This window comes from Vicia villosa, linkage group LG6 (assembly GCF_029867415.1).
Source record: "Vicia villosa cultivar HV-30 ecotype Madison, WI linkage group LG6, Vvil1.0, whole genome shotgun sequence".
Classification (NCBI taxonomy): domain Eukaryota; kingdom Viridiplantae; phylum Streptophyta; class Magnoliopsida; order Fabales; family Fabaceae; genus Vicia; species Vicia villosa.
In genome coordinates this window covers 101,240,299-101,312,387 of record NC_081185.1, presented here as the reverse complement: position 1 = coordinate 101,312,387, position 72,089 = coordinate 101,240,299, and the positions used below count along the sequence as shown (strand labels likewise).

Genomic DNA, 72,089 nt, shown 5'->3' with positions numbered 1-72,089 from the left:
AATGATAAAATAAATATTTTTGGGATTTTTAACATGGTATTAAAATACACAAGATAAATGATCATACAAAAAAAGAACAAGTTAAAAAGCTCAATTTTTCAATTTGTTATGATTTTTCAAAGTTTTATAAAAACCAAAGAAATAAGTGCTAAAAAAATAAATGGGGTGTGGTCACAAGGGCTTGAACCCACGCCCTTTGGTTTGCAACACAAAACAACAACCAACTCTGCTAGGCGCGTGTGGTGATAAAGAAGTGCAAACGGTTCAAAATATATTAAAACAAGTGAATGTACAACATAAAAAAATAAAACCAAAAGGTCTGGGGCGAGGGGATTCAAACCCCAGACCTGAGGGTCATGAGAGTCTTAAGGGCGCGCTTGTTACCAATTGGGCTATTACGATGTAGTCGTAAGTGAATCAACTCCAATTGTTTTTAATTTAAACAAAATTTTAAAAGATGATGAATGGCGCCAAAGGGCACCATCTTCTTCCTCGTGACAGCTTCAACAACACCATCAATGGTGATTTTTGAATTATCTCAAAACTTAATCATTTTGGACAAATTAAGACCATAAACTCATTAGCATTTCAACACGAATTTAACCATATAACTTATTAACATTAACAGTCAGAGATAAACATGAATTTATGGAAAAACACGAAGAACCCTAAAACCTAAATTCAAAATTAAATGATGGATTCTAACAATTAAGCCCTAAAAGTTTAGGGATATCATTCCTCACATGATTCTAAATAGAATAGTATCAAGATATGTAAGAAATGATGGCTAAATGAATAAGCTCGAATTCAAGAAACTCACCTCTGAAAATGAGTTCGTGTAGCACAATTTGGAGGACCTAGGAGTGTTCCAATGATCTAGACACCTTCTACTATCCTCAGGGAAGCTTTTAGGATGCTCAAAAGTTCTTGATCACACCTGCAAATACAAAAACGATTTCCACTTGAAAGAGAAAAAGTTATGGTGAGTTAGCTATGGAAACTATGTTCCAGGTGCAAAACATAGGTTTGGTTAGCTTATATATGATGTTTAGAAGCTAACAAACCTAAATGGCCTCAAAACGCACGAGTAAATTAAGTTTTGGCATGTTTGGTTCAAAGGCTCTTTTAATGGAAAATTTGAAGAGTGATTTTGATTTTTAGATGTTTGGCTTGTGTTTGGGGGTTCTGAATAGCTTCAATATGACAAATAGAAGCTATTAGAAGTGTTGCTTTGATTTGGAAGTGTTTGGTTTAGAAAGTGGCAAGTTGAGAGCTTAAAAGCTTTGAAAATGAACCAAAAATGGTGATTTTTGGTTAGAGGCCCTTTTGTAGGTTAAAGAGAGTATGGACAGCTTCAAAATGGTATTTAGAAGTTGTTCAAACTCTTGTTTGACACCCAGAACTTGTGGAACTCAAAATGACTCTTAAAATGCAAAGATAAGAAAGAGAGAATTTCAAGTTGGTAGGTCACTTGGAGAATTCTGGTGTAAGTGATCCAAGAGGCAAGGTCCTCTATTTATAGGCAAGAATTAGGGTTTGTGGATGGAAAAAGTTCAGAGTTTTAAGTTCACATGTAACTTGTGTACCATCTTGCTTGTTTGTGAAGAAATGAAGAAGTTATGGTTCCCATGGTGAGTACAATGCTTTAAGCATGCTTGATATGATCTTAGAGGCTTGCTTGTTGGTTTCAATTTTCTTTTTCTGCAGAGGGAAAAAGTTAGAGGCTCAAGGAGAGTGGACTTTGTGCATAAATCCTCTTTACAAGAATGGAAGTGTGAACTTTAGTTCCAAAAATGGCATGAAACTTGGACAATGCTTAGAACACTTGGTCCATAGCTCAAAAGCAAGTGCAATCTTCTGAGTTTGGCCATTTGAACAAGTTAAAATGGTTGTACTTGAGAGATTCTTTCAGATTTGCAAGAGTTTTGGTTTTTGTTCTTCACTTTCTTCATAAAACTTCTTCATTTCAAGTGTTCATGGTGCCATATTGACAAAATCATATCTCATGAATGGAGCCATGGATTTTCATGCTACTTAGCTCTTTGGAAATCCCTTGCTCATACTTCAAATGAGTAGTTGAAAGTTTCCTCAAACTCTTCTTGGATCATTGAGAAAAATGGCCATAAAGTGGAGGAAAAACTAGGTAAAACACTTAGAAAATTTTCTAAGTTTTTTGAACATAAACCTTGTTTGCTCAAAATCACGTATAAATAACCACTTTTTGAAAAATGTTTCAATGTGATAAGTTGTTTGTTTTGCTAAGATATACAACTTTCATGTTGGGAGATTTTTGAGTGTGTAAGCAAAATTTTGAGATCCATGAACTAGGTCAAAATACACTTAAAAACCCTAGTTTGACTTTTTGTTGACATTTTGATTCTTAATGAATTCTTTGAATTCTCTTTGATAAAATGTCTTCAATATCCATATGATGATGATTTGGACCCTTAAAAGTCCATGGTTGACTATTTTCTTCAAAAGTCAAAGGTTGACTTGCACAGTTGACTTTTTCCAAATGAATGACTGTCTTGTGATTTTCAAATGAATCAAGCTCTATTCTTCAAATGAATGATGTGGATGGATTATAATATTGATTTGGATGCCCTTGAATCATATTTTGAGTCTTGGAACCATCTTCTGATTAAAAGTCAACCCTCCATAGAAATTAGGTCAAAAACCCTAATTGGAGCTTCTGATGAACTTGAAGGTGATTGATCTTGTATTGAACTATCATTGGGCCTTGATATTGATTGGATAACCATTTGAATCATAGAGGAATGATGAATTTCTTTGTGGGCCTCAAAACTCTAATTTGCTCAACTTCTCCTTGATCAGTCTCCAGCCTTAGGACACAAGCAACAAACAACAATTTTTGGTATTTTTTTGTTAGCAAATGATAAATGCATGATGACAATGATGATAATGATGATCCTAGTATTTAAGCTATGGTGGGATCTCAGTGGTCAAAAATTGGGGTGCAACACAACGATGTACCAAGCAAGAGGTCTTAAGACTCTGATTTGTGAATGTGATGGCTTAACCTAACCCTTTAGGTAGATATTTAAACGCTTTTAGACCTAGCAAAAACTATAACCTCTTTTGAATTTTTCCTTGGATTTAGTCACTGTGATCCCATTCCATCAAAGATCTTGACAAGTGACCCTTTTATGAGGATCTCTCATGACAAGTTTTACTCACCCACATACTGATCATGTGACCAACTTGCCGCTTCTCATTCCAAATTATCTCACATATCCTATACGACTACATGATCTTGGGTCGAAGTCGTTGTAATACGTGAGACTTAGATTTTAATATTTATCATAATAAAAAACAAAAAGAAAATAACTATAGTTTGATAAAGAAAGTGTATGGAACATAGGATCCCTCGAATCTTACATGAAGAAACATGCACCAAGAGGTTTAGACCAAAAGAAATGTAATGTTTAGAAATAAAATCAATAATTTAATTGTCTTTTGAAAGATTTGGATAACTCTAAACTATTTGTCTGATTTAAAATATTTGAATATAACACTTGAAATTATTTTTTATTGGATTTTGTTGGATGTAAGTGTGAATGGTTAAGTCTCACATTGTCTATGAATGAGTGAAATATTTGATTTATAAGAGATATGATTCATATACCTAATGCCTTAAGGTTTTGGGTGGAGATGTAATGTCTCCCTTGTTAGAACAAGATTTGTTCTGATCAATATTCTTAGTTTTGATGATAACAAGCATATGAATTTTGTATGAGATAATGCGGTACTCTAATACTATGCAATTTCCATTTCAGGAATTATATAAAGAGTATGCACAAAATCAGCGCAAGAAGCACTGACTCAGAAGGTTCAGCATGCAACATCAGAACATGGTCTGGCAAGACATCAGAAGATGGTCAAGCAGAATCAGAACATGGATCTATGGAAGCATCAGAAGAACTTGAGATCAGAAGCAGAAGCACTGAAGTTCTCATGGTATCACGCTCAGAAGCACTTCAAGGTCAGAAGACAAGAAGATGCTCTGCACCAAGCTGTTTGACTCTGATGACATTCAAACGTTGTTTACACAAACATCAGATCAGAAGCAAGTACTAGACTGGAAGGCTACTCTGACTGACAAAAGGAACGTTAGAAGCTATTAAAGGCAACGTCAGTAGACACAACGAAAACAAGGCTCGAGGTAGTTGACAAAAGAGTGAAACATTAAATACAATGTTGTACGGATTACACAAAGCATTAAATGCTCCCAACGATCATCTTCTCAAGTGCCTATAAATATGAAGTTCTGATGAGAAGCAAGGTTACAACTCACGAATTACAAACTCTGAACAAACTTGCAGAAACGCTGTCAAATTCAAAAGCTCTCAAACTTCATCATCAAACTCACTACATTGCTGTTGTAATATCTTAGTGAGATTTAAGCTTAAACTTAAGAGAAAATCACAGTTGTGATAATAGCTTTATAAGAAGCATTGTAACTCTTAGAATTTGTTTACATTAAGTTGTAAGAACTAGAGTGATCAGGTTGTTGATCAGTATACTCTAGAAAGTCTTAGAAGGTATCTAAGCAGATTGTTCCTAGAGTGATCAGGTTGTGATCAGTATACTCTAGAAGACTTAGCAGTTGGCTAAGTGGAAAACCATTGTAATCTCGTGTGATTAGTGGATTAAATCCTCAGGTGAGGTAAATCACTCCAAGGGGGTGGACTGGAGTAGTTTAGTTAACAACGAACCAGGATAAAAATCATTGTGCAAATTGCTTTTATCTTACAAGTTTTAAAGCTACACTTATTCAACCCCCCCCCCTTTCTAAGTGTTTTTCTATCCTTCAATTGGCATCAGAGCGCCGGTTCTAAGGTGCAAGCACTTAACCGTGTTTAGAAAAGATTCAGGAAGAGAAAAACACTAAGTCAAGATGGTTGAGACTCCACCACCTTCATCTACATCTACATCTGGCTCAGCTGAGCAATACAATGGAAATGGTAACAATGGTTATACTAGACTGCCAGTATTTGATGGTGAAAACTTTGAATACTGGAAAGATAAACTTGAAAGTTACTTCCTTGGTTTAGATGGTGACTTATGGGATCTTTTGATGGATGGTTACAAACATCCAGTGAACGCTACTGGCGTAAGGCTTACAAGACAAGAAATGAATGATGATCAAAAGAAGCTTTTCAAAAATCATCATAAATGTAGGACTGTTTTGCTGAATGTTATCTCTTATGCTGAATATGAGAAGATATCTAACAGGGAAACTGCCTATGATATATATGAGTCATTGAAAATGACCCATGAAGGAAATGCTCAAGTCAAGGAGACTAAAGCTCTTGCTCTAATCCAGAAATATGAAGCCTTCAAGATGGAGGACGATGAAGATATTGAGAAGATGTTTTCAAGATTTCAAACGCTAACTGCTAGATTAAGAGTTCTGGACAAAGGCTACACCAAGGCTGATTATGTAAAGAAGATCATCAGAAGCTTACCCAGAAGATGGGGTCCAATGGTGACTGCATTCAAGATTGCAAAGAATCTGAATGAGGTCTCTTTGGAAGAGCTAATCAGTGCCTTGAGAAGCCATGAGATAGAGCTGGATGCAAATGAGCCTCAGAAGAAAGGTAAGTCTATTGCATTAAAATCTAATATTAAAAAATGCACTTACGCTTTTCAGGATGAAGAAGTAGATTCTGAAGAATCAGAATCAGAAGAAGAAGATGAACTGTCCATAATCTCCAGAAGAGTAAACCGACTCTGGAAGAGCTAGCAAAGGAAGTTCAAAAGTTTCAGAAGTTCAAAGAAGTTTGAACGAGGAGAATCTTCTGGTGGCAGAAGATCTGACAAGAAGAAGGTCGTCTGCTATGAGTGCAATGAGCCTGGACACTTCAAGAATGAATGTCCAAAACTTCAGAAGGAGAATCCCAAGAAGAAGTTTCATAAGAAAAAAGGTCTTATGGCAACATGGGATGATTCTGAATCAGAATCAGAATCAGACTCTGAAGGAGAGCAAGCAAACCTTGCACTGATGGCCACAGTGGATGATGGATCAGAATCTACATCAGAATCAGATTCTGAAGAGGTATTTTCTGAACTATCTAGAGAAGAGTTAATTTCCAGTTTAACAGAACTTCTGGAACTCAAGGCTCATCTTAGTATAAAATACAAAAAGCTGAAAAAGCAATTTGAATTTGAAACTAAGAAGCTGGAAGTGGAAAATTCTGAACTGAAGGAAAAAGTCTTAAAATTATCCAAAGATATTGGATCTCCTTCTGAATCAGAAAAATCCATTCCTAGCCTTAATCATATTCTGAAAGAATATGACTCGAGCTTCAGAAATTTCCTATCTAGAAGTATTGGCAGAAGTCATCTTGCTTCTATGATATATGGTGTTTCTGGAAACAAAAGGTTTGGTTTTGGCTATGAGGATGATACCTCACATAAATTTGAACCTGTTGATGATTTGAAAATCACATACAAGCCATTGTATGATCAGTTCAAATATGGCCTCTCTCATGATATTAGGCTCACTTCACATGCACAGATTTTTCACACTACACACACCAAGAAGCATGTGACACAACCTAAAAGATATCATGCTGCCAAACCTAAAGAATATCATGTTGTTCCTCCTGTTACTTATCATGCTAAACCCAAGTTCAATCAGAACTTGAGGAAAACTAACAAGAAAGGACCCAAGAAATTGTGGGTACCTAAGGAGAAGATAATTTCGGTTGCAGATATCCTTAGCAGCAAAGAAGGCAAAGCACAAAATGTCATGGTACCTGGACTCTGGGTGCTCGCGACACATGACGGGAAGAAGGTCTATGTTCCAAGACCTGGTGCTTAAGTCTGGTGGAGAAGTCAAGTTTGGAGGAGATCAGAAGGGCAAAATTATTGGCTCTGGAACCATAAGTATTGGTAACTCTCCTTCCATATCTAATGCACTTCTTGTAGAAGGATTAGCGCATAACTTATTATCCATAAGTCAATTAAGTGACAATGATTATGACATAATCTTCAATCAAAAGTCTTGCAAGGCTGTAAGTCAGAAGGATGGCTCAATCCTATTTACAGGCAAGAGAAAGAACAACATTTATAAGATTGATCTTTCTGATCTTGAGAAGCAGAAGGTGACTTGTCTTATGTCTGTTTCTGAAGAGAAATGGGTCTGGCACAGAAGATTAGGACATGCTAGTTTGAGAAAGATTTCTCAGATTAACAAACTAAATCTGGTCAGAGGACTCCCAAATCTGAAATACAAATCAGATGCTCTTTGTGAAGCATGTCAGAAAGGCAAGTTCTCCAGACCTGCATTCAAATCTAAGAATGTTGTCTCTTCCTCAAGGCCGCTAGAACTTCTGCACATTGATCTGTTTGGACCAGTCAAAACAGCATCTGTCAGAGGGAAGAAATATGGATTAGTCATCGTAGATGATTATAGCCGCTGGACATGGGTAAAGTTCTTAAAACACAAGGATGAGTCTCATTCAGTGTTCTTTGAATTCTGCACTCAGATCCAATCTGAGAAGGAGTGCAAAATCATAAAGGTCAGAAGTGATCATGGTGGCGAATTTGAGAACAGATTCTTTGAGGAGTTCTTCAAAGAAAACGGTATTGCCCATGATTTCTCTTGCCCTAGAACTCCACAGCAAAATGGAGTTGTAGAGCGAAAGAATAGGACTCTACAAGAAATGGCCAGAACCATGATCAATGAGACCAATATGGCTAAGCACTTCTAGGCAGAAGCAATAAACACTGCATGTTATATTCAGAATAGAATCTCTATAAGACCTATTCTAAATAAGACTCCTTATGAATTGTGGAAGAACAGAAAGCCCAACATTTCATATTTTCATCCTTTTGGATGTGTGTGTTTTATTCTGAATACTAAAGATCATCTTGGTAAGTTTGATTCTAAGGCACAAAAATGTTTTCTTCTTGGATATTCTGAACGCTCTAAAGGCTACAGAGTATACAATACTGAAACATTGGTTGTAGAAGAATCAATCAATATCAGATTTGATGATAAGCTTGGTCTTGAAAAGCCAAAGCAGTTTGAGAATTTTGCAGATATAGATATTGACATATCAGAAGCTGTAGAACCAAGAAGCAAAGCTCCAGAAGCTGAAAGTCTCAGAAGCAAAGAATCAGAAGATCAAGTTGCTGCATCTTTAGAGAATCTCAGAATTTCTGAAGAGCCAACAGTCAGAAGATCTTCTAGACTCACTTCAGCTCACTCAGAAGATGTGATCCTTGGAAAGAAAGATGATCCTATCAGAACTAGATCATTTCTAAAGAATAACAATCAGAAGTAGTGATCAGAATCAGAAGATAAAAAGTTCTTTTCAGTGCAACACAACTGTCATCAAGAGTATTTTGATGGTGAACACGTGTATGTACGGTTGGTAAAAGCGTGAGTTAATCTGATGGGATGCCGCCCTAGGTAACTGTGTTAAATCATTTCATTTACCACGATCTCTCATCTAACGTCACTCATCATTTAATGCAATTGATTTCATTTGATTCTGTAACTGTTCATTCTCATAACTTTATTGCACTCATTTTCAAATCCGTCTCTATAAATACAATTCAAATCATAACGTTTATCCTTTTCGCTCCCATTCTCTCTTTCTTCTTGTATGCATTTTTGCAACCTTTTCGGTCTTTTCTCAAACCCTAAGCGCAAACCCAAAAATTGTTTGTCAAATCTCAGTACTGTTTCAATGGCCGCTTCATCATCTCACAATGTTGGCTCATCTGTCCCTCTCCATCTGCAAGAAGAAGATCAGCAAATCACTCCGGTTGTTGCCTGCTCTATTTCCAAAAAGGAGTTGGAAGTTATCTATGAACTCATGGTAGATTTTGACAGTCTCGAAGAACATAACTTTCATCTTAAAGAAGATATTCTTTTTCAAGGATGGACCTTGTTATTTGCTGAGTTCTGTGGACCAGTCTACCCAGATCTTGTCAAGGAATTTTGGGTGCATGCAGTTGTTGCCCCTAAATCCATTTTGTCTTTCGTCCATGGGAAGTTTGTGGTCGTTACTGAGAACATTCTGAGAATGATGTTCGATTTAAGAAACCCTGAGGGTGCTTATGAAATTGATCAAAGGGCTGATTGGGATGAAGTGTTGTCTACCCTTTACACAGATGTAAAGGAGACAAAGCGTGTCAAGGACATGAGGGATCTTTATAAAATCTGGACCAAGATTCTTCTGGGGTGTTTCTATCACAGGAAAGGAACACATGCTGCAGACTTCGTCAACAATGAGCAGAAATACATTATGTATTGCATTGCCACTAAGAAGAAGGTTGATGTTATCTATATAATCTTCAATCACATGTGGAATGCTGTGAGGGATTCCAGGAATGCCTTCAGAGTAAAGAAGTGTACTATCATTCATTTTGGAAGAATCATCACAAACCTTCTGGTTCATTCCAAGATAGTTGAGAAATTAGAAGCTGAAGGTACCATCAAAGATCTGGCTGTCATTACTGGAAGTTGCTTGAACGCTCTCACTTTGAGAAAGATGAGTGTCATTGATGCTATCATCAAAACCCCTCAACCTTTTCCTGGAGCAAGAAGCAGAAGAGATCCTATTCTTACTGACTTTGAAACCTTCTTCAGAAGTGAGGTGCCAGGAGTCAGAACTAGATATCTGAAGTCACTCAAAGAAGATGAAGGAGTGAAAGATCAAGAAAAAGGTGCTCCTGCTAAAGAAGGTCGCAGGAAAACTTCTACTTCTAGGGCTGCTGCCTCGGAAGATGTTTCAGAAGCTGCTCCTGAAGCTGCTGTGAAGAAGGAAAGAAGGACTAAGAGAAAATTTGATCATCCTTCTGATAATCAGGTGAAGGTAGTTCAGAATGTAGCTGCTGCTACTACCGTTGAGAAAACTGTTCCAGAAGAAGCTGTTGCTGAAGAAGTTCAAGTTGTTTCAGTTGCAACTAAGAAGAATGTAAAGGAGACTGCTGAGAAGAAGAAAAAGAAGAAGTTGAATAAAAATGTTGAAATTGGTATAGCTGTTGAGAAGAAGAAGACAAGAAAAAGAAAATTAATATTAAATGCCTCTGATGATGATGAGAATGTTCAAGAAGCTGTGATTCAGCAAGCTAAAATATCTCAAGGACCAACAACTCAAGTAGTTGGAGGTCAGAAGGTTGTTGCTAGTGAGAAGGAGACACTAGAATCTGCCAGAAGAAGAGAAATCTCTCTTGGGAAGGCTAAGATTGTGGAAGAGCAGAAGAGTAAGAAGCAGAAGAAGCTTGAGGCTGTGTTTGAAGCTGTTCAGAAGGTATCCAAAGGTATTCATCTCTATGAACCTGATTCTGTTCCTACTTTTCGTTCAGAAGTTGCACCAATAGCTGTTGCTCAAACCCCTGAACCAGTAAATCAACCAGAAAAAGCCCCAACAGAATTACCCATAAAAGTCCATGTTCTCACACCTCCTTCCTCTCCTATAACCAAAATCCTTACTCCTCCTCCCTCACCCATCAAAAATGCTCCCATTCCTTCATCTCCACCCACAACCAACCTTGCTTCTGACCAGGCCCTTGGAAACCCTGTTCTTGATATACCACCCCTACAAACTCTCTTTCCACCTCACACAAATATATCCACTTCTCAACCACCTCCTCATGCACACTTTGAACCCATCCCTTCCACCTCTCAAAACAACCCCTCATGTTCTGGTCTTCCAGATTCTGCATCACATGAGCAATTGCTCCGTGACTGCAACTACACTCCCAGGCCTCGTCCTGAAGCGGAAATGGTAGTGTTAGATTCTGAGAATGAAGCAGAATAATCTTTTCAGTTGGATAGAAAGCCTCAACCCTATTCTGTCCTTAACCCTGTCTCTCCAATAACCAAAATAAAATCCCGCCGAGAGTACCCTATTGGTGTAAATTTTGAAGTGGTAAAGAGGAATCTCAGAAGAGTCTTTGATACTCTCAGAATTGTTGAAAGTTCTGGCTTGAATAATGTTGCTATGCGAAAGTTCTGGAGAATCTTTTGAAGAAAAGCAGATGCTTGTTTTGAAGAACTTTAGGAAATCTGTGTAGAAACTTCTCCACGCCCTTGTGGAATTCTGAGGAGTTATGAAGACTTCTGGTTCAGTCGTCTCGGAGGGAGATATATCTTTGAAGAGAAGAAGTTTACTGATGAACTTGAGGAAGCAAGAATTGCTGCAGCAATGGAAGCCAATCCTTGCAGAGATATTGTGGTCTGGAGACCTCTGTATCCAGTTCTGCTTGGAGACTTTAAGTCGCTCTTTGACTTTCTGAGGGAGAATCCTTCTGAGAAAGACCCCAGCTTGGTTATTCCAGAAGTTGTTGACCCACCAGAAGTTGAAGGTCCTTCTGCTCCAAGGAATCTAGCTGCCATTCTTCAAGCTCTTGAGAATGGAGATTCTGAGGTGCCTGCTGCAGAGTATGGAGATGCTTCTATGGAAGAAGCAGATGCTGAGGATCATCCTGCTGAAAGTATTCCTGTTGAGGAAAATCAAGGTGATGGTCTAACTATAGAAGCTGCGGTTCAGAATGCTATCCCTCTGGACAAAAGTTGTGAAGCTTCTTCTGATGAACCTTCTTGTCTCGCAAGGACCTTGGAAGTTATTCAGAAGAACCAGGCTGAGCTATCTTCTCGCATGGATGAGCAACGCACAATCAATGCTGAATTCCGCACCTTCATGGAAAGGCAGACTGAGAGCAACAATGGGATTCATGACATGCTGGCCAAGATCATGTCCAAGCTAGGGTCCTCTTAGTCTTTGAGTCTTAGTTGTTTTCTTTGTTTGCTGCATCTATTTTCCTAGCATCCCTCTTGTACTTCTGTTAATTTCTCTCTTTGGCAATCAATGAAATTTGTCTTTTCTTCTCTCATATTGTTTGTCTTGTTTTTCATCTGAATCTTTTATGTTTTTGATGTTATGACAAAAAGGGGGAGAAAGATGTGATAAATGATCTGATTTATTTTATCAGTTGCTGGGAGAAAGGCTCTACATTTCTAACAGAACTTGCAAAGTTCTATGTCTTTGAGTGTTTTGCAGGAATTGAAGATCCTCTTTAAAGCTCAACATGAGAAGCAAAGACATGGGGAAAAGCAATTTTGTATAGAATCAAGCTCATGGAACTTGAAGCAAGCTGAGGGCTGTAAAGCTTCAAGATCAGAAGCAAGAAGGAAGAATGTTCTGATATTCTGATGATAGAATATGCTCTAACACATTCTTATTCCTTATATGTTCTGATGCATTTTTTTAGTTATAAAATATGCTCTGTAACATTACTTGTTTTTTGCTCTGATACATATTATATGTTCTGATACATATTTTATGTTCTGATTCATTCATGCTGACTTTTGTCGTTTAGTTTGTTCTGTAACATTTCAGGATGTAGAGATGCTCTGATGATGCTCTGGTACATTCAACAATGTTCTGATACAATCTAGCATGAAATGATTCAAGAAGAAATTCAAGCTCTGAAGCTGTCCAATGGAAGCAAGAATCAGAAGCTGAATGTTCTAAAGATCAAAGAAATTCAAGTTCTGAAGCTGTCCTATGGAAGCAAGAATCAGAAGCTGTGAATGTTCTGAAGATCTAAGCATATGTGATCGTCTCAACTGAAATGGAAAATACTCAGGGAAGTCCTTTAATTATAAATTCTTCCAGTATTTATTTCAGGGGGAGATTATTTATCTCAGGGGGAGATTGTTAATCTCAGGGGGAGACATATTCACACACTATGTTTATATGCTTATGCTATAGTTGTGTAATTGTCTTTAGCCGTCTAATATTTTGATCGCAAATTCATATCATTTATGTATGTTTTTGTCATCATCAAAAAGGGGGAGATTGTTAGAATAAGATTTGCTCTGATCAATATTCTTATTTTTGATGATAACAAGCATATGAATTTTGTATGAGATAATGCGGTACTCTAATACTATGCAATTTCCATTTCAGGAATTATATAAAGAGTATGCACAAAATCAGCGCAAGAAGCACTGACTCAGAAGGTTCAGCATGCAACATCAGAACATGGTCTGGCAAGACATCAGAAGATGGTCAAGCAGAATCAGAACATGGATCTATGGAAGCATCAGAAGAACTTGAGATCAGAAGCAGAAGCACTGAAGTTCTTATGGTATCACGCTCAGAAGCACTTCAAGGTCAGAAGACAAGAAGATGCTCTGCACCAAGCTGTTTGACTCTGATGACATTCAAACGTTGTTTACACAAACATCAGATCAGAAGCAAGTACTAGACTGGCAGGCTACTCTGACTGACAAAAGGAACGTTAGAAGCTATTAAAGGCAACGTCAGTAGACACAGCGAAAACAAGGCTCGAGGTAGTTGACAAAAGAGTGAAACATTAAATGCAATGTTGTACGGATTACGCAAAACATTAAATGCTCCCAACGGTCATCTTCTCAAGTGCCTATAAATATGAAGTTCTGATGAGAAGCAAGGTTACAACTCACGAATTACAAACTCTGAACAAACTTGCAGAAACGCTGTCAAATTCAGAAGCTCTCAAACTTCATCATCAAACTCACTACATTGCTGTTGTAATATCTTAGTGAGATTTAAGCTTAAACTTAAGAGAAAATCACAGTTGTGATAATAGCTTTATAGGAAGCATTGTAACTCTTAGAATTTGTTTACATTAAGTTGTAAGAACTAGAGTGATCAGGTTGTTGATCAGTATACTCTAGAAAGTCTTAGAAGGTATCTAAGCAGATTGTTCCTAGAGTGATCAGGTTGTGATCAGTATACTCTAGAAGACTTAGCAGTTGGCTAAGTGGAAAACCATTGTAATCTCGTGTGATTAGTGGATTAAATCCTCAGGTGAGGTAAATCACTCCAAGGGGGTGGACTGGAGTAGTTTAGTTAACAACGAACCAGGATAAAAATCATTGTGCAAATTGTTTTTATCTTACAAGTTTTAAAGCTACACTTATTCAAACCCCCCTTTCTAAGTGTTTTTCTATCCTTCATTTCCCTCTTGCGTGGTCTTGAAACATTGGGCCACCATTGGCGCTCCAGACTTCTTCAGACTCCGCAACAAATAGTATCATAGCTTGGTTCGACTTGGTGGGGGATCAAGAGCTAGATTCGGTGTTGGATCCTATTGGGAACTCACACTTGTGGGGGAGAATGTTGGGTGTAAGTGTGAGTTTTTAAGTTCCATATCATCTATAAATGAGTGAAATGTTGGATTTATATGAGATATGACTTATATTCCTAATGCCTTAGGATTTTTAGCGGAGATGTGACGTCTTCCTCTCTTGTGAACATGAAGTATTAAGTGTCGGATTGTGTTCCTGACTTCTCCAAACTCTCTAACAATTTTTTTAGGTGGTATTTTTTTACCGATTATATTAAACGGTGTTTTAATTCATGTTTTTTGAAAAATATCTATAATCCATGCTTAGTGCAACTTCTGGTTGTTAAATTAAGTTAGTTTTATTTCTGTTTTCTTTTCCTTCCTTTTTGGTACTTAGATAGTTACTTGGTTTTAAGGTCTTCAATATGACTCTTATGCCTTTCCATGTATAAATACTCTATCACTCTTGTACCTGTGACTTAAGTTGAAATAATATTTTTTGGTATTCCTCTTCATTTGTATTTTTTTTCTATTTTTCATGTGTCAAATGAGACACATGTTAACATGGTATCAATGAGATACTCCTTTTCACGCTTCCCGCTTTTGTTATTCTCTCCACTTGTTTCATCTTACTAAGCCTTATCTAGATTTACCAACGTTCTTACGGCACTAATTCTAATCGCAAAAACTCTACGTATGGTCGTGGTAGGGATCTGAAAAATGTGCACTTTCTGCAACAAATCTGGGCACACAGTTGAAGTCTGCTTCAAGAAGCATGGATTACCTCTATATCTCAAGAAGTCTCAAGTCAACAATGCTTCCACTTTCTCTGATAACCCCATCAATTCTCAAGACATGGAAGTGGAAGACACAATACTCAAGCTACTTTCACTACTGATCAACATAAAGCCCTGCTTGCGCTCATTCAGCAGTCACCCACTACCACCCCTGTTCAAGTTCAGCAATTTCACTCAATCATTAACAACACATCGGGTATTCTCCCTTCCCCACCTTCTTTAATTAACAATGACTGTTGGATCTTAAACACTGGGGCCATTGATCATGTGTGTCATTGTCGATCCTTATTTCACTGTCTCCTTACCATCAACTTGATAAACATTAAGCTGCCCAATGGACACACCCTCACCACCAACAAATGTGGCACCATTCACTTCACTAAAGATTTATATCTCCCTAATATTTTATACATACCTGAATTGTTTACCAACATTATATCTATTCCTCGAATCATTGCTTCTTTCATTTGTATTGTGTACTTCAACTCTACTAGTTGCACTATATAGGTGAACCGTACCCAGAAGACGATTGGTACAACTAACCTTCACCAAGGCCTATACTTCCTTCGTCTTCCTCATCACCACGCTATTCTCAATCTTGTTTTTCTTATGCTAATAGCTCTAGATACAAAAACAATTGTAATTTGTGGCACCATTGTCTTGGGCATCCTTCCCATGACATAACCACCCGTATAAATAAAACTTACCCTTTAAGTGGTTTTTAAAAACATCATGTTTCCCGTGGCTCTTGTTTTTTTTGCTGAACAAAAATGCCTCCCTTTTTTCCACTATTATACTCATTCTTCTACTTGCTTTGATATTGTTCATATGGATATTTGGGGACCTTATTCCACCCCTTCTATGTTTGGATATCATTATTTTTTAACTATTGTTGATGACCATAGTCGGTTTTGCTGGATTTTTTGATGAAACTGAAATCTGAAACTAGTAACTTGGTTAAATCTTTTGTTTACTTCATTCAAACCCAATTTAAAACTACTATCAAGACAATAAAAACTGATAATGACCCTGAATTTTTTCTTAAAGATTTTTATCGAAAATAGGACATAACTCATTAGACTTCTTATGTTGATACCTCAACAAAATAGGACTGTCGAACTTAAACATCAACATCTTCTTGTAGTATTAGATCTATTCTTTTTCAAGCACATCTCTCAAAAAAAAAATTGGGCTCATGCCCTTATCATGCTACTTAATTAAGAGACTTCCTTCTAAATTTTTAAAACATCACTCTCCTTTTTCTGTTTTGTGTAACAAGGCCCCTAGCATTTATTTTAAAAAATACATCCACATCTTAATTATCAAATTGTTATTTATCCATTTTAAAAATTCCCCAAGTCAACCAAAAAATGGTGGGGTAGAAACTAGAAACTACACTGCACGAGGATCATGATTCATGAACAGCATTTCTCTTTCTCTCTCTCCTCGTATAACTATGTTTAACTTATCTCCCTCCCACTTGCTCATCAACTTGCACAAACTGACGACGACGTACCACTGATTTATTCAAACAAACCCATGCTCAACGACATTTCTTTTCTTCTTTTTCTCATACTATCAATTAAATAAACCCTATGTGGCTCAACAACACCATAATATACTACTATTATTATATCCTGCAACTTGCATGTCTTTTTCTCTCTTTCCTTAAATTATAATTTATTAGAACTCAGGATGAGAATATACATTCTTTCAAAACAAAGTCATGTTACAGCCTAATACAGCTCATTCAATATATTTCATTTTTTGACTAAATATTTTCTCAATCTAATTAATGTCTAGTAGCCCAACTTGTTCTCATCAATAATGATGTTGGAATAGGTGAGATCATGAAAGTAAAGAATTTATAAAATCAAGTATTATTTCTGCGCATAACTGCTCAGACTAATCTATATGCATAGACTATTTCTGCACGCAATGCAGCGTATTTTTACACGTAACTATAGATGCTCAGACAAATATATATGCAAAGAGAGTATTTTTGTACGTAATTGTAGAAACTAATCTATCAACGCAGACTTCGAACTCAAAATCTCGTATCCGAAATCATGTCTTCATCACATTTGCCTTAACTTATGGAAAGCTCAAAATTTCAAAAGCTCACAACATTTGATTTCAGGTCATAGAAACTTATCTACCCAATGTTCCAATACAACATTAAACTCGCATAAATAAAAATAAAAATATATTACAACTTGATTACTAATATTATTACAACTAAAGAAATGGTAAAAGATGAGAATTTAAACAAAAAAATTGTGATGAATTTATCGTTGATTTGATCTTGTTGAGGACAAATTCTCTGCAAATTTCGCTAGAGATTGAAGATTGCACCGAAGGATGGTATCAACAAAGACACAAGTATCATCAGTGGTATTCCCCGGCGGCACGTCAACGACGTAAGACTCAACAACGACGGTGCCTGTGCGGTGGTTACCGTCGGAGTCTGAGATCGGACTAGGGTGAAGAGTGGTGACAGAACGGTAGTTAGCCAGCCGGTGATCTCCGCCGATCATACTGAAGCTGATGACGTGTTGTTCATCGTCGAGGACTTCGAGTCGTTCGGTGCTGACGGCGGCGGGGAGGCCGGAGATGACACGGACTTCACGGAGAGTGCCGACGTCACCGTCGCCGAGGATGACGTGACAGCTTTTGACGAAGTGTTTGTAAGCTTGGGGATTGTCGAAGCGACGGACGACGGACCAGACGGTGGAAACGGGAGCGGCGATTTCTTGGATGACGGCGGAGCAGCACTGGTTGGGAGAGACAGCGTGGGTGTGGTAGCGAGCGACGGCGTCGGGGACGGTGGGTGTAGGGTTTGGTAACATCATAGTAATAGTTGTTTGATTTAATGATAACAAGTGACGATGATGTTTTTTTTTTTTTAGATTTGAAAAATGGAATGTGAATGAATGGTTTTGGTTTTGGGGTTTTTTTTTAAGAGAAAGGAGAGAAGTTAAATAAGTGAAGGACACAAGAGAAATGATAGACGGATGTGCACAATGATCATTGTGAATGAATTGTGCTTTATCAAGTAGAGATATGCACAATGAGCATAGCTGAGAGCCAGTCATACACACTGCCTTCATTTGGCAGACGGACACCAAGAGGGGGAGAAAAAAAGACTCTCTTTGAGAAATCACAGCTTAGGAAAATATGATTGATGGATTCAGGAACAATTTGACAAAACGGGCAAGATACATCGAGACTTATACCTTTTTTCACCAAGTTGCAATTTGTCGGCAGAATGTTGTTCAGCAACCTCCACATAAAGTTTTTAATCCTCTCTTGCAATGGTGTCTTCCAAAGTTGTTTCCACATACCTCCGTCTGCACCGTTTGAAGGGCCAGCCTTGTTTGTTTGAGCATGTCGCCGTGATAACTGATAAGCCGATCGCACAGAATATTCCCCATCTTTTTCAAAGTGCCAGATTAATTTATCCTCCTGGTCTTGTCTTGATAGTTGTATGCTTGTAATGTGGACAACTTCAGATGGTGCAAAGGTGCTTTTGAGAATCTCTTCGTTCCATTTCCTGCACTCATGATCTATAAGCATTGAGACTTTTGTGTTCGGCCTCCAAATACCACTGGCAGTAAAAGGCTTGAATTCCGGAATTGACGGGATCCAATTATCTTCCGCGATACGAACATTTTCCCCGCTTCCTATCCTCCATCTAGATCCTTTGATGACCAAGTTCTTTGCACTGCATATACTTCGCCATGCATAGCTTGGTTTATAGGCCTCCCCCGCTTCAGAAATGTTGCATCTTGGATAGTACCTGCCTTTGAAGAACCTCTCGAACAGAGAACCATCATTTTTCATTAGCCTCCAGAATTGCTTCCCTAGTAAGCTACTGTTGAAGTCTTTAATTCCTCTAAACCCCATGCCTCCTCCTCCTTTAGGTTGTGACATTCTCTCCCAGCTCATCCAGTGTATTTTCCGTTCTCCGTTGTTGGCACCCCACCAGAATTTCGCTAGTAAAGACTCAATCTCATTGCAAACATTGTCGGGAAGTCTGTAACAGCTCATTATGTATGTCGGTATTGCTTGGGCTACCGCTTTAATAAGCACTTCTTTGCCTGCCCTTGATAAGAAACCTTCTTTCCAGCCCTTAACTTTCTTCCAAACCCTTTCAATAACTAAGGAGAAGACTTCTTTTTTTGACCTTCCAAACACAACTGGGAGTCCTAGGTATTTTGAGTGACTGGCTACGGATTTGAATCCTAACCTGCTTCGAATAGCTTCCTGCACTTGTTCAGATGTGTTTTTACTGAACGATACTTCTGATTTGTCATAGTTCACTACTTGCCCAGAAGCTCTTTGGTATTTCTCCAATATCTTCAAGATCAAGGCAGCTTCATGCTCGTTTGCGCGTGCGAAGATCAAGCTGTCATCTGCAAAAAAGAGGTGAGAGATAATAGGAGCCTTCCTTGCCACTTTCACTCCGTGCAGCTCCTTCGATAAAATAGCATTCTTTATCAAACCTGAAAGGATATCTGCACAGATAATAAACAGGTAAGGAGAAAGGGGATCTCCTTGTCGGAGTCCCCGTTCCGGCACGAAACTTCTTGTAGGTTGGCCGTTTAGCAGTATCTGGTACGAAACTGTGGATATGCATCTCCTAATCAACATAACAAAACTATCAGGAAACCCAAAAGCTTTCATCGCACCCACCAGAAAATCCCACTCAATCCGATCATAAGCCTTAGACATATCAAGCTTCAAAGCCATAGTTCCTTTTTTTCCAGCCCTTTTATTCTTCATCCAATGAAAACACTCCATTGCAATAAGAGCATTGTCCGTTATCAATCTTCCTCTAACAAACGCACTCTGTTCTTCGCTAATAACTGCTGGTAGTATACTTTTTAAGCGATTAGCGATGGCTTTCGTTACTGCTTTCATAACAACATTGCACAGGCTTATAGGCCGCAGCTCGTGTGGAAACCTGGGGTTTTTTGTCTTTGGGATAAGAGCTATAAAAGTGGCATTGAGGTCAGTGGGGTCACGGTGGTTATTGAGAACATCCAACACAACCTTCACTACATCGTTTCCAACCGTGCTCCAGTATTTTTGAAAAAATAAGGCTGGCAGGCCGTCGGGCCCAGGAGCTTTTGTGGGGTGCATCTGAAAGATTGCCTCTTTAACTTCGTTTTCAGCAAAAGGGGCGGAACACAGCTCTTTTGCCTCAGTCGTGATTTCCTTCCCAACGTTGCTGCAGACGCTCGCAATGTTTTCAGGTTTTGAGGATGTGAATATTTCAGAGAAGTATTTTATAAGAATCCTCTCACATTGGGCAGCTCCTCTATACTTATTACCATCCGTGTCCTTCAGCAACTTGATTGTGTTTGTCTTCCTTCGTTGACTCGCTTTGCCATGGAAAAATTTTGTGTTACGGTCTCCATCCATTAACCATGTTGCCCTACTTCTTTGCCTCCATATTGTTTCCTCAATGGTTAGAAGCTTTCTTCTTTGGTCCTCGAGTGCTCTGTATTTTTGTATCTCTTCTGTTTCTGCCGCCCACCGTCTGTCTTCCTTTAGCAATGTCTCAATTCTCCTAAGCTCCTTTGCCACATTTCCTGATCTGTATTCTTTAAAGACAGTGTTGAGTTCTTTCATCGCTCTCAATTTTTGTGGTAGAGGACCTCTAGAACCCCTCCAAATCTGGTTTACCATATCTTCACAGCGGGAGTCCTTTGACCATACCTCTTCAAATCTGAAAAGATGCACCCTTTTCTCTCTGGTATACTCTTTATCAACCACGATACGAAGCACTGCATGATCTGATCCGTGCCTGGGTAGGTGAAACACCTCTGTGACCGGAAACTGCTCCTTGAAACTATTGGAAACTAAGACTCTGTCCAACCTGCACTGGATGTTCTCCTTTCCTTGTCGGCCATTAGACCACGTAAAAGGATAACCAGAAAATCCGACGTCGTGTAAGTAGCAGTGATCTAATACATTTCGGCTCCAAGAGAGTTGTGATACTGTTCTACAATTTCCCCCAATCTTCTCACTAGCTTGAGTAATATCGTTAAAGTCTCCAAACATAATCAAAGATTCCTCTGCCTCACAAGCAATGTCCTGGACTAGTTGCCAAGTTTTCCACTTTTGGTGTTCTTCCGGAAATCCGTAGATACCAGCAAACTCCCATTCTTCCTCTTCGTTTCCCATACTGCATCTTCCACTTATGTGATTTTGAGAGTGTGATGTGATATGGATATTAGCATCATCTGTCCACAGCAAACATAAACCTCCGCCTCTCCCCCTTCCAGAACCTCTACAGCTCACCGTAAATCCGTTTTTAAAACCAGCAGCCACACGAATTCGGTTCATTTCTTCCTCATTTGACCTAGTTTCCATGAGAAAAACCAGGTGGGGTTTCTCTAATCTAATGAGCCTTTTGAGGGCTCGAACTGCACGAGGGTGCCCCAATCCCCTGCAGTTCCAGCTCAAGGTTTTCATTGGTGCAGGCGGTGTTGGTCGTCCAACACCACCTCTGGTAAAATTTCCTTCCTTCCTTCCTCCTTTGTCTCCTGCTTTCTCTTCTTTTCCCCACTACCACACGCCTCAATTGGACCTTCAGTGACCATTACTTCGATCAGTTGCCGTTTGCTTGTCTCAGCTGTTTTTGTTTTGCTTTTAGGGCTTGTTGTCTTTCTTGGAGCTTTTTTCCTAATCCACCTTCTTCTTTGATCCGAAGAGCCTTTGGATCGGTTTCCTTCACCTACTCCTTCTCTAGACAGAGCCACGGCCCCTAATGATTCCGCAACTTTTTCAATCTCAACCTCCTTTTGTTTTGTTAGCATCGGGCTCCTAGTAACTCCCTCCGCTTCTACCATATTACCTCTAACACCCTGTGATTGTTGTACCTCTGCCTCGTCATTTTTCTCTTTCAGTTTCGTATCGCATCTGCTATGTCCCGACGAGATTTGGAACAAACTTTTGCTGCACGTACCTGAACTGGAGTCTCTTTTCTTTTGGTCTTCACTTGCTTTTGGTAACGGGGACGCACGGAGCCAATGTCCATATGAGAGGTCCTGTTCATCAAGTTCCTCAAAACCTTCGTCAGAGAGGTTCTCCACAGTTTCACAATCCTTCATTTGATGTCCTAATCTGCCGCAGACAAAGCAAAACAGTGGCAATCTTTCGTATTTAAAATGGACTCTTAGGTTCTTTTCCTTAACCTTCACCATTGTCCCTCTTTTCAGAGGATTCCTTAGATCCAGCATCACCTTGATTCTTAGGAACCTTCCATTCCGGCACATTTCTCGAGTGTCCATTTCTTCGAACTCTCCAAAAAAAAAAAACCCCAATGATCAAAAAAACCCCAAAACCAATGATCAAGTAGAGATATATTTATAACACACACAAGAGAAGAGGATGAGACGATAAAAAAATGATAGACGGATGTGCTAGCTTCATTGGTTCCACACTAGTGAGGTAACAACGATATATGTTTTTCAAGTACATTTGACGCCCAACATAAAACCTGATAAAAATTACTCGGGCCTCAAGTTTTTTCTCAATCAAACTTAATGCTCTTTCACACACGCACAACAACAACACACGAAAACACCAACAATGGAATATTACCTGATTAGCTTGGTTGAAACTCATTGTAGTTTATACCAAAGTTTGTTTTACACGTCATACAAGTCCTATGTTTGTAGACTTTGGTTCTAACTGTGAAAAACCATGTTTATGACCACATTGAGTAGCTTTTCAAACTTACGATGAAAGCGAAATTGAACACACGGTGCGGCGTTTCACTTTGATACCAAACATAGGAAAAATTCACAATTTCTTTCACATTGCTAAAAACTCTCAATCTACACTAGAAGAACGCCCGACAACTGTCTTCCTTCATAACCATAGGACGAACTAAACTCATACCCTAACAAATTTGATCAAAAGCGCAAAATCAACGATGAAGGATTAAATTCAGTTTATAATAAAAACTCTCGACTGTGAAACACCTCTGCCGCCATTGCAAAACCATCACAAAAAATTCTACGACCAACTTTATAAGCCCGTGGTAGCAAGATCCTAATAGAAAAATTACTTGTGTCTATGTTGTAACATCCTAATTTACCCCGGCGAATAATAATAAAATCAGAGTGCAAAATTTCATTCAAAGTATTCATCACAAAGCTATGATGTCACATTCTTCAAAAACATAAATATTTGCTCGTAGTTATTAACGGGTACATAACACATTTAAGTCGGATGAACCGATCAAAACAACAAAATCTTCAAAATATCTTTTATTACGCAACGGAAAATATTCATAATTCAATTAAAAACCAACATGGAAACTTAATTCAACATTTGCCAACATCAATATTTGAGAAGGCCTCAACAGTTATTCAAAATCCAACAAAGAAAACAAACAAGCGTTCATCCCCCTAGTAATACGTATTAGAGCAACGACGCAGACTGGAACTAACTAAAGGTAAACATCCTTCACTTCTGGTCACCTACACGTTACCAACATAAGGGTAACATTAAAACAAATAGGGTGAGATATCATAACAATATAAAGAAACGTATGATAATAAGTATATGAAAAATAAAGTCATACACATTTCACCCACTTCACAAAATCATTATCATCCATCAACAAGTAATATACAAGTATCCAACAACAAACAACTCATCATCACATCATTGGTTATAAAATGCAATGAGACCAACACCGACTAAAATACATGTGGTACCAACAGGGCATAAGCCCTCAATATAATGCCAATAAATAGAGGCAGCAACAAGGCATAAGCCTTCAATGATTCGCCAATCCAGACCAACAACAAAACATAATCCCTCAATGATGCAATGTATGCGAGTAAGGGTGGCAAATAGACAAACCTGCCCCGTTTAGGCCTGCCCCGCATAAGCCCGCATTTACTGACGGGCAGACCCGCTATTCTCTTTAAAAAAAAGTTTTTTTTACTCATGATATAATTTCAAAAAAAATCATAAATCCTAATACTACCAATAAAAAATACTATCATTATCCTACATCCAAAAATTAAATTAAAAAACCCTAAATATAACAAATTCAACATAAATTAAAATTCAACAACATAAATTCATCAAAAGTTCAACACCACAAATTCAACATAAGTTCAACACTTCAAATTCACAAAAGTTAGTAAATAAGTCATAAATAGTTTAATCTAACACCAAAGTCTCCAAATTCTCCACAACCAAAAAAGATGCACTAATCAATCTTTATCTACGTCATAAACAAATGATGCTCCTGTTGTAATACTTTTCGTCAAGCTTCCATCATCATTATCTTCATCATCACCCACTACATCTATAAAACAATTTAAAGTAAGTAAATAAATTAACAATATTGAAAAAATCATAAATTATTAAAATAAATTTTAATATTGAATTATGTGCCAAAACTATTAAAACCATGAAGCCAATTGAGAGTACAAATCAGTGCCTTTACATTCTTCGATAACAAGCAACTTTTCTATTTGTTGATAATGATTGAACCAATACTAAAAGCAGATTCAGATACAACAATAGTAATAGGGATGCCTAACAAATCATGTGCCAATAAAGATAATTCTTTAAACCTATTCCAATTCCTCTTCCACCATTGAAGAACATTCAAGTCATCAAAATTTTGATAACTTAAATCCACACTTGCCTCCTCCAAATAAACATCAAGTTGAGACTTTCTGGTCTCTATTGCAAGTTGTTGTTTGTGAACTTTCAAATCCTATTATGATAAAATGGAAAATAATAGAACATGTTACAACAGTTTACAACAATTTACAGCAACTTATAACATCAGTTTACAGCGACTTACAACAACTTACAGCAAGTTATAAACATCAGTTTACAGCAAGTTACAGCAAGTTATAACATCAGTTTACAGCAACTTACAGCAAGTTATAACATCAGTTTACAACAACTTACAACAAGTTATAATAGTAGTTTATAGCATATTACAGCATCTTACAGCCTATTACAGTAGGTTATAACATCAATTTATAGCAAATTACAGCAAGTTATTTAAGCATTTCACATCATATAACATATAACATATTAGAATAAGTTAAAAATTAGAGTAACATACTTACATTGAACAAACTCTTAGTGAACGCGTGTGAACTTGATTCTCCTCTAGTGATGGAAGATGGAGTTTGAGAGATTGTGGACGATGAAGTATGAAGATGACGATACATCTCAAAGAGAGTGTACAACTTCTGCTTAATTTCATCTGTTTTAAGCTTTGAGGTAAGTGAATCAACTTTTTCATACGTATATTCCAAAGAGGTAAGCTTGATCCTTGGGTCAAGAAACACTCCTAGAGCAAGAACCACACTATAATCACTCCAATACTTCTCAAACTTGATCATCATTCTTCAACCATGTCTCGAATAAGAGTGTTTTAATCTTTGACGCTTGCCATCAAAACACTGAATTTTCCAAATTTGCAAAAAATACAAATTGGAAGTAGGATAAGACGTTCCAGAAATCAAGTTTGTGGTCTCATAGAATGGCGACAAGAATGTGCATATCTTATCTCCTCTTTTCCAATATTCTTCTGAAGGGCAAACCTTATAATTATCATCATGAAAACTAAGACTTGCAAAGATACGTCGGTACTTCAATGCACTTTGAAGCATCAAATAAGTAGAATTCCATCTAGTGGAAACATCATAAGATAAACCAGCCGATGTTTCAACATTGTCAATGAGTTCAATGCATTCCTTGAATTTTTTCATTCTACCCTCAGAGCCCTTCACATACTTCACACTTTCCCTAATCTTTTTCAATGCGTCACCAAGTACTTTTAAATCCTCTTGCACAATCAAATTTAAAACATGTGCTGAGCAATGAACATGAAAGAACTCTTCCTTAGCTAATAACCAATTTTGTAAGATAAGTTGTCTTTTCAAGTGAGATTGCATTACATCATTAGCAGAAGCATTATCTAATGTGAGTGAAAAATCTTCTTCTCAATTCCCCAATTCGTTAAAAATTCAAGAACCTTTTTGACATCTCAAATCCCGTATGTGGAGGAGGCATATGACAAAAGTTTAGAATCCTACTCTTCAAATTCCATTTAGAATCAACATAATGAGCAATTAAGCAAATATAACCTTCACTTGTACAAGTTGTCCACATATTAGAAGTTAATCAAATTCTAGAGGGAATATTAGCGAACTCTTTCTTAATAACTTATTTCTCTGTCTTGAACATTTCATCAACATCAGCCTTAGCGGTATTTCTTGAAATAGGAGAAAATTCAAGGTTCAAATATTTCTTCAAATCCTTAATTTTTTGAAACTCCATAATAATCTCTACAAAACCACATCGGTGGGTCACCCTACCATTGTAATCTTGTAAGAAAGACCCCGTGTAATGAGATAGCTTCTCTTTTCTCAAGCCTAGTGTTTCTAAGAGTTTAGCATACATCATTTCACATGAACTCCCTCCATCAACGAGAATTCTTTAGATGCCGACATTAGCCATGGGTTTCAATATTACTAAGGGAAAAATCTAATTGGGAATCCCGCCTACTTTATTTTTGTCTTTGAATTCTAGAATGAGTCTTTCTAGTTCTCCTCACTATACTTTATCCTTTATTCTCTATTTCCACCAGCTTAGTAATATTCCTCTTCATTGTCCCCTTTGATAGTGTCTTTAAGGGGGGAGCCTCTTGTGATAGATGCGATGTAGTTATAGCTCCTTGTAACAGAAGTTATAATTTATCTTTTTCCTCTTCGAACTTATTTTTTTTTACTATTGCTATTATTGTTGTCTTTCTTGACCTTCTTTACTGCCTCAACCTTCTTTTTTGGAGATGATTTGTCTTAGCGGTGAACCTTTTCTTGCATGGTGATTCACTTTGCCTATTGGACTCTCTAAGGGAGCCTTTTTACTTTCACGACCGTCTTTGCTTCTTCCCTCCTACACATACCATCATAACATTCCTTTCTCAATCAACTCTTTGATGATATCTTTCAAATGGACGCATTTGTTCATGTTGTGCATGTGGCTTTTGTGGAAGCGATAAAACCTTGACACCACTGTCTTAGACGACTCTTTGACATGATGGGGGAGTTTTACCCAACCTATGTGAATTAAGAGTTGGAAAACTCTTATAATATATTTTCTCTCGAGGAGTTGAGATGCGTGTAAGTTGATAACATGACTCGTCACCCTTAGTGTGCATCTTTGTCGTTGTCATCACAGGGCTAGTTATCCCTGAACATGCCATTTGTTGGATTCCTTGACCATTTATCTTTTTTCCACGTCTTCAGCTAACAACTTTTTTCATAATTAATATATGACTAAGCTCTAGGTAGAATATCACTCATGCTTCCATCGTCCTACAACCCTATTTCAGCATTGAACATGCAAATTATCCTTAATCCTTTCTCAAAGATCTTGTATTTTTGCTTTTCATTGGACATGTCTACCTACATTCCTTCTTTTTATAGTGAATCCCAGTGAGGACGGCTATTGTCTTCGGTTATTGCTTCCGTATTTTGAACTACTTTGTGAAATTTTCACATAGCTTCCACGAATTGATAGAGTTATCCTATAAGGTTTTGAACCACGTACCAGTTTCTCCTTTGAGAGTTACAATGAACGTTTTGCATTTCACCACACTCTTTGCATGGTGGTAATTAAGCATGGTATCCACGTGTTTAGTATGTTTGTTCGGGTCCTTGATTCCATTATAGTTGTCCAACATTAGTGGGTTTTCAAGAGAATATGGAATCTTATAATAAATGATATGTTTTGACAACGGGTTCCTATAGCGATGAGTGGGGGGCTTGTCCATGGTGTCTTTCCTTTCTCTTCCCTATGCACATATCTTTGGGGGTGTATGGATATCATCCATTCCTCCTAAACCGTGAGGGAGAGAGTGACGGGCCTAAAAGTTGTGGAGTTATAATGATTTGGAAACCCTTTTATGGTTTGAGGAAGTGTCGTTGAGAATTGCATGAGGCATAGCACCAGGGTTACCATGTTGTAATACCTATTGTCATATAACAGCCTGCGGCAAAGCTATTTGTTGATTCTCTTCTACACAAGAAGTTCTCTCATTCAGAAGGTGTGCATTTTATTGTTGTACCAAGTTGTAAATGCTTGTGATGAGTTTGTTCTTTCATTACATCCCTAGTGTGGCTTGAATTTTTTGAAGGCTCTAAAACTTTTTTGGTTCAAGTATCAATGTTTGTAGTTAAGGTTGTTTAGAAGTTTGGTCTTGGAGTATGAGATAAATATGACTTTTTTATTTTTATGGTATTTTCTCGACCTTGCTTTCTTAGCTTTTAAGTGTTTGACCTAGAGAACTATGTCTGCTAATTTAGCCATGTCTCTCAAGTACTAGGTGTCTAGTTTCTTCCTAATGGAATAGTCTATGCCTCATGCGTCCAATTCGACTAACTCATGTGTAGGCACTTGAGTAAAGCACCTTTACTTCATTATCTTAAACATGTTAATATAGTCGTCTATTGGTTCAGCCACTTTTCGCCTTATGTTGGGTAATTCCTTAAGGCTAATATTAGATTGGTCCATATAAAATTATTCGTGGAACGCCCTATCTAATTGTCCCTAATTAAATGTGAAACGTGGAAGCAACATGGGGAACCTCGTAAAGGCGTTCTTAGTTAGAGAATTCGGGAAGAATTTCATCTTTAAATTCTCGTTATTTGTTATGCCTCCTGCCTTAGACTGGTATCGTGCTACATGTTCGATAGTGGACTCGTTAGTGTGCCTTACAAACTTAATAAACTTAGGGATTTTCCAAATCCATGGAAATTCAGTCTGCATCACATACTCAGATAGAGCATAGACAAAGTTTGGTTTATGTAAACCGACATTGAGGCCATTCTGGATTAGAATCTGTTCTACCATATTACCTATGTTGTTTCGTCATGCAAAATTATTCTTGTGAACATTTCTAACGACTTGGTCGACATGCTGGTCCCTAATTTCCATAACTACTTATGTACCATTGTGGTATGCGTTATCCTCGATTACTCTGGGCATGGGTGGTTCGACAAGCATCGCTAGTTGGGGTATCTTGTTATTAGGTAATCATTGGACTGGCACTTGTGGAGCGCCAAAAATGTCCGCAATTCGACCCATTTGATGTGCTAATTGCTTATAATCGTGGTTAATATTTTGAATCAACAGATTGAACACAATGCCAATTTGTTGTGTCACCATGTTAACCATCTCATGGTTACTCTCATCCATATGTTGCCTCATAAACCATAGGGAATTATTAGTTAGCATCGGCAAACCTTGTGGTTGCATCACTCGATCGGGGCTTCTTATTACGGACCTTGATGCCAAATGTTGATTTAACAGCGACGCCTTCGTCGCGACATTATCTGTAAATGTAGAATCGGGGTCGTGCAAACCTGCGATCATGGTTGTCGGCATGCCATATGGGTAATCTCTATGGCCTAGTGGTAACGTAAAACTCAGAACATAATGGGGCTAAGGGTCCCCTACGATAGCCTGAGTAACCCTAGGGTTTGTTGGGGTGTCCGCCACTAGTGGTAACGAAACTCCCACTAATGGAATTGAGGCCGAAGTGGATACCTAGCTTATAATGAGTTCAGTTACTCTAATTGTCCTTGAAGTCCCCATGCTACTAACCTTTGACTCGACGAGTGGTTATATGTCTAGGGGAGTTTTTTAGGGGGAAAGAAGTGTATTTTCAAATGTTTTCATTATCAATGTTTGTCTATCACAACATAGCATCAAAGATATAAAGTTGTGGCGTTGGGTTTTTGATTGGATGGCGTGACGGTTTCATGTAGATCATTAATTTTTCTTGTGGATTGATGTGTTGACAGTGCCTTGAGTGCTACTACTTTATAAATTGACGACAAATATTTGTTTATAAACAAAACATGTCACTTTCCCCTCAGATATTTATGAACATTGAGATAGCAAGTTATTTAACTATTTTAAATAAAAAATAAAATAAAGGTTTTTGCTCTCAGTTGTCAGTCCATCGAAGGGAATAAATTATTGATATTGCGGACCTAAAAAGAAAATGGTGATCGGTAAAGAATGACACTTACAAATTTTACCATCTACATTTTTTTGGGTTTCAATATCTTCTCAATTTTACCAACCTTATTGAGAGACAAGTAAAAAAATCAAATCACTAAATTTTTTCCGTGGATGATAACAAGAGGTGGAATCATCAACAACAACAACGAGAATGTCATTATGTGCGATAGATTGCAATAGCAGAAAAATGTTTTGTTTAAGACTGATAAAACTAATTTCTTTAATGATTGAATGCAACAACAACAACAACAACACATAACCTTGAAAGTTTTCCTAACTAATTTAAAAGCCTTAAAAAAATTTGTCTTACAATCTTTCTCGGAGAATGAAGTTTTCGAGTTTGGAGCGATCATCATATGAGTAATGTTAGAGCGAAATGTAATGATGAACGAATACTTTTATAGGCAAAATTGTGTAATCTTTACTCTTGATCGATGAAATAGATGACCTAATATTTAAATAAAAAATAATATAAAGAAGGGCGTCGTTATAAAAGAAATAAAAATATAAAGTGGAGTTGTTGGGATTCAAAATGTGTCTTAGTTAGTTTCTATGTCAATTATATATATATATATATATATATATATATATATATATATATATATATATATATATATATATATATATATATATATATATATATATATATAACCCCAAAATTTATACTTCGTTTTTGTAATGGATAAGATGAAAACTTTATCATAAAATAATTTATATATAAAATAATTTTTTTAAATAATAACTTATCATAAATGTGACCCCATGGTTCTTAAATTTCTTTTATGAATTAATTTATATTCTATTTTTTTTCTGTATTCCTTAAATGCCGTCCTTCAGAGAAGCTCTTTTGTTACTAGAGTTCAAGTACTTGATTCATTCAACTTATTTTTTATTGCAACTTTCTATTGACAAATATTTTAATGCAACTCATTTATTTTTTAATACAACTTATAGAGTGAGAATATACTTTTCGATCAGAAATTTCGTGGATCCAAGAAGGGTCGAATATAATGATACGCTATCCACAAGAAAATTTATATAAATGAATGAACTATGTTCAACTTGCATGGTGTTAGATCGTAATCTATGATATCCTGATTTTTATTCATACCATGTGACATTCATGCATGCCTTACCCACCACACACACAACCCCATATGCATAGTTGCATACCCTTTTTTGACAGTTCAAAAGCAGCCTCATTATCTATAGATATGCCTCAATTGGTAAGAGACCTTTTTTTTATCACTTTAATGTGAAGAGCCAAACTCCTTTAATTTGATTTCGTTTTTTCCTTTGTTCTAAACGTTAAAGTCTTGAGTTGTGTGTGATTACCATGCCCCAATTGACAGTGGTCAAATTAGCACCTTGACCCATATTTTGGTGCACGTGAGTGGAAATTGATATCAACATGTTTTCCCACTTGAACATTTACAGCTAGCTACCATGCAACTTTAAGGCAACTAAGTGGGGGCCATGAACGTGATCACAAATTCACTTCATAACCTCTCATCCACAAATTATTATATACTATGTACTACTACTATTTTTGTTTCTTTTTATGATTTTGTGTTCCAGCTTGTATAAGTAGCTCAAGTATATTTGGAGTGTTTTATAAGCTCAATGATAATCTGTCCAAAAATAAAAAGAAAATTGATCTTTTAAATTTATGTTGAGACATTATAGTATAAATCAAGATATATCATAAAGTAATAGAAAAATGTTATTCCTACATCTAAAACATATACTACACTACACCGTATTTATTGTTCATTAATATAGTGAATAGTGTTTTAATTAAAAAAAGTTTGAAAATATAAGAAAATTTCTTTGCCAACCTCCCTACCTTCTAGTCCACCTCTGGTGAAAACCCCATACTACCCCTGACTTCGGAAATGCATTTCCGAAAATGCATTTCCGAAAATGCAAGAAAAAGGTGTTTTCGGAGATGCATCTCCGAAAACGCCTTTTTTCTTGAAAAAATTGTCTTATTTCGGAAGTTCATTTCCGAAAACAGTATTTCGGAAGTTCATTTCCGAAATGCTGCGCGTTATGCAGATTTATCAAAACACTCCCCCTCCCCCATTCATTTACCCTAACTCAAATCAAAAACAAGCAAAGGCGAAAATTTGTGCAAACACACTTCCAAGGCTGCATCAAGGCTCCAATCACATTGCTATACAACATTCAAAAGCCCACAAATCACTCAATTTGTAAGTTTTAAATTTGTTAGATTCATTATTCAAATGCATGTTATTTAGGGTTTCAATTGCATAAATGATATATGGGCTGGTTGTTAGTAGTATTTAGGTTGTTTAGAAGCTTTTTGAATTGGTTTTATGTTTGATTTTGGGGTCTGCCATGGAAGTTGCAGAAAACTCCATCGCAGGGATGTTTCGCAAGTTCATTTCCGAAAACACCTCCATCCCAGTTTTCGGAAATGAACTTCCGAATTGTATCAGAAGTTCAAATTTTTTAGTTTTTTATTTTGTCTCGCATATTAATCGATTTCAATTGTTTATAGGAACATGTCAGACAACCAACCAGCACGCATCAGACAGGGTAGGGAGACCCAGACTGCGTCGGCTAGAGAGGGTAGGGAGTGTCCGTTTTAATTTGCAAGTACTTTATTTTTAACACCTTTGTTTATTGTGCCTGTTTCTTTGAAGTTTGTGTGCATGCGTTCTGACTTCTTTGACGGCGTGTCGCTGGTTTCCAACGTCTTTGTTCTTTAATGACTTGTTTGTTTCCCAAGCGTTTTTGTCCCCTTTCTTCTTTTATAAAAGGAGGTCTCATGGACCTTTCTTTCTTCATTTTTACGCAGGAATGGGTGGCGCTAAGGGAAGAAAGGGTTCTTCAACCTCGTGCTCTCGCGGAGTGAAGGAGGTGAAGGAGAAGAAGAAGGTTTTGACTGGTTCTGCTTCTCGTCCCCTGGGGGTCCATGGCTCGGACGTGCAGGCTCAGTCTTCAGGCGTGAGAGTCATGATCAACGCTGATGGTTCTGAGACTGAGTGGGATGAGGATTGGTATAATTATCTTCATTCGGAGGAGTTCGCTCGTCGGGCAGAATAACGTGTTTTTGTTTTGTTTGATGTGTATTTTGTAACGCTCGTCGGGCAGAATAACGTGTTTTTGTTTTGTTTGACGTATTTTGTTTTGTTTTGTTTTGATTTCGGATTGTATCTTTCGCACAGTGTTTTTGGATTGGATTTATCATCTTAGTATTTTCAGTTTATCTGTTGCTTATTTTTATTTGGCGTTTGCGTTTAATTAAAATGCGAGACAGTTTAAGAAAAAACATAAAAAAAAAAACACAGTTTCTGCATAATTCGGAAGTTCATTTCCGAATTCACCCCCATGAGGTGTTTTCGGAAGTTCATCTCTGAAGACACCCCCCATGAGGTGTTTTCGGAGATGCACTTCCGAATTGTGGAAATTTTTTTTAAAAAAAAGCGCTTCGGAAGTTCATTTCCGAAGCAGGGGTATTTTGGGATTTTCGCTGGGGGTGACCCCCATAGGGAGGTGGCTAAAGAAATTTTCAAATATAAAACTCCTATGTAACATAGGTGAGGTAAAAATCGCTTCACCCTCTTTGAAATATAAATATACCATGTCTTTTGCCAATCTAAGTATAAAATTTACCCCTTGTAATATTTTTTTGTTTGATTTTTTCCCTAGATTTGGTGTTTTATTTGCACGCTTAGGGGGTAATCCAAAGAAAAAATTACAGAAGGGAAAGTAAAAAATAATATTACGAGGGGGAGAAATCGAATTTTGCCTATATTATAGGGTGAAAAGTGGTATTAACCCAAAAAAAAAATTGGATTAAAAAAGACTGATATAAAAATTGTATCATTAACAAACTTCATCACTTTATTAACCAACATTTCATACTTTATCAACCAACTTTATTTTACTACTAAAAATCATTTTTAACATTTGAATGCTTATTAACCAATTTCATGACTACATTAACCAACATTTTACATTTCATTAACCAATTTTATTTTACTACTAAATTATTTTTTAATATTTGGACGCTTATTAACCAACTTTATCGCTTTATTAACCAACGTTTTATACATCATATTAACCAACTTTGTTTTACTGTTAAAGAATTATTTTTAATATCTAAAGCATTATTAACCAAACAATAAACTATATCAACCAATTTTTTACACTTAATTAACAAATTTTGTGTTACTACTATTCATACACTGTTCATATTATTATTCACGATCATTGTTCACGTTACTATTCATATTACTATTCACTCTTCATGTCACTCACTGTTCGCAGTATTTGTGAATAGTGAATTGGATGTAGGTGTAGCATATGGTGTAAACATAGCATACCTGTAAAGTAATATTGTGAATGAAGATATATTATAAAATAATATTCTGATGGTTACTCCTATTTTAGAAGAGTTATTAGTAAAATCATTGAGAAGATAAAGAGAAATTGTAGGTGGCTAAAATAGAATAACAATTTAACTATTATTTAAATAGGAGTGTATAGCATATTCATTATCCTCCATTCATATCATAGCAAGTAATTTCTTATAAATTATTTAGGATGTAAATTGAAGAATAACAACAATAGAAATACAAAATGCAATAAAGCGAGTTGTATCTTATAATGAATTAATCTTTCTTTAGAAATTTATATCTCTTCATACAATTAGATTGTTCAAGCAATATTAGTTTTGTTCAACTTTAGTGAAGCCAAATTTTTGCTACAGGCTCCAACAATTGGTATAAGAGAGATTGTTCTGGACTAGTCCAATTATCTTAATTGGCCCAATCTATCTATGAGTGTGAAGAGGTCTTATAATTTTTGGCCCACTCCATGGGACAAGAAGAGGACGAATTTCCCATTCGACCGAGCCCGACTTATCAATGGGTCCCCCACAGCCTAGGATTATCCGAGCACGTTGGACATCCATCCCTGCCAACGACTAGTTCCTCTTGCTTGGCTAGCCGAGACCTAATCAACGGATTCCTATATTTTGGACCCTGGAATTACGCCCGGGCCCACAAATATAGGTCGACCTAGTCCAACACCTAAGAGAACATTATAAATAGCCCTTTACACCTAGAGGGCAATGTAATCCAAACTTTTCCTAAAACTTCATACTTTATGTTGTACCTTTGTTCTCTTTCTTACTTTGGCATCATAATATCTTGCAAGTACAACCTCTTTTTTTCTGATGGCTTAATTTTGATTGATTAGTGCGTTTGGTACTTCTGTTTTCAAATCCCTTTTCAAAATATCTCTAGTATTTTCAAAATTGAGTAAGATGTAGAAGTATAAATATGGCGCGAGGGTACCATTTAAATCGTCTTGAAGAGACGAATCCAATGGCACCAGTTTGGTTTGCAAATTTTACACTTTGAGAACCACAATTTCATGATGGCGAGAGGTTGAAGACAACCTACGTGGACATCTCCAACCAATGATCATGTGCCACGCATCTTTTTCAAATCTGATTTAAAATTGTTTAATCTAGTGTTTTGCTCACTAAGGTCCATAATATGCACAGCGCGTCAGATCCCTTAGATTTGTATACTAACGCGTTTTGACATAATCCAATGATCTATATTACTTCTATTTTATTTTCTTTTATTTATTTGATTTAAAATTAAAAAATTAATAACTATTTTATTTTAATTGATAAAAATACCAAAGTTTTCGCTAAAATCTTCTTTTATTTTTCTCTTTCTGATTTATATTTTTCCATATTTTTATTTATGATTTTACTATTTTTGTAATTTTTCTTTGTTTACTTGATTTTAATTGGTTTAAAAATAGTTTTAAATTTCTGAAAAAATTATCAAACCTTTTTCTAAAAATATTATATAGTTTTTCTGATTTTATTATGGTCATATTTGAAATATATTTGGTGTTTAGATACTCATTTAAGTATTTCATCAATAATTTCTCATTATTTGACCATTTAAAATTCCTTTTTTTATTTCTTTAAGTTGTATTTTATTTCTTTTGATGTTTGGTTCTGACTCTTATTATATTTTGTGACATAATTTCTTTCTCCATCTATTTTCTTTTGATTTCTGGGTGTAAGTCTCGATGATTCCATTGTGTAGAGGTTAGGATTTTATCATTCCTCTGATGGATTATTTAGATGAAATCCCATTATGGTCAAAAGAATTCATCTGTACATTTCGTTTTTTTATCCATTCCCCTCCCTTTTCATCTCAATTCCATTGTTGTTTTTTATTGTTATTTTACATGTGTTGCAAGTCTTTGGAGAATGATCTTCTATATCATTTCTCTTATCTTTTTTTAAACACATAAAGTGTTATTGACCGGCCTCGTTGTAGGTAACTTCTATATAAGTATATAAGTTACTTGGCGATAAATTTTGCCCGTATTGGAAAATGATCATTTGTGGCCTAAATCTATATTTACAAGCCCAAGGATGGTTGATTATTTGACAATTAACTCAATACCTTTGAAAATTTGTTGTTAGGAGGTTTTGGTCTTATCAATCCTCCAATGAGTTTTCATCAATCTTGACCTAAGTTCATTATTCAACCATTATTAATCATTCACTTTGACAACTAACTTCTAATCACTAAATCCTAACTTTATCTTTATGTTCCTTTTACTATTTTGCTTTATTTTATCACATATTTTATCTTATGCTTTTATTTTATCATTCATCATCCATTATCCTGTTTATGCTTATGCACTTTTTCCTTTGTCCATTTGGACCCTTTTTTTGGTTCTTAAAATACTAATAATCAACATGAATAATAAAAAACTTAAAGCTCTCTTGGACTATGGTTACTATCCTGAGCACTTTATATGGGACCTTTTGGACTTAGTATTAAGAGCCTTGTTCTTTTGAGACCTTTGGACCTGGTGTTATCTTATCTATTATGCTTGTCTGAAGTCTTTGGAGTTTATTCCAATACATTAGGAATTTTATCTGTGTGCAGGTATCATGTTTGTTATGAAAAGGCTTTATATGTTATGTCAATGCAAGTTTTTCTGGAACAAAATCAAGATTTGTGAAGCTATGCTTAAAATGAGATTATTACCTTGGAGCTTTGCATTACTTTAGTTCAAGTTCTTTGTTTGCTATGTTGATTGAGTTAAATCTAAAGGATGAGAACTATACATTGACTTCTTTATGTCAAGTATTGGCTTCTTAATTGGTTAGATTTTTCTTGTCCTTAGCTTTTATTTTATGCATTAGGATAAAACTTTTGCCATTCGATAAAACTTTATGCTCTTCGATAAAGCTTTTTTTCATAAACTTTTGCCATTATGGATTCTTTCTTTTAAAATTTTCTTTTCAAGTTTAGGCATGATTAATCATCATGGTGGAGATGTAATCCCCTAACCCCCTTGATATTGATTGATATGATTGATTTTTTTCCACTTGATAGAGCTAGTGACATACTTGTTGATTTATCCAAGTTGGAGTCATTCTTTCATTTGTGATGCAAAGGATCCATCTGCTCTCATGTTCAAGTATGGTTGGTTAAGTTTTCTCATTTAAGATGTTAAAGTGTCTATCCATTTTTTTTACAAAAACCTTTGTATCCCATTTAAGAGGAACTACAGTTGTTCTGAATTCTCCATTGTACTCAGGAGGTATGTAGGCACAATATGTAACGTTTTGCCGAGCATATTTTAAAACCAAACACAAACTCTCTTTTGCACACAACTCTTTTACACAGGTTTTCAAAAAGGTTCCTATGGAGTACCACAGATGTGAGGGGTGTTAATACCTTCCTCTTGTATAATCGACCCCCGTACCTAAGATCTCTGTTTTGTTTTTGTTTTAAAAATATCTATGGGTTTTACTTCATTCTTTTCCCATTTCCTTTGTAAGCAATAAAGCGCGGTGGCGACTTTCACTAAAATAATGAGTCAAGTCAATCCAACGGCTTTGATATCAATTTTTCACTGCTACACAAATATAACACATAGATCACATATAAGGCTAATCGATTAAACACACCAAATAATTGAGTGTTGAGACCGCAAATGGAAGGTTTTGATATATAATCATTACCAAATATTAAGAGATTGTTGTAATCGATTATAAACTAAATCTAGCAGGTCCTAATCGAATAGGTCATTTTTCTAATCAATTTTTCAGCCGGGAAATTATTTCCAACTAATCAAACTTTCTCATAATTAGTTGGCCAGACTCTAAAAACATTTTCAGGTGATTTTGTCAAGTAAAGAGATACTTAAACGTATTTTAAGTGTGTGCGTGTGTGTTAGTGTGTGTGTGTGTATGTGTGTGTGTGTATGTGAGTGAGTGTGTGTGTGTGTGTGTGTGTGTGTGTGTGTGTGTGTGTGTGTGTGTGTTTGTGAGTGTGTATGTGTGATGCATGAGTATGTTAGGATTTACTCTCTTACTTTCACAAGACATTGGACACTCAGATAGACGCAACCAAGCGAGATTTCACACTTCCTCTCTTTCACAACTCTAAAGCTTTTAAGTTCCTCTTCCAGATATACCATTCATATAATCACTTCACTGAAACCTTGAATCTTCTTCTTTAAGAGGCTTGAGATAAGTTTAAGTTGATCACCATCTTCAAAGAGTTGGAAAGCTATTTCCACCGACTTCAAGAATCATATGTGTTATCATCATCAAAACACCAAGAAGGTTATCAACATCACGATCATCAACTTCATACTTGCCAACACATAGATCCATATTCTCCCCTTTTTTATGATCACAACGCATCTCTCTAGGAGGTATAAAAAATAAAAACTTAGATAAAGTTTGGAAAGGTTAAATTCCCCCTCACATGAGTAGAGAGTATACTTTATTCCCCTTGGGAGTATACTACTCCCCCTTTGACATAATCAAAAATGCATGAAAAACAAATATAACACATAGATCACATGTAATCATTTAGAGAAATGGGGAAAAAGAAGAAGAAGAGACAATTTAGCATACCAATATATGCGTGATTGATTTAAGATTCCTAATTTAGTTCTTATGAAAAAGAATCTTTCGTTAGGAAGTGGTTTTGTAAAAATGTTTGTGACTTGATTATATAAGACCTCAAACTCAAGTATGTATTCCCCTTTTTCAACATTACCCCTAATAAAGTGATATCTGACCTCAATGTGTTTACCCTAAGAGTGATGTATCAGGTTTTAGGTGAGGTTTATAGCGCTAGTGTTGTCACATCTTATTGAGACAACTCCAAGATTAACACTGTAATAACTCTGTTGTTGTTTCATCCAAATAATTTGCAAGCAAGAGCTACTTGTAACAACATATTCTATCTTAGTTGTGGATAATGCTTGTTTCTTGCTATGCCAAGAGACAAGCGAGTTCCCAAGTAAGTGATCATACCACTGATAGTTTTCCTATCCAATTTGTACCTAGTAAAATCGGGATCAGTGTACTAAACCAAGGCATAATCCACTCCCTTAGGGTACCATAAACTCATTTGTTCTATACCAATGAGATATCTCAAGATGCGTTTGATCGCAGTGAGATGTGATTCTTTGGTGAATGCTTGAAAACGAGCACAAAGACACATATCAAACATGATGTTAGGACAAGATGTAGTGAAATAATGGAAGGAACCTATCATACCTCAGTATTTGCTTTACTCAACTAGTTTTCCATTCTCGTCCTTGTCTAAGTTTCTTGAAGTCTCCATTGGAGTTTATATTGTTTTGGAGTTCTCCATGTCAATCCTTTTTAGTAGCTCTTTGCAATATTTGACTTGATTGACGAATGTTACTTCCTTAACTTGATGAATTTGGAGCCCTAGGAAGTATTGAAGCCCCCCAATCGAAATTTCTTGTTCAGTTTTCTTAATAATTTTTTTTATATACACTTTGAAACTTGTTTTCAAGCAAGAACTTGCTTAGACGATCGTGCCAAACTCTAAGAGCTTGTTTCAGATCATATAAAGCTTTTTTAAGTTTGAAAACATGATCAGAAAAGGTCGAGTTAATAAGAACCGAAGGTTGATTAACAATCACATCCCCATGAATTAAGCAATTTAAGAAAGCACTCTAAAATTATTGTCCGATTTGAGATTTTGACGATTATTAAAAAAAGAGTTTTTCTAACCTATGCAACATTGCGTAGGATAAGGGAAAATTAATACACCACTTTTTTAAATATAAATTACCATATTAATTATTATTTATGTTGATCCATTAATTGGGTGGAAGAGAGAAAATATAAAAGATTACTTTTCAAAAGAAAAATAATTAATATGATAATTTATATGGAAGAAAATAATATATTAATTGTCCTTATCCTATGCAATATTGCATAGTTTAGAAAAACCCTTAAAAAAATACACTAAATTAATGAAGTAATTATTGCACTTTTTACTATAAACAAATCCATTTTTATTTATTGAAATTTGATTTTTTTTATCTTTATAAAATTCAAGTTTTTATAATATGTATGAAGTGGGTTTTTTAATTAATTTTATTTAAAAATTCTAAATAAAAAACAGATAAAGACTGACATGAAGAAGACTAGTCAGCATTAATTTATATTAACTTTTTCGTAAAATGATATTTATATTATTACATAATTGTAACAAAATATTATAAAAAAAAAATTGTCGATTCAATATAGAGAGAAGAAGGGCACTGAATCGAGCGAAATGGATCAGATATTGGGCAAGGTCGGCTCTTACTGGTTCAGTCGGAAAGCCAACAAGGAACTTAACTCCGTCGGTGATGATTTCAGTGTACGTACTTTTACTTCTTCAAACCCTATAATTTTTTTTTTTTACTTTTCTCTTTCATTCGTTACTTCAATTCTATGCAAATGCAATATCTTGCTTAATCGATGATTCTTGTTTTCCGTTTGAATTTGAAGTATAATTTTTTATTATTTATTCGCTTTTCAGATTCGGATAGTGACTGTAGAAAGATATTAGATATAGGATTTTGATCGGTTTGATTTGATCTTAAACAAGTTAATGTGAAGATTAGGTTTCATTTGGTGATTTATTTATTTTTATAAAGAAATTGAAGGAGGAGTGTAGAATTGGGTTTATTAAGAAACTTTGTAGTTTGTTAATGTGTGAACAAAAAGAGATATCTCGAGCCTTATCAGTTAGAAGATTCAAGTTCAATCGTTTCGTAATACTGATTGATATCAGTTGTGTAAGATTTTGTTTATAGTATTGAGAAAATTTTGTTCAATACGTTATGATTCGGTAGACTAGATAGAGAGATGTATGAGAAGAAATGTGATAATAACTGCGCGCTAAAAATGCTATTGCTATTAGTCTTGATACTAGACTGTGGCGAATGTTAATAAGTAGATTTCATTGCTTGATTGATGTTGTTATTAACACCTTTCTGTTGGTTTTTATTAGTCACTTTCAAGCACCATTGAAGGAGGAACCAAATGGTTTGTCAACAAATTAAAAGGTTTGTTGTATCTCTATAATATTTCTATGTGTTGCTTAATCTGATTACTTTGTTTTGAGACTTGTAAAGATCATACTTATTAAATAAAGGTTTATCCTCTATCAGGCCTATTCTTCGTTCGTTAAGGTCCCGATTGATAAACAAGTCAATTCAACACTTAAAACATAACTGCTTTTCTTATAAACGCTTATATATTAGTTATTTATATGTTAAAAGATAAAATAAAGAGAAATTGTTTTTATATAGCTTTAACTTATTTTTATTAGCTTTTTTTGGATAAATTGCTTAATGAAGCGCTTATAGTTTAAAACACTTAACATATAAATGCTTATGTATAAGCTACTTTTATAACAAAGAATAAAATAAAAATAAACTGTTTTCATATAAGCTATAAGTTGCTTTCATAAGTTTTTTCATAAGCTCTTCCAAATAGCTTCACTAATGCTTGTGTCAGTAGATAAATCTGAGTATGTTAATCCAAACAAGAGCTTAAGGAAATAAACTGAAAACAAGTTATGGATATGTTATAAGCTGTTTCCGCAAACCCTCTCAAACAGATTTACTAGTGTTTAAATGATGATGTGTATGAAGGTATTGTATGAAGAAACACAAGAATGCATTTTGACCATTGATATGCACAATTGCTTATCCATGATTTCTACCAAATGCATAAATAACCATTCCCACTTTATTTGAAATGCGCCACGTATGCATTCTCACCTTTCTTGCATGGTTTTCTTTGTAATAAATAGCATAGCTCATAAAAGAATAACTTTACAGGAAAGATGCAAAAGCCGTTAACAGAGTTACTAAAGGAGTATGATCTACCAATAGGACTCTTCCCGCGCGATGCAACGAACTATGAATTCAACGAAGAAACAAGAAAGCTTATTGTTTACATTCCTCAAGTGTGTGAAGTAGGCTACAGAGATTCATCGGTCTTGCGTTTCACTATGAGTGTGTCTGGTTATCTGGAGAAGGGAAAGCTAACAGAGATAGAGGGCATGAAGACCAAAGTGTTGGTGTGGGTGAAAGTTACCGCCATTTCATCTGAGGGACCAAAGCTTTATTTCACTGCTGGCATGAAGAAATCAAGGAAAAGGGAAGCATATGAGGTTTCTAGAGATGGTGTAATCATAGATAAATTCTGAAATTCTGATGTGTTTGTATTGATTAATTTCCTTTTGTTAATAGTTAGACAATATAATGTATGTTTTTTCTTGTGGAATATTGAATTTTTATGATATGGTTGAAATTGAACCTCTATTTGATTATGATAAAGTTGTTTCAGTTTTTTCTGGTATTCAATTATTTCCTTTTGATATCTCAAAGCCAAAGAAAACTTTAAACATATTTGCAATGGAAATGGAAAAATTGGAAAAAGCTTGCACCAGCCGGGAATCGAACCCGGGTCTGTACCGTGGCAGGGTACTATTCTACCACTAGACCACTGGTGCTTTTGTTGATTAGAGCATTCTGTTTTATTTAAACATTAAATAAATGATTATTACGTACCCGTCATTTTATGTTATTTCTGTGTTTAACTTTTTAAATCTTTATTCATTTTCTTAAAAAAATAAATTAGGATAAGGGAATAATGTCTAGATTCAAATAGAAAAAACCTGTAGATTAATGAAAGGGTTTTGAATTCCTTGAAGACTAAACTGCAAGTTACACTGAAGTAGAATGAATTTGGAATGAAGGAATCTTTATATTACTCTAAATGCAAATAGTACGTATGAGGGAGGTATACTCATAGAATAGGTACAATGTTGACATAATTTTTTTTACCTTCTTATTCAAATTTTACGTTTAATTTCACATTTGAATCACACTCATAATTAATTTTGAGTGTGTTTGTCATAATTTATTTCATTCAAGTTAAATTGAATATGTTTGTCAAAATTGATTCTATTTAAAGTTAATATTTTAAAATTTTGACAGTAAAAATGGTTGTCACATTAAAATTTATTATCAAACTTATTTTTGTGAAAATTTATTTGAATATAAATTATTTTATTTTCAATTCACTTTTATCTAAAATCAATCATTCTAAATCAAATACCAATTCTCTAAATTATCGGATTAGTTGACACATGTCGTTTTCTTTGATAGCATGTATTTCTTTTCTATTGAAATTGTAATTGTTTCGAATCAGCCCTATGATCTAATAAGCCGACAAAATTTGAGATAAGGGTGACAAAACAAATCAGGTCTACCGAGCATGCGTATTTTTTTCTTTTTTTAGGACAAATCAAGATTTTAGATCTGTATCCTCTAATATATTTGTTTTTCCCCGTCTTATTTTATTGCAGATTTTTGTCTTATTTTATTGCAGATTTTTGTCGTCAAGTAATATAATTTAAAATTTTCATATACATATAAATTTTAATGATTTCTACTTCAAAATTATTATTTTATGTAGATTGTCTAACACTAACAAAGGGAAGACATGCATAGCATATAATTTAGAAAAGATCAGTTCAAATTACTTGGATTAAAAACTATCCGGCCTTTTTGAATCCTTTATTTTATTTTTTTGTTAATCAATAGTTCTTTTTAATTTTTACAATTTTTTATCTGATATCACGATGAATTAACAAAATAACTATGACCAATATTTTAACTCATAACCCTCTTTTTTTAATTACAGCGTAAAATTTATTAGATGAGTTTGATTTAAAGAAGATTTTATCGATCGTTATTTCTCAATATCACATATCAATTCATACTTTATATCTAGAACTATTAGATATCAAACAACAAAGTTAGGTTAGGTTGTAAAAATTAGAGTTAGTAATCATTCAGAAATTGTGATCAATCAAAACACTTGTCAATGTATGAAGACATTAAAAATAAACAATGTTGAATAATATAAGAAAAACGATTGCATAAATTAGAAAGAAAAAAAGAAGAGAATTACATTATTTAAGAAACTCAAAAATAAATTCATCTAACAAGGTCTAAACTAAGGAAACTTAAGTATTTATGGTATAAATATTCATAGCCAAAAGGTTTGGGAAGGAATACTAGAATTACACGTGAAAATTTGTACTACAATGATAATAGAGCATCAATCTTGAACCTTTTTGAACTGCACATACACTATTAAAGATTAGAATGTCAAACCTTTGCAAATTAGTATGATTTTAGCTTAAATAAAAATATTATATTTTAAAGGTTCTCGATCCGTCTTGATTTGAACGAGAAATGATCCGATTTTTATTTGTTTTATAATTTCTATTTTTACTAAATGAACGTGTTTAGTTTGTTACTAGAAAATAGGAGTTATTACTATCAGTTTTTAATAAGCCTCATATTTAGGAATGAGCTGTTTTGAATTAGTGTGTTTGAATTAGTCTAAATTTTATTATTTATTATTTGCTGATTTATAGCCAGCAGTTATTTACTGATATTTGTAAGGCTATATATCAGCCCTTTTTATTGAATAAAACCCATTCAGTTTGCAAATCCGAGTCACCCTTTCTATTTCCTACAAACTGGTATCAGAGCCCCCACTGGGCCTGATAAATACAGCTAAGCCGCAACTTAGTTAAGAGAGAAACGCAAATATGAGTGAGGGCAAACTTTCAGCAAAAATTCCTTATTTTGATGGTCAACATTATGATCATTGGAGTGAGTTGATGGAGAATCTCCTTCGTGCCAAAGGTCTCTGGACCACCATTGAAATTGGTTTTTAGGAACCTATTGAAACGACGGTGCTCACTGACGCACAATTGGAGTTGCTACAAACTTCCAAAACAAACGATCACAAGGTCAAGCATTATCTTTTCAGGGCAATTGATAGGTCAGTCTTCGAACAAATATTGGATAGGCGCACATCCAAGATTGTTTGGGATTCCCTGAAAAGAAAGTATGGAGGTAACGATCGCGTGAAGAAGTCGATGTTAAACTCTTTGAGAAGAGAGTTTGAGGGGCTGGAAATGAAATATGCAGAAACCATCACTGAATATTTTTCCAGAGTAATGACGGTTGCTAACAAAATGAGAAGCAATGGAGAGGTTATGTCTGACTTAAAAGTGGTGCAGAAAATTCTTCGTACGTTGACAGAGAAATTCACGTATGTAGTGGTTTCAATTGAGGAGCCAAAGGACATAGAAGAAATGACCATTGATGAGCTTCAAAGCTCACTGGTGGTTCATGAACAAAAGTTTAAAAAGGTTAACCGTGACGGTGAGCAAGCCCTAAAGGTGGAAAGTAGTAGAGGAAGAGGAAGAGGAACATACCGTGGAAGAGGAGGTGGAAGAGGAAGACAATCATTCACAAGGGACACAGTGGAGTGTTTCAAGTGTCATAATTTAGGGCATTTTCAATATGAATGTCCTAAATGGAACAAAGAGACAAATTATGCAGAGTTGGATGATGATGAAGAGCTTCTCCTTATGGCTTTTGTAGAAGAAAATGAAGCAAAAAGGAACGATGCGTGGTTCTTGGACTCAGGTTGCTCTAATCATATGTGTGGAAACAAAGGTATGCTCTTAAATATGGTAGAAGGAGAAAAGCATTCCGTGAAGTGTGGAAACAACTCTCGCATGTCAGTAGCTGGAAAAGGAAGCATTAGGCTGGTATTTGATGGCACTACTTTTCTATTTCAAGATGTATATTATGTCCCAGAACTTAGGAACAACTTGTTGAGTGTGGGGCAGCTGCAAGAAAAGGATCTCACCATTCTCATAAAAGGCGGCACATGCAACATTTATCATCCAGATAAGGGATTAATTGCACACACCAAAATGAGTGCAAATCGCATGTTTATTCTCTTCAATAAAAGCTCCAACATCACTGCTCCAGTTGAAAAGTGCCTACATACTGCCTCTGAGCTTACTTATCTCTGGCATCAAAGGTACGGTCACTTAAATCACAGAGGTTTGAAGACATTGCGAACAAAGAAAATGGTGCGCGGTCTTCCTAAACTTGAAACCTCAAGTGTTACTTGTGCTGATTGTTTCACCGGAAAACAACACCGCAATCCAATTCCAAAGAAGAGTGAATGGCGTGCCAGCAAGATCTTGGAACTCATACATGCTGACATTTGTGGACCTATAGAGTCAATCTCAAGTAGTGGAAAAAGGTACTTATTATGCTTTATCGATGACTATAGTCGAAAGGGTTGGGTCTATTTTCTCATTCAAAAATCAGAAGCTTTGGAGTGTTTCAAAAAGTACAAGAAGCTGGTTGAAAAAGAAGCGGAAATGCCCATCAAGTGTTTGAGGACTGATAGAGGTGGAGAGTTTAACTCTATCAACTTCAAATTATTTTGTGAAGAAGAAGGAATAAAAAGACAACTTACTACAGCATATACACCACATCAAAACGGAGTAGCGGAGCGTAAAAATAGAACTGTGATGAATATGGTACGTTGTCTGCTCTCTGCGAAAAAGGTTCCCAAATTGTTTTGGACTGAAGCTGCAAATTGGACATTCTACCTGCTGAATCGATGCCCAACACATGCTGTGAAGAACATCACTCCTCAAGAAGCTTGGAGTGGAGTTAAGCCTTCAATAGAACACCTTCGTGTTTGGGGCTGCATAGCACATGTGCATATACTAGAGGCAAAACGAGGTAACCTCGATGATAAAAGTTTTCCTTGTATTATGTTAGGAGTAAGTGATGAGTCAAAGGGTTATCGTCTGTTTGATCCTAATACAAAGAGGATTGTTGTTAGTAAGGATGTAGTATTTGAGGAAGAAAAGAGTTGGGAGTGGGGTCAAAATTTTAAAGAACAAATAGATGCAAACTTGGTTTGGAGTGATGATGATTTTAGTAGTGACGAGAGTGGCAGTGAAGATGATGGGAGCGACGAAAGTAGGAATGAAGCAGAGATTTCTCATGAAAATATGATTCAAGGTAGAGATAGGAGGGCTCCAATTTGGATGAAAGATTATGAGAGTGGTGATTGGTTGAGTGAAGAAGATGCAGAGACTTACATGGTGCAAGATGTCATAAGTAATGATCCAACTCTGTATGAGGAAGCTGTGAAGCATGAGAAATGGAGAAAGGCTATGGAGTGTGAAATAGATTCAATTGAAAAGAATCAAACGTGGGAGCTAATGGATCTACCTGTTAGACAGAAAACAATTGGAGTTAAATGGATTTTCAAGACAAAATTAAATGAGAAAGGTGAGGTGGACAAGTATAAGGCTCGTTTGGTGGCAAAGGGTTACAGTCAATAACACGAAATCGATTTTACTGAAGTGTTTGCTCCCGTTGCCCGCATGGATACGGTAAGAATGACCGTGGCTCGCGCAGCATGTAGAGGATGGGACATCTTTCAGCTTGATGTCAAATCTGCGTTTTTTTATGGTGAATTAAACGAGAACGTATACGTTGAGCAACCAAAAGGGTTTGTGCAGAAAGGAGAAGAGCATAAGGTTTACAAGTTGCATAAAGCCTTGTATGGCTTAAAACAAGCACCACGAGCATGGTTCAGTCGTATAGAATCCCATTTCATGAAGGAAGGTTTTCAAATATGTCCAAATGAACAATCCTTGTTCATCAAAAGAAGTACACGAGGTTGTATATTAATCGTTAGCATTTATGTCGATGATTTGATTTACACAGGTGATGACGAGGTCATGATGATTGAGTTCAAAAAGTCTATGATGCAAGATTTTGACATGACTGATTTGGGCAAGATGAAATTCTTTCTTGGCATAGAAATTATGCAGAAATTAGAAGGGATTTTTGTGTGTCAAAAGAAATATGTCACTGATATTTTAAAGAAGTTTACAATGTCTGACAGCAAGCCTGTGAATAGTCCAATTGTTCCAGGTTTTAAGATTAACAGAGATGTTAATGGTACAGCTGTGGATGACACTTACTTCAAGCAAATAGTTGGAAGTCTGATGTATCTAACAACTACAAGACCAGATATCATGTTTAGTGTGAGCTTAATTAGTAGATATATGTCAAAACCAACAGAATTGCATTTACAAGCTGCGAAACGAATATTACGTTATTTGAAAGGAACTGTTAGCTATGGGATTTTCTACAAGAAGGGAGGGGAAGAAGAATTGCTTGCTTTCACGGATTCTGATTATGATGGAGATGAAGAAGATTCTAAAAGCACCTCGGGGTATGTTTTTTTATTAAGTTCAGGAGCAGTATCATGGATGTCCAAAAAGCAACCAATTGTTACTCTTTCAACTACTGAAGCCGAGTTTGTTGTTGCTGCTGCAAGTGCTTGTCAAGCTGTATGGATGAGAAGGGTTTTGAGAAACTTAAGTCATGTTCAAGAAGGAAGTACTGTTATCATGTGCGATAATAGCTCAACAATTAAACTATCAAAAAATCTGGTAAACTATCAGGGAGCGTTTTCATTTTTTAAGAGATCTTGTAAAGGATGGCGAAGTCGAATTGGTGCACTGTGCAACTCAGGAGCAGGTGGCAGATTTGATGACTAAGGCTTTGAAACTTGAGGCTTTCCAGAAGCTCAGAAAGAAGATGGGAATGTTTGATATTACTGAAATAAACTAATTGCATACTGCAACTAGTTTAGGGGAGGGCATGAACGTGTTTAGTTTGTTACTAGAAAATAGGAGTTATTACTGTCAGTTTTTAATAAGCCTCATATTTAGCAATGAGCTGTTTTGAATTAGTGTGTTTGAATTAGTCTAAATTTTATTATTTATCATTTGCTGATTTATAGCCAGCAATTATTTACTGATATTTGTAAGGCTATATATCAGCCCCTTTTATTGAATAAAACCCATTCAGTTTGCAAATCTGAGTCACCCTTTCTATTTCCTACACTAAACGTGTCTTGTGTAGCAAGTCTAATCCTAATCAATCTTATACGATATGATCTCTCCAATACTTTTATCTCTCTTTGCTTTATATATATAATCAATTTATGTGTTTGTGTAGTTTGTCATATGTTTGCTAAATTTTTTGTTGAATTGCATATGGTGTATGTTTAGTGTTCTTTTCAACATTTAATCTCTATTTAAATGCAATCTTATTATTTACTTGTTTCCATATTTATTTGGCTTTACATTTTACTAAATTTCCATGTAAATCTCTATTTATCTTTTGCATATTTTCTAATTTGTTCAAGGTTTTTATTGTGTTACCTTTTAATTGGCTGAACAATTGGTATTTAAGTATTTGCATAGTAATTGGTTGTATGTGATTATGTTGTCTGCCTCTCTATTATATCCCATGTATGATTCTCTTTTTGGTACTGTTTCTGAAATTTCTCGAGATATTTTTTCCTGATATTTGCTTATTGGTTATAATTATGAGCTATTGTTGCATTTGTATAGTTAAATGTTGGTTGCGTGTTAATCTTGTGTGATTCCATTGCTTCTCAATTTTTTTTCTTCCCTCCTTTTTTATTTTTCAAAGTGGAAAGAAGGATTTCACTTGAAATATGAATATGACTGATACAATGAGTGTTCAATGTAGAGTGAGCATAGCTTCACGAGTCACCCAAATTACTTAGTTTTCGCCAAGCCTCAAAAGGGCGAGACTGAGACTTACCTTAATAACATTATAAGTTATTTCGTTATTTTGATGTTGTGTATTATGTTTTATCATATTTTTTTAGTTCTTCATTGATCTCTCATCACACACACACACAAATAATAGTTATTCAATTAATATAATGAAGTGTTTACTAAAGTCAAAGTTATTTTTGATTTAAAATATGCATGACTCAATTCAAATTATTTGGCTTGTTTGAATCGATTCAAGGAATGTGAGAATTGATTCATGGAAGTGTCTTTAAACTTTTTTCCCTCTATTTTCAACAATCGAGTGAATTGACATGGTTTGCTTGATTCAAAAGTAAAATAAATCGATTCATTTTTAGGTTGATCCAATTTATTAGAGTGCCACAAAACTATGTTTTCATTCTATTTGTTGGAATTGAGTAAATGCAAAGCTTTATCTAATTCAAAAAGCTAAAATGAATCGACTTAAGGATGGATTGATCCAATTTAAACGCTTATTTGAATTGATTCATATTGGCTTTTTTCCTATTCTTTTTCCATCATTTGAAGATCAATAAGTTGTCAAGTTTGAAGGAAAGAACTCAAATTTTAAAGCTCAAAATTAAGCGTAGATCAATGAGCATTCGAAGATGAAGTTTGTCAAAGGTTGAAGACAGTGATCTATTAAAGATCACAAGTGATTGAGGAGCTCGTTGTAGATAAGATCAATCAAGAAGCATATTTTATGATGTGTGATAAAATGCATTTTGCCATGTATTATTACATTGATCTTCTTTCAAACATGTCATGATACTTTGTGTTATGCATATTTGCATCTTTTACCTGCCTTTTCGATTTCGACAGAGGAGAACAATACACTCTCAGGGACAGGGAGGTATACACTCTATCTTACTCAAGGGGAGTATTATCACTCCAAAATTATATTTCTTTGTTTCTTTTACCACCTCCCTTGAGAGATACATTGTCATCTTAAAAAAGGGGGAAAATGTGGAACCTTATTTTGCAGGTAATAAGTTTTCTTTTGGTGATGACAATCGTGAAGAACAAGAACAAATACTCAGCATGATAAAGATGCAACATGATGAGAACTATAAAATATCAGAAAAGAAAGATAACATCACCATGATGACAACTGTGAAGAACATAACATATACCCAACATGATAAGATGAAATCATAAAGAATGTCAACAAATATACTAAAAATAGTTAAAGATACAAGCCATGAGTTTGATAAGGATTGACAAAAGTTTCAGACGTAAATAAATCCTCAAACATCAACAAAGTTTTAGACAAAGGAAAACAAATAGTTTACATCAAAATGCTCAAAAGAAATCTCAAAGAAAGCGTCAACACAAGAGAATCTATCAGACAAGGCTTAGGGAATTAGTCTCCCAATTTAGTAAGTGAGTGAAATTTTTGTAAACAAAAAAAGTTTTTTCTTTGTAGAAGTAGACAACTATAAGCACACAGACACGTAAAACCTTTTAACAAAATTTTTTGAAAAAAAGAAGCTATGAAGAAGTATATAAAAGTTGGATAGAAAATGATGAGAGCATTCAAAAAGTCAGAAAATATTTTTTAACCGAATCTAATTGATTAGAACTAAGTGTTAATCGATTAGATTATCATTTCCTTGAGGAACAAGGAAATTTGAACGCGCTCAGATCCTATGCAATAATTATACATCAATTCTTTCCTATTTTGGAACCCATAGCTGTTATTTTTAAATGTACTAATCGACTAGCTTAATCAATTAACAATAATAATTTTTTATTTAATGTTGTTTTCTCTTTTGGAGGATTTCAAGTCTATAAATAGAAGTCTCATCCCTCGTTTCGTTTCACCAAGAAATTGATTTTTTTGTATGTTGACACACACTCTCTCTCTCTCTAAGTTTTCATTTTCACTTTCTCTCACTAGTTCTTATAGCCAAATGCTTTTGATAAGAAAACTATTTTGTGAGTGAGGTGTCCTTGTAATTGTGGATGGTTAGCATTGTATAATTTCTCCAAGAATGTTGTTTATGAATCTTGGATGAACACAATCCATTTTGGGATAAAATATGTGGTTAGAAGTTAAACCCGTTAAAAATTTTGGTTGGGGATTGTGTGATCAGTTCCTATGTTTATTTAGGTTGAAGATTGTTAACATTGATGAACTTCCCTTAAGGCTCTTAGTAAGCCTTGTTTATTTGAAGGTTGAAGATTATTAGTATTGATGAACTTACCATTAGGTTCATGGTTAGCCCGTTTAAAATCATAGGTTAGAAGATCATCCTGTTAAAACCTCAAGAGGTTATTGGTTATCCTGTTAAATCAAATTGAGCTCAGATATTTCGTGGAGAGAAGATTAATCACTTCAATCTACAGTTGAGAAGGAAGCTTAGCCACTTCGGTCTCTATGGTGAAGACGCAAACGATCATATCTTTTGTCTTGTATTATCATGGTTGTATGACAACCACCATTTCTTTGTATAAGGGGGTTCATGAGCTTTACATATTAAAAGCTCTCAAGTATATAATAGAAACTCTCAAGACCAGTTCTTAGGGAGAGGAGTAGGTATTTTATTTTTTTACCGAACCTTTATAACTCTTAATGTTTTTCTTCTTCCCTTAACTCTTTTACTTTCCGCACTTTATTTTATATTTCGCTGCTTAGGAGTAGAAAAATATTTTCAAACTCTGATTTTAATCTCAAAAAAATTTCAAAACGATGTTTTTTTCAAACCACACAATCTACTCACTCTTTTGTGTGAAGTCTCAAGTCCAACAATAACTTTCCCAGAGAGAAAGGGAGTGGACAAGGCCACTTGGAGGAAAAGGGAATGGAAGACTTCAGAAAACAATTTTTTAAACAAATATAAAAAAATATTGACTTTTTTAAAGAATGATTTTGTATAGAATGATAAAAAAGTGTTAATTATTACTATAGTTTAATTTTCATAATACTATAACAACATAAAATATACTTGAAAAATTTATGTAAGTCCTCCAAAACTCTCATTCAATATAAATTTATTCTCTACACACTAAAGACCCTAAAGAACATAACACTCACTACAAACTTAAGACACAACTACTTGTAACCCTATGCTTGCTACCAAACATATCTCTAATCATCATCAGAGTCTCTTAACTCACGTTAGCAAATCTCATAAACTACTTCAAAACGCCACCATATATGACTTCTCGCTGTCGTGGACAAGTCCTAACCACAAAATTGTGTTATAAATTTACTAAGGCATTTTTTGACTTACATGGAAAACATGCACACTTTTTAACCAATACAAAAATTATATATAACTTTTTTTATGTAAAATTAGTTATATTTTAAATTTGTATAAAATTATAAAAATATTATATAATTTGAGACGAATAGAAAAAATATATTTTACTTTACAATTATTTAAATATTTAAATATGAGGAGGGTTATATTTACTCCAGGAGTAAGTTATTATAACTTACTCTAAATCTAGACCATTGATTCTTCTCAATCTAATGATTAAAAATAATAAGTAATAGTTTTCTCTCTCCACATTTAATTACTTATTATTTTTAACTACTAGATTGAAAAGAATCAATAGTCTAGATTTGGAGTAAGTTATAATAACTTACTCTCCTGGAGTAAATATAACCATCCTCTTTAAATATATCATAATTAACATCGATAATAGAACAAATTTACAGTTATTTTTTAAATTTTTGAAAAAAATTAAATACTACACTTATAATGAAACGGATAGAGTATAGAGTAGTAGACTAAAGTGTATCCCAAAACAAATTAAAATTTTATATTTTGTTAGGTAGACAATAATAAGAAAAAGACACCAATATAATATATTTTCGTAAATTATTGAAACTTTAATTTGCATTGCATGTGTAAAGTTCAGAATACCAACACATTCCAATTCATTGACACGTGTGAGACATTTGTCTTAATTTCATCAAATAAATCCAAACTTCCAACGTGGAACACTAACCACGAGCTCGCCACACGCCCCTGTCTTCAAACCATCTTACCCCTCCACGTGTTCCCAATCCAACGGTCCACACCCGATCCCCTCCACCCGAAATCCCCAAAACACCCCTAACCACCATTATTTACTCCCTTTTTCCCTCTCCAGATTCATCCACAAACAAATCATTTCTCTAATGGCTCTTTCTTCTAAACTTTCATCCTTTTCTGGATTCTCTGTCTCACCTGTTTCTGAAAATGGTCTTCAAAAGCCATGTTTCGGTAATGTGAGAGTTGGTGAGAAATGGGGGAGTAGGAAATATAGGGTTTGTGCTACAACTGCTCCTTTGACTGGGGTTTTGTTTGAACCGTTTGAAGAGGTTAAGAAGGATTATCTTGCTGTTCCTTCTGTTCCTCTTGTTTCTTTGGCAAGGCAGAATTTTGCTGATGATTGTGAATCTGTTATTAATGAACAAATTAAGTAAGCATTTCTATTTTTATCTGCAACACCGACACTTCTGAAAAAAGTGTGTCCGTCTTGGTGGAAAAAGTGTGTCCGGTGTCGGTGTCTGTGTTTGAAATTGACTAAGTTATTATTGGTGCCGATGTAACAGTGTTTATGGTGTCTATGCTAGTTTTTATCATTTTTCCTTTTGCATGCATTGGATCATATTCTTATTGTTGCTATGCTAAGTGATTTTTCCTTTGTTGTTGTGTGACAGTGTGGAATACAATGTTTCCTATGTGTATCACTCCATGTATGCTTACTTTGATAGGGACAACGTGGCTCTCAAGGGATTTGCGAAGTATTAAAGATAAACTTGAATATGTTTTATATGTTTTGTTTTATTTCTTATTTCTCAAACAGGTTTTTGATTTTGTGTTGATGTTTATTGTTGAAATCAGGTTCTTCAAGGAATCTAGTGAAGAAGAGAGAGGACATGCTGAAAAGCTTATGAAATATCAGGTGAAATTGGCTTTGTATTTAATACGTGCATGTTTGAATTGATTTTTTTGAGTTTATGGAAGTTACTATGAAACTATCTGGACGAGTTTATGAAAACAACTTAGAACACCCTTAATGTGTATTTGGTTCTGCGGTCACGAGAATTGGTTCTGATAGAATTGATTTTGTAGAATTGATTACAGTTAAAAGTGAGTTGGATCTGAAGTGGTTTCTGTAATAGATGCATTTATGTAAAGGTGATTTGAACAACAAATTTCAACATAAAAATTATGTTTAAACTCAAGCCACACAGATTCTATCTTTAAGTAGAATCAATTGTATTTTAGAAAAACCAAACGACTCAAAATCATTTCAAATTTAATTTTTTGAATCAACTTAGGCATAAAATTAACAAAAGCTAAACCAAACATACACTTACATATAAGTTAAGCAATTGTGAAACTATTTGGACGAATTTATGAAAACAACTTTAGAACAATATAGGTTGTTTTCAACTTGTTTGCATAGACTTGGCAGTATAGATTATGAAAACTACTTGTAGCTTATATGAAAAAGTTTGATTTCATGTTATCTTTTGTTATAGAAATAGCCTATATATAATCACTTATATGATTATTGTTTTTTAGAACACTCGTGGTGGACGAGTTGTGCTTCACCCCATCAAGGATGTGCCTTCAGAATTTGAGCATGTGGAAAAAGGAGATGCATTGCATGGTGAGTTTGTTTGCTGATTTCATTGCGTTTGTTTCAAAGTTACCTGTTTCCGAACTCCTTTGTATTTACAACTTGACACATTATAGTTATGGATTTGTATACTGTGGTTTGCCATATTCAGAAGTTCAATTATTTTCAATCATGCTGATTTTTACTTTTTCTTTTTCCTCTATTGTTTTTTCAGCAATGGAGTTAGCTTTGTCTTTGGAGAAGTTAACAAATGAGAAACTTCTCAATGTGCATAGTGTAATGCCTCTTTGTCCCTTTAGCTTTGTGTTTGCAAACCTTTTTAGAATTCAGATATTTTTGTTGTAAAAGCTAATCAATTTGAAGATTTGTGAATTATAGGTGGCAGAACGCAACAATGACATTGAAATGACACACTTCATCGAAGGCGAATATTTGAACGAGCAGGTGTAATTCCTTTAAATCTTGGTGTTAGGGATTCATATTATCTTCTGAAATTTTAGAAGAATGAAAAACAGTTGCTTTAACAATGTATGGTTTATACAGATTTTTTTCACATATTGTTGCAATGAACATGCATTAGGAATTTGACTCTATATCTTTAGTATCATTCATTACTAATGTGTTTGTCAAAACATCTCATTTTATTTCTTCAGGTTGAAGCAATTAAGAAGATATCAGAGTATGTGGCTCAATTGAGAAGGGTTGGAAAGGGTCATGGTATGCATATAACTACCATCGTTTTTCAAATCGGTCCACAAACTTTGCCTTACACATAACACCTATAAATTATTATGATCAATGTAGCTCCCAACATTTCAAATTCAACGCGTGTCGTGTGCAACACGTCTCAGTGTGCACACGTGTAAGGGTTTGACACCAACACATGATTATATTCACTCTTAAATGATTACTAATGTGTTTCGTGTGCAACACGTTTCAGTGTCTGACACCAACACATATAATTATATTAACGCAAAAGTTATTACTCGTGTTTACGTGTCAGTGTTTGTGTAGCTGTTATTTCTGGTGCTCGTGAGTGTTTGTGGTAATCGGAAACTTAATTTTTGTGCAGGTGTTTGGCACTTTGATCAAAAACTTCTTCATGGGGTACATGCTGGTTGATCATGAATAGAACAGCCACCTTTTCTTGCATCTGTATACAGCTGGTCTTTTATGGGAAGTGTTTGTGCATGGTTGTTTTATGTTTGTAGTTTAGGTTTTCCTATGTACTAAGTTTGCAGAAGTTAGAGTAATGTCATTGCTAGTGTCACATGCAAAAGGTTTCAAGCCTTGTGGAGTAAAATCTGTTAAACACGTTTTGTAATATTTGTCTTCAATAAAAAAGAGGCCACCATGTTCATGTTCACCATGTTTCAACATATGCTATTTATACATAAACTATTGGCAAATAGCGGTTGCGTAGCAGAATTTGAACAAACCGTTTTCAAAAAAACACTTCAAGTGTTGATTACTATCAGATACTGGTTTTTACATGAGATACAACTTTGAACTCTAATCATTCACTTTCACTTTCTATGGAAACAAAACTAATGACATGATAGAAAGTATGAAGGAATGGAATTGACATGATGCAAATTTAGTCCCCTGTTCTCTTCACTTTATCAATCATTCTTTAAACCTGTACTAGGCCATGAAGAAAATTTTGGTCCTTTTCTTGTTGCAGGCATGTTTAGGAGATGAAGATTCAATCATTTTCCACATGACTTGAATATCCGCATATTCTCTACAAGACTCCATGTCTTTATAAAGACTTACAAGTCCATTCCTGTGTCCTGTATTTAGCCAACACAATACATATAAACAAAGGATCAAGAACAAAACATATACAAGTTAATTAAGAGCTTATTTTCATAAGCTAAATCTACATCAATGGATTCTTTACTTACCTTGAGATTTGAATCTGAAGTTTGAATTCACTTTACTAAAGATACTCTTAAAAGGGTAGATAGTAAGACTCTTGAAACACCTCCAGATCCTCATTTTTTCTAGAGCAGATATCTTTCTTTTTCTTGCAGCTTCCTTTTTATATATGAATCATTCCCTTCAAAAGAATAATATATGGTTTCTAGCAAAACAACAAAATGAATACTGCCACTGCAGAAAGCATTAAAGAAGAAGCCAAAAGCCATTTGTATACTTTTGGTCCTTCCATTTTGCAAAAATAGATATTCAAGAAATTTATTGAATAATATCTATCCTATTCAAATATATACCACTATTTAAATTCATCGTGTTACTGATATTTATTTGGATTTGCATTTTTCCACTTATTCTTCTTAGGAATATTCTGAATGTGATTATGTCTATAGTGAGAATACGTGTGATGTGGGTCCCTTGTATAACGGTTGGTTGGTTTATATATGAGTGGCTTTGTGTTTGTATTTGCACTTGGCTATAGTTTAATGAACTATATTAAAGATTTATTATGGCATGTAAGAAATTTATAAGTCAGAGTCTTTTAATATTGAAGGCCAAAGTGTTTTGATTGGTAATTAGTGATTGTTAATGTTGAAAGGAGCCTTTGGATTCTGTTTCAATCACTTTCTAAGTGTGAATATTATTTATGTGGTGTGGGTGCAATTTAGAAGCTAGACCATTATTATCATTATTGTTACTTATTTATTATTTTTGAAAATTAAAATTACACGTTTATGAAATGTTGATATAACTTATTTGATGAAATTGAATAAAACAGATGAGCGAATTTGGAGGTTTGATTGAAGAGGACTTTATACACTTAACATTGCTTTTATAGAGTATGTGTTGAGCATTATTGAGATGATTTTAAGGTTTATGGAGTTGTACTTCTATATTGAATTTGTTAGGGGTGCTAAAGAGGCATGTCCGCTCTGAATATGTTCATCATGCAAAAGTTCACAAAAGAAAAACAAAACAGACGGACATATAGTAGAGGATGCAGTGCTAAAACTTTAGCCCACCACTTAAAAAAGGTGAGACAAGATATGCATTGCACCATTAAAGACTAAAATTGCAAAACATTTTGTTACCCGCACGTGCAAAGAGAATCATCTAGGGTTTTTCCATGAATTTATTTATAGTATTCATCGATAGTGTTTTTCCCAGGGCAAAGAGAATCATCGCAAGTTTCCAGTACTCTAATTCCTCAACTACATCCTTCTCATCAATCACGATTTCAATATCTCCATTGACCATCGTTGGGGCAACATATTCCACCACCATACCTCGTTTCAGATTTACGTTCCCTTGAATGACATCCACACAAGGCTTAGCATTAACCCCTTCCTTCTCCACCGGTGGTTGGGATTTCTTCTCTTCCGTAATTGGCTTCTCATTCAACTTTGCAATTGGTCAGAAACCCCCTTCGGATTTAGCTCCCTATCTTGCGTCTCATCCTGAACTTCCTCATCTTTCACAATAGCATGCATGATAATCATTTTTCCACTATTTTTTGGTGTGCCGCCGCCAGTTCTTTGACCGACCGACGCCCCCTCTTGGACTTGATCACCTAAACCCTAGCAGAGCGGAATTACGAAGATATTTATAATGAGTAAATAATATCACGCATTGATAACATAGAAGAAAGAAATATTAATGAAGATTTGCATTCATAAAAGTTTAAAAATAGAAGTTAGGGTTAATTATGCCAGGGGTCCCTACAAAAACGCGACCACTTTTAGTCCCTGTAAAAATTTTGTTAGAAAAATGGTCCCTACAAAATTAGACGTCACGATATATTGTCCCTCCCGTTAGTTTTCACTAACGGAGGGTGACGTGGCTTGCCAGCTGTATGTTTTCATTTGACACGTTGGAGCCCCATTATAATAACATGGAAGAAACCCTAATTCTCCCCTCTCATTGCCTCATTCTCCCCTCTCACCCATTCATCCTCTTCCTCATCTTCTTCTTCATTCTTCATTGCAAAGCATATTCTTCTTCATCTTTCTGCTTCGTCTGCTTCGTCTTCTTCATTTTTGCGTGAATCTATGGCGTCTTCTTCAAATAGAGGCAACTCGGTTTCAGCAGTTCATTCAACAAGTGTGAGCAATCGTAGGTGGAGAATGTGTGCCTGCAATGTTCGTATGACATCGTATCGTTGCAAGAACGGCCGTAATCGAGGAAGACTCTTCTGGAGATATCCCTTTTGGAAAAGCGATGAAACGTGCAACCTCTTCGAATGGGATGATGATATGGAACCAGGGCATAACATAATGGAGAGTTTAGATGAAGAATGGACAAATGATTCAACTAAGATAAGGGAGATGCAATCTGTTGAAGCCTTGAAGGAGTTATATGAGTCAGCAATGAAGAAGAATGTTGTCTTGCAGATCCAACAGAAGTCAGAGGGATTTTATGGAAAGATGAAGACAATTTGCTTAGCAATTTCGTTCATGGTCAATTTGTATTTGCTAATGAAATGTAAATGTTAAGGATAATGGGCAATTTTAAGTTTTCCTAAACCTGTAATGTGTAACCATTTGTTTCTGAAATTGAATGCAATGTTGTGGCTTGGGTTTAATAATTGTTTGTTAATCATGTTGTTGTTGTTTTAAGAACTATAAGACCTCTAACTTGACAGGTTCCATAGTGACTTATAATCCTGTTGGCAATGTTATAATTTGTGTATGATATGGGTAACCTCTAACTTGACAGGTTCCATAACATAATAAGGCATAACAAGGCATAAATTGACTTATATAATTTGATTACAGCAGCAAATGTATTCCATAACATAATAAGGCATAACATAATAAGACTTGTATAATTAGTAACCTCTAATTTGATTACAGCAGCAAATGTATTCCATAACATAATAAGGCATAACATGATAAGACTTATATAATTATTAACCTCTAATTTGATTACAGCAGTAAATATATAATTTAGTAGAAATAAGTGTAATTAGACATAATATAATAAGGCATTGTATTTAGTACATGTTTGCAGCATATTAAGCTGACTTGAGTTAAACAAAATAAAGGTCTCAAAAGATGGTAAATAACCATATCAAACAAGCATAAGTTGTTGATTACAAAAAAAGGTTTCCAAAAACTACAAAACAACATGAGGCACGCATCCTTTGTTCATTGAGCTAAGCCTTTGTAGATGTCATCCCATTTCTTCATCTTGGGGACACCACTTGTTGAATCCTCTGTTGCTTCATCCTCCTCAGTGATCACCAATGGGTCATCTGGTTTTTTCCCTGGGCCTGGAATAGCCTTTGTCTTGAGGCTCCTGAGTCTATCACTTTGCCTTTTTGCCAGTTCCAAATCACATTTACTTTTTTTTCTTTGGGTTGCTGATAAGTGCAAAAATGTTGTTATTTTGAGTATATAATTGTGGCACTTATCGATTCTATTCATTCCGTTTTTGTAATAAAATCCCCACTTTTGTGTATACATTCACATTATTTAGTTTTCATATGATTTATATACCGTTTAATAGTTTTTCCTTTGTTTTTATAGGTATTCATGCTTATTGGAGCCTCGAGGAATAAAGTGTCGAAGGCACGGCTCCGATTGCGCGATTTTGGATCAAATAAGCAAGTTTTGTGCAGCAAGCGCCGCTGAGCGGCGTGTAAGCGCGCTTTCCAGGGGCGAACCAATTTTCCTTGGCCGCTAAGCGGTGGTTCTGGCCGCTAAGCGGAGGCCTGTTTACTGTTGTAGATATTTTGTGAATACGTGTAGTCCGCTAAGCGAGCTCAGCGCCGCTAAGCGGCCGTAGCAGAACTTGTCTTTATATTTCTTTCATTTGAACATTTCTAGGTTATGGTTTTGGAGAGTTTTTGGTTCCAACTCCATCGTTTTCATTCTTAGAGTAGGATTAGCTTAGAAAACAACACCGGGTCATGCACTTGGAAGATCGGAGGTGGATTTCTCATCAACCGGAGCTGACAACCCGCGAGATGTTTGGTTTATCTTCTCTATTCTCTGTGTATTTCTTTTGTGTTGGGTTTGTTTGTATAATTACTTGAATCTTGTGTATATTTACCGATTATAATGTTATGTTTAACTTGCTTTACGAATCTGTGTTGATATTGTTCTGGATTTTTGCTCTATGCTGAAGATTTGGGTTGCTTTAGAGATAAACTTCTTGAATCTTTATCTAGGATGATATTCTGTTGGTTCTGAACTCTAGAGATAGATTTAGAGCTAGCATTCACCGTTTGTATCTGTACTTAATGCTTTCGTGTTTGAGCGGCGCGCGAGAGATCGCCGACGCGAGAATGCGGATGTTCTCGCAGCTTCGCGTTAGAGATAACCTTAGTTGTGAGATGATCTCGTTTGTGCTCCAGAGATGGACGCTTATGTGAGAGATACGTGATGACATAGATGAGTATCGTAGGTTGAGTATAACGGGTTGGTAAGTGTATGTTTGTGAAGAGTGAATATATTTACATTCTTGATAAGTTATTTCTCTTCTAAGAATGTGTTATTCTTACCTGTCCATATCTTTGTTTACTTTTTGCTCATTCAAACCCGAGCTCGAAACCGTAGAAACTGTTGAATGGCATCTTCCATCTCTGTGGACGATAATTCCCGGATCAATATTTCCAAATCTTTCTTTTGTTGCTTGCCCTATACTGCATTCAACAAAATGGCGCCGTTGCCGGGGATGGTTTTGATTGCATCGCAATAGTTTCCGTGGTCTTGAGCTTTGTATATATCGTATATATTGTATAGTTTCACTTGTATATATACTTACTTGTACATGTTTACTTGTTTATGTCCACCATATAGTTTTACTTGTATATGTTACATACAAGTATACTTTTGTTGGTGAATGTTTATGAAACAAGTTGAATTCGAATTAGCTCTTTAATTACAAATCTCACTTTTCAACTTGTGAATCCAACATTCACCAATTTTTCTCTTTGTGTATGTTAATAGTTATATGTGTTTCATGTTTGTATATATGTGTTTGTTTATGTACATATTTATATACTTGCGTTTTCTTTTATGTTCGTATAATTGTTGTATATATTGTACTCGTAACGGTTGTTGAGTGGGTAGTTAGGATACTTTCTTTAGGCTTGTGCGGTGAGACGTCACCATGGCATGACGGAAGGAAGCTACTTTCCAAACACCGAAACAATAAAGGCGTCGAGCTAACGGCGTAAAACAAGCGCTTGTTGGGAGGCACCCCAACGGTTGTAAATGTTGTTTATATTTCTGTTTATGAGGTATTTAGGTGAAGTGGAGGAAAATTGGAACAGCTGTTCTGTTCTGATTTTTCTGGTTTTTTCTGTCACCGCTAAGCGAGCCTAGCTCCGCTAAGCGATGACAGTAAAATTTTGTTTTCTTGCTTTGTATCAGTGGGATTCCTATTCCACTTGGTTCACTCATTTTTCCCACTTTCACCAAGGCTATTTAGTAGTAGATACTAGTTTTATTTGTCTAATTCTTTTGTTGGTTTTTTGTACTCGAATTTTGTCGGTAATTCGAAGATTTTTGAGGTGATTTTCCAAAGCTTGAGTGTTTCAACTTGCGGATGTATGGTAGGATATTGTTTTTGAAGTCGTATCATTCAAGGTACTCATTTATCGCTTTCTATAGCATAACATGTTTAGGAAACTTTTCATTTGTACAATTACCATACCATTCATTCTTTTGCATTACTTGCTTATTGATTGAATCACTTTAGTTCCCAAACCATAAATGTGAGGAAGCTTTCCATTGTTCATATATGCTGGAGGCCACAATCTTTGTTTTAACTGGATTTTATTATGCTTAATCTTTTGTTTATGTTGATTTTATGAAAGCATGAAAAGGATCAAGGCATTTTGTTTCATTTTGAGCACAACCACCATAACCAAATAGTCAATTCACCTTGTGAGTGTGTGATCATTTGTTAACCCTTTTGAGCCTTTTTGTCAATGTCCATGTTGTTTTTGCTAAATGCTTATCTTAGAGTGTTTAGTTCTCATTTTTGCATGGATGATTGATTCTTTGTTTTCTTGAACCCTCAACCATGATTTTTGGTATGAATTTTTACCTTGCCTTAGAAGTAGGGAGTATTCACATGATGATGTGGTTGAATTCAAGTTAGGGAGAAAATGGTTTCTACTTATTTGGTTGTTGCTATGAGGTTGAAAAGAAAGAAAAAGAAAAAAAATTGAAAAGGAAGGAAAAGAAAAAGAAAGAAAAAATGTGAAAAAGTTTTGAAAAACAAAAAGAAAAGAGAAGCGAATAATTGTGCTAATAAGTATGGTGATTGGTTTGAGAAACTTGTGGTTAAGGAGTAAGTTTAATCGAGATTTCATTGCTTGGAACTTTGTGGATTGATCACTCCCTTAGGTTTAGGCAAGTTTTTGTTTCGATTAGCCTTAGGACTTATCCCTTGTTTGTTAACCAAGCCACATTACAACCTTGAAAAGTCCTTGTGATTCTTGCTTTTGTATCTTCAATGTGATTTTTAGATGAATGCATAATTTAATCTTTTGTTTGCAAGATTGTTGGATGAGTGTTAAAAGTCCCTCACCTTTGTGTGTTCTTCATCCATTGATGAATTTTTGCTAGGTGTGATTCATGATGTGAGCATGTATTGTGTTAGAATGTTTTGTATGCTTTTTGTGCTTAGGATTAGTTTCATTTACATGTTGTCGTTGTAGTATAGTGGTAAGTATTTACTTTGTTTATACGTTTTTGTATTGAGCCATACATTTGTTTTTGGTTTTCAAAACTTGTTGATTCACAATTCTTTGGTTTATTACTTTTGATTCTTTGATTTATTTGACATTGTTTGAGGACAAACAAAGTTTTAAGTTGGGGAGAGTTTGATAAGTGCAAAAATGTTGTTATTTTGAGTATATAATTGTGGCACTTATCGATTCTATTCATTCCGTTTTTGTAATAAAATCCCCACTTTTGTGTATACATTCACATTATTTAGTTTTCATATGATTTATATACCGTTTAATAGTTTTTCCTTTGTTTTTATAGGTATTCATGCTTATTGGAGCCTCGAGGAATAAAGTGTCGAAGGCACGGCTCCGATTGCGCGATTTTGGATCAAATAAGCAAGTTTTGTGCAGCAAGCGCCGCTGAGCGGCGTGTAAGCACGCTTTCCAGGGGCGAACCAATTTTCCTTGGCCGCTAAGCAGTGGTTCTGGCCGCTAAGCGGAGGCCTGTTTACTGTTGTAGATATTTTGTGAATACGTGTAGTCCGCTAAGCGAGCTCAGCGCCGCTAAGCGGCCGTAGCAGAACTTGTCTTTATATTTCTTTCATTTGAACATTTCTAGGTTATGGTTTTGGAGAGTTTTTGGTTCCAACTCCATCATTTTCATTCTTAGAGTAGGATTAGCTTAGAAAACAACACCGGGTCATGCACTTGGAAGATCGGAGGTGGATTTCTCATCAACCGGAGCTGACAACCCGCGAGATGTTTGGTTTATCTTCTCTATTCTCTGTGTATTTCTTTTGTGTTGGGTTTGTTTGTATAATTACTTGAATCTTATGTATATTTACCGATTATAATGTTATGTTTAACTTGCTTTACGAATCTGTGTTGATATTGTTCTGGATTTTTGCTCTGTGCTGAAGATTTGGGTTGCTTTAGAGATAAACTTCTTGAATCTTTATCTAGGATGATATTCTGTTGGTTCTGAACTCTAGAGATAGATTTAGAGCTAGCATTCACCGTTTGTATCTGTACTTAATGCTTTCGTGTTTGAGCGGCGCGCGAGAGATCGCCGACGCGAGAATGCGGATGTTCTCGCAGTTTCGCGTTAGAGATAACCTTAGTTGTGAGATGATCTCGTTTGTGCTCCAGAGATGGACGCTTATGTGAGAGATACGTGATGACATAGATGAGTATCGTAGGTTGAGTATAACGAGTTGGTAAGTGTATGTTTGTGAAGAGTGAATATATTTACATTCTTGATAAGTTATTTCTCTTCTAAGAATGTGTTTATTCTTACCTGTCCATATCTTTGTTTACTTTTTGCTCATTCAAACCCGAGCTCGAAATCGTAGAAACTGTTGAATGGCATCTTCCATCTCTGTGGACGATAATTCCCGGATCAATATTTCCAAATCTTTCTTTTGTTGCTTGCCCTATACTGCATTCAACAGTTGCACTTTTGTTGAAGATGCTGTAGGTGGTTTGGGAGGAACCTGTCCAACGGATGATGCAACTGCAGGTTGTTTGAATGGTTTGGTCTTGGGATTTTTTGGAGCTGGGCCAAAGAAAATTATTGGTCCATCCTTGGCCTTGGTAGCAGTAGTTGCATTCGATGGTTCATACTCCTTGGTTGTAGCAATTGGTTCTTTATCCTTTGTTGGTTGAGCATCTTTTTTCTTAATGGGTGAAGCATCCACACACAGAGGCCTAATGTCCAATATATCATCCCAATCTAGCAAGGCCTCTAGTGTTTCAGCATCCCATTCATAGTACTTATCAACAAGTGAAGAGTTTGATGGTTGTGTTGTACCACCTGTTCCAGACTTGGCATTATTTGAAGCTTTGCCCTTAGCCATATGCTGCAAGAAAACAAATCAGGATGAGTAATGATTCAGTTATGTAAATAATTCAGTTAAGTCAATTTGACTACCTTTTTTTTTTGCTCCCACATTTGCTTGGGCTGTTTGACTGGCCTGTGTAGGCACATCTTCATTTTGCACAGTGTTTGCTGGACCTTCTTCAATTGGTACATTTGTTGGCACACCTATGGCAACAATTTGCTTATTTTTTTTGCAAGTCCTTTTGCTGTGACCTAGTTCAAAACAAACTTTGCATCTATGATTAGTATTAGTTCTCTGCCATTTGTTCTGATTAACCTCATCAGCTTCTCTCCTACATAGCTTTTTGGGCTTCCCTGCACCATGTTTGTACAGTGGTGGAAACATATCAGGTTGATATGTTTTGGGCCATTTGTTCTGGCCATTCAAAGGGGTGATGACTTCATTATAGCATGCTTCATATGTACTCTTGTGATAGCATTTGTTTATATAACTCACCGGGTCGTACACCTTCCTATATATGGCTGCCACTGCATGTCTACATGGTATCCCAACTAGCTCCCAAAAGTTACAACTACATGTATGTTTCTCAAGGTCAACTACAAAGCTGTCAGTAAAGACCACAATACAGCACCATAAGACCACAACATACTAAATTGTTTACTTGAATCCCCCTCAACTATTTATCTTGCAATTTGTCTTGCCCTAAATGCCCTGCACCCTGGGATTTCAGTGGAATACCTTTGTCTAATATCTGCAACTACCTCATTCAGTTTCATCTTAGTATTGTTCTTCAAACCATCTACAATAACCTTAGCAACCCATTCTGCCTTAGCACTTTTGTTAAAAAAATTTCTCCCACACTTATGTTTTGCAAATAGTGTCTTTATCCTAAAAGTTGTGGATGTTAATACCCTACTACACAATATTGTATAATTACACTTCTTCTTGTCCTTGCAAACCACCCTGCATCTATTAGAATCATTCTTCTCAAACTTCACATCCCTTCCATTTAGCACATTATGCTCAAGTATGGCATCCTTAAACTGTCTCAAGGAGTGAAACTCCATTCCTACTTTGAAGACATAATGCTTGCTCAGTTTATCTTCCTCATTGAACCTTATAACACAAGGCCTTTCATCAGAACTATCATCCTCAGCCCCACTATCCAACTCGTCTGTCATGTATTCATCTTCAATGACATGTTGCTTCCCCATTTCTTCTATGACACACATTTTATTAACTGGTTGACTTGATGCACCAGGATCTGCTTGATTTATATGCTCAACAGCATTTCTATTCACCATATCATCCATTTCTTCAGCAAAACCCTTCATTCTTTCCTCCTCACTATCATCAAAATGCACATCCCTTACTGAATCATCACTTGATTCATCCTCACAATTATTCTCATCATCTCCTTTGCCCTTACCCTTCTCCCTAATTCTATCCATAAAGGTACTACCACCTGACTCAGGTTTTGGTTCACAAAATATCTCAGCATCACATTTATTTGCAACAACAAACATCACTAACTCAGCAGCATCTGAGTCATCCCTAAATGGCAATATGTCTTCTTCAAAACTACCATTTTCAGGTTTCCACCACATCTTAACAGTTTTTTCATCAAAGTCAGGTTCAATGGTTTTCACTAAGTCACGTGCTTCATAAAACGACTAATAATCTATGTCTTGGTTACTAAACCCAATTACACCCCCACCTTCGTATCTAATCTCTGGGTCTTTCACAAAACAACCTTTTATATAAAACACAACTTTAAAGGTAATCATTTCCTGACCAATACATATTAGGGTAAAAGTTTTAGGTTGACTTCAGATAAAGTATAAACTAAGGAGTATAATACGAAACCCTAACAATTCTAAATTGGGAGAAGTGAGTTTACCTGGGTCCACGAAGATGGAGACAGCAACGATTGTGAGGGACCACGAGGAGACAAGAACCAGAGCGAGGGACCACGCAGAGGATAGAATATGAAGCACAAAGAAGCTGGGACCACCAATATAGAACAAAGAACCACACGCAGCTAGGGTTTTGCGTTTGGGGAAGAACGAGAGTGTGACTTTTGGTTACTGAAGATGTGTATTTGATACACTTAAGTTAAAGTTAATCTCCTTTTCCAGTGTGGCAATTTTATTTTATTTTCCATGTCAACAATGCCACGCCACCCTCCGTTAGTGAAAACTAACGGAAGGGACAATATATAGTGACGTCTAATTTTGCAGGGACCGTTTTTCTAAGAAAATTTTTATAGCGACTAAAAGTGCGGGGTCCCTTATTTATAAGGACTAAAAACGTATTTAACCCTATAAGTTATATGAATAAAGTTTGAAATCAAATAACCATTGATGAATTGAAAAGAGAATTCATTTGAAGTTATGATAATTTGTGTTCCTAGTTATGAGTTATTTACTAAAATCTTCTGCTATTTTTTATAATATTATTGAATATTTTTATCTCATTTATTTTTAATTAATTTATCTTAAAAGTATTTTATATGATAACTTTAAATTTTTATTTACACTTATATTTTTAAACAAAATTACTTATTTATATTGTTGGTCGTCCTAAAAGTTTAAATCGATTAAATATATTTTAACAAACAATTTTTAACTTAAAAGTAACTTAGAAAAATAATCATTATCAAATTATTCTTAACTTTATCTTTCAAATAAAGTTATATGAGTATTGAAAATCAAACTGCCACTCAAGAAAATCTCTGATCGAACTGAATCAAATCGAAAATTGCAAGAAACATATTTGGTTTAAATGTGTTCAGACCATTTTCTTATAAAACTGTACGGTTTGATTTGGTTTGTGGTTTGTACTTTACAAATCGAATTAAACGAAATCAAACTGCATTATGTTACAAAATCTTTAATGTTAATATATATTTTTTAATTCTTTAAAAAAGTACTACATGTATATTTTATCCTATTCTTTCTATGATATTTATTTTAATTTACGTATCAACTAAAAACAAATTATTATTAATTTATATTGTCATATGTTTATTTTTATTCGCTGATGTTGATAATGATAAGATTAATTTTTTTCTTATAAAAATAATGATAATAAAAGCGAAATTATAATGTTATCAGGTTAGCATAAATATGCACGCAATTGTTTATAATTATATAATATATTATTTTAAATTTAATTAAAAATGCAATTTCATGTATCTTGTCCCTTAAACATAAAATAAAATTGTAAGATATAATTTATATTTATGCATCATATTATAAATTTATTTTTGACAATTATAAATTTTATTTTATGATAATATATGAGCCTAAACATAAAATTATATTGTCATTTATATGTATATGTATGTCTAAATAAATTTTTTGTATAAAATCGAACCAACTGAATCAATCCAAACCGCATTAATTTAATTCAATTATATTTTTAAAAATCAACTAAACCAAACTATACTGAATATTTGTGTTTTTTGCGGTTCGTATGACTTTTATCGTCAAAACCGTCCAAATCGCAATGCAAACACCTTTATAAGATAAATCTAAAAAAAAAGTACATAACTTTAAGTTGTTAAAAAACTTAATTGTGCATTGAGGGATATGGTTCGATTTCTTATTTATGCATTTTTTTAGCAACTTGATTAGACAAAATTAATGCATTGAAAAAAAACATAAGAAAAAAAAATTAACAAAAAATTAATTCATTGAAGAAGAAGAAAAAATGTTGAATCAATAAAATAGAAGGTACCAAACTATGGGATAAAGTGGAAAAAAAAACAAAATAGGGTGTTCAATTTGAGACATAAGAAGAACATTGGTATCAATTTCAAATGTCCAATAGATGCACCCCTGCCTACCGCTCTTGCTTCACAGCGTTTGTATTTTCTGCAAAATTGTGATATGCTTCTCTCATATCCAATTGATTTAGGACTGTTTTTGTCTTTTTGAGGACGTGTAAGGTGGGCTACCGCCTCAAACTTTTTACAGTTAAACTATATTTAGGTCTAATAAGTTCATGTCACTATTAAAATGTACTTAAATAGGGCCTCTAATATTTTTTTTCATGATTGAACTATAACTAATCTACATAGGATCTCCAAAAATTTGAGATGGCTGTTAGAATGTTAGAAACATTTGGAAGGGTACCACGATTTCGTCAAAGAACAATGATTAGGTGTGAAGGTGGAAGGGTGGGGCATTTATGTTCTGAAGGAATCATTAAAGATGATGAAGGCTAAATTAAAAGAATGGCACAAAATCTGGAGGGGAAAATCAAAGCGGAAAAAGAAGATCTAAAGAAGCTGGAATTGAAAAGCGAAACAAAAACTTTGTCTTCAATAGAGGAGTGTCGAATGCGAGAAGTCTCGGCAGATATACACAAGTTTTCGAATCTCAACGGTAGCATCCAATGCCAAAGATCAAGGAATAGGTGGCTAAAAGAAGGAGACGCAAATTCGAAATACTTTTATGGGTGCATTAATAAGAGACAGAAAGAAAACGAAATATATTATCTAGAAGTGGGAGGAAGATTGGTGAAAGAAATAGAGGGGATAAAGGAAGCAATTCACGATCACTTCAAAAATATGTTCTTCGGCAGGAAGAGGAGTATATATCCTGAAAACATGGATTTTAAAAAACTGGAGGAAATTGATAAGGAGTGTTTAATACGTGGTTTCTCGGAAGAGGAGGTGCGTTGTGCGGTTTGGGAATGTGAAAGCTCTAAAAGTCCTGGGCCGGACGAAATCAATTTCGGGTTTATAAAGGAATTTTGGGAATTGGTCAAATGTGACTTTTTGAGTATGATGATAGAATTTCATACAAACGGGATGTTGGTTAGAGGAACAAATTGCTCATTCTTGGTCCTTATCCCTAAAAGAAAAAATCCAGCAAGGATATCCGACTACAGACCAATATCGTTAGTAGGCTGCATTTATAAGGTAATTTCCAAAGTTTTGGCGAATAGGCTGAAAAGGGTGATTAACAAGGTAATTGTAAACACATAATCAACTTTTATTACTGGCAGGCAGATTTTGGACGGGATCCTAGTGGCGAATGAAATCGTGAACAAGGCTAGGAAAAAGAAGAAGGAAGTGGTTCTATTCAAGATTGATTTTGAAAAGGCGTATGACTGTGTAGACTGGAACTTTCTTGTATATGTAATGGAAAAAATGGGCTTTCATCTAATATGGCGCAAATGAATCTTAGAATGTTTAAGCTTTTCGTCGATATCGGTGTTAGTAAACGGAAGCCCAACAAATGAGTTTAAGATGGTGTCATACCCCAATTTTTGACCCTAAGATCATGCATCATTTGCATCTCAATCATTAATCAAGATCACAATCTTGAGATTTCATTTTTCGGTGTTATGTTCGCTTCACCTTTGAGGGGAACTATCAAGCACCTAATTTTGTTTAATTTGTTTTATACTAACCAAAATCCAAAAATATGCATTTTGTTTCCTTTGTTTGTGTTTTGCAGAAAAAGATCGGGCAAAAATCAAAATAGTGCAAGAAAGAAATTTTTTGAAAATTTTGCTGTGGAAATCGATTTACCCATATGGGAAATCGATTTCCTGAAACGAAATTTAAAAAAAAAAAGAGGGAAGCATGACATCATTTTGGCACCAACCACATTTTCTTTGATCATTTTTGTCATTTTTATCAATTTTCCACCTCATCAAAATTAATTCCCTTCATTAAACCCACTTAAACCCCATTTTACCATTTAAATACCATTTAAACACCAATTAAACACAAGTTAATTACCAAATGCAAAAAGACCAAATTGCCACTACTCTTGCTCCCATCCTATAAATAGAGGTCTCTACTCTCTCATTTCTCAAGCTTGGAGAGCCAAAAAATTGCTTGCAAATTCATTTCTCATCCTTTCCAAAACCCTCACCCAAAGTTCATTTTCATAGAATTAGTGAGATTCACATTGAATCTTACTAATTTTGAACTAAGCCTCCTACATTTCTCTCTTTTCTTTGTTTGTTCATCTCCAATTTTGAAGGATCTACACACTTTGTGCTTGTTCTTGAAGCTACATCAACAATTTGGTTCAAGAATTGGTAAATTCCTAAACTCTAAGATGTAGATCTTTGTTGCTTGTGTTTAATGCATCTTTGATGCTACATTGGTCCTATT

General features: G+C 35.2%; 5 protein-coding genes, 1 long non-coding RNA gene and 1 other non-coding gene across 7 annotated transcripts; 4 read left to right on the top strand and 3 right to left on the bottom strand.

The window, feature by feature from the left end:
- Window positions 1-16,733: 16,733 nt before the first annotated feature.
- On the bottom strand, window positions 16,734-18,105 carry LOC131609416 (abscisic acid receptor PYL4-like). The gene has a single exon (XM_058881110.1). It carries the CDS (start codon window positions 18,005-18,007, stop codon window positions 17,186-17,188), a length of 822 nt encoding a protein of 273 aa, XP_058737093.1. The 5' UTR covers window positions 18,008-18,105; the 3' UTR covers window positions 16,734-17,185.
- A 13,823-nt stretch (window positions 18,106-31,928) lies between these two features.
- Window positions 31,929-33,131, top strand: LOC131611965 (uncharacterized). Its single transcript, XM_058883785.1, has 3 exons — window positions 31,929-32,203; window positions 32,515-32,585; window positions 32,815-33,131. Exons 1-3 carry the CDS (start codon window positions 32,031-32,033, stop codon window positions 33,060-33,062), a joined length of 492 nt encoding a protein of 163 aa, XP_058739768.1. The 5' UTR covers window positions 31,929-32,030; the 3' UTR covers window positions 33,063-33,131.
- Window positions 33,132-40,558: 7,427 nt separating this feature from the next.
- Window positions 40,559-42,699, top strand: LOC131611964 (uncharacterized protein At5g01610-like). The gene is made up of 3 exons (XM_058883784.1): window positions 40,559-40,714; window positions 41,351-41,405; window positions 42,186-42,699. The coding sequence occupies exons 1-3, from the start codon at window positions 40,628-40,630 to the stop codon at window positions 42,554-42,556; spliced, it is 513 nt and encodes a 170-aa protein (XP_058739767.1). The 5' UTR covers window positions 40,559-40,627; the 3' UTR covers window positions 42,557-42,699.
- Window positions 42,700-42,791: 92 nt separating this feature from the next.
- Window positions 42,792-42,862, bottom strand: TRNAG-GCC (transfer RNA glycine (anticodon GCC)). Its single transcript has one exon. It is a non-coding gene; the product is annotated as a tRNA-Gly (tRNA).
- Window positions 42,863-47,656: 4,794 nt separating this feature from the next.
- LOC131614235 (uncharacterized mitochondrial protein AtMg00810-like) lies at window positions 47,657-48,829 on the top strand. Its single transcript, XM_058885852.1, has one exon. The coding sequence runs from the start codon at window positions 47,657-47,659 to the stop codon at window positions 48,827-48,829; it is 1,173 nt and encodes a 390-aa protein (XP_058741835.1).
- Window positions 48,830-54,003: 5,174 nt separating this feature from the next.
- LOC131609414 (ferritin-1, chloroplastic) lies at window positions 54,004-56,852 on the top strand. Its single transcript, XM_058881108.1, has 8 exons — window positions 54,004-54,316; window positions 54,558-54,641; window positions 54,742-54,802; window positions 55,429-55,516; window positions 55,701-55,762; window positions 55,865-55,930; window positions 56,140-56,203; window positions 56,559-56,852. Exons 1-8 carry the CDS (start codon window positions 54,033-54,035, stop codon window positions 56,606-56,608), a joined length of 759 nt encoding a protein of 252 aa, XP_058737091.1. The 5' UTR covers window positions 54,004-54,032; the 3' UTR covers window positions 56,609-56,852.
- A 75-nt stretch (window positions 56,853-56,927) lies between these two features.
- On the bottom strand, window positions 56,928-57,712 carry LOC131609415 (uncharacterized). The gene is made up of 2 exons (XR_009286173.1): window positions 57,394-57,712; window positions 56,928-57,279 (listed from the first exon to the last, which is right to left on the bottom strand). It is a non-coding gene; the product is annotated as an uncharacterized LOC131609415 (long non-coding RNA).
- Between the last annotated feature and the right edge of the window lie 14,377 nt (window positions 57,713-72,089).

Bases quoted from the DNA above. Each gene is read 5' to 3' on its own strand.
- LOC131609416 (XM_058881110.1), bottom strand. From the start codon at position 18,007: ATGAAGGCAGTGTGTATGACTGGCTCTCAGCTATGCTCATTGTGCATA.
- LOC131611965 (XM_058883785.1), top strand. From the start codon at position 32,031: ATGCTGCGCGTTATGCAGATTTATCAAAACACTCCCCCTCCCCCATTC. The intron at 32,204-32,514 runs GTAAGTTTTAAA...AATTGTTTATAG, and splicing joins GCCCACAAATCACTCAATTT to GAACATGTCAGACAACCAAC. The intron at 32,586-32,814 runs GTAGGGAGTGTC...ATTTTTACGCAG, and splicing joins GACTGCGTCGGCTAGAGAGG to GAATGGGTGGCGCTAAGGGA.
- LOC131611964 (XM_058883784.1), top strand. From the start codon at position 40,628: ATGGATCAGATATTGGGCAAGGTCGGCTCTTACTGGTTCAGTCGGAAA. The intron at 40,715-41,350 runs GTACGTACTTTT...GGTTTTTATTAG, and splicing joins CCGTCGGTGATGATTTCAGT to TCACTTTCAAGCACCATTGA. The intron at 41,406-42,185 runs GTTTGTTGTATC...ATAACTTTACAG, and splicing joins GTTTGTCAACAAATTAAAAG to GAAAGATGCAAAAGCCGTTA.
- LOC131614235 (XM_058885852.1), top strand. From the start codon at position 47,657: ATGACCGTGGCTCGCGCAGCATGTAGAGGATGGGACATCTTTCAGCTT.
- LOC131609414 (XM_058881108.1), top strand. From the start codon at position 54,033: ATGGCTCTTTCTTCTAAACTTTCATCCTTTTCTGGATTCTCTGTCTCA. The intron at 54,803-55,428 runs GTGAAATTGGCT...ATTGTTTTTTAG, and splicing joins AAAAGCTTATGAAATATCAG to AACACTCGTGGTGGACGAGT. The intron at 55,763-55,864 runs GTAATGCCTCTT...TGTGAATTATAG, and splicing joins AACTTCTCAATGTGCATAGT to GTGGCAGAACGCAACAATGA.